The sequence below is a fragment of the Pundamilia nyererei genome, unplaced genomic scaffold (assembly GCF_000239375.1).
Source record: "Pundamilia nyererei isolate P.nyererei 1_Seehausen unplaced genomic scaffold, PunNye1.0 scaffold00206, whole genome shotgun sequence".
Classification (NCBI taxonomy): Eukaryota; Metazoa; Chordata; class Actinopteri; order Cichliformes; family Cichlidae; genus Pundamilia; species Pundamilia nyererei.
The window spans coordinates 143,620-206,621 of NW_005187607.1; the positions used below are offsets into that span (position 1 = coordinate 143,620).

Here is a 63,002-nt window from a genome sequence, read left to right on the forward strand (position 1 = left end):
CTAAGTGTCTACATGATAAGTGAATGTAATAAAAGCTGAGCTGGCTGCTGGGCAGTTTAAGGATTGCTGAAATAGGGAGTAAATCACTGCATCGCATAGGACAGTGTTTGTTCTTGTTGAATTTTTAATATACAGGGTGGGCCATTTATATGGATACACCATAATAAAATGGGAATGTTTGGTGATATTAAAGTCCTGTTTCTACCACATTAGTATATGTGAGGGGGCAAACTCCTCAAGATGGGTGGTGACCATGGTGGCTATTTAGAAGTCTGCCGTCTTAGATACAACTTGTGTTTTTCCAATAGGAAGAGGGCCATGTGACACATCAAACTTATTGGTAATGTCACAAGAAAAACAATGGTGTGCTTGGTTTTAACTTAACTTTAAACAGGACTTTAATATCACCAACCATTCCCATTTTATTATGATGTATCCATGTAAATGGCCCACCCTGTATACTATTACAAGTCTGGATCTTTAAAGTCCTGTTTAATAGCTTCACATATTAACTGTTTATGTTTGATAATGTTCTGAAAGTAAGAACCATGCACTAAAGGCCTCTTTCAGGAATTTTATGATTTATTTTAAAAAAAAATGGCAAAAGGAACCAACACAGCATAATTCTAATAATTTCTTTCTATTTTTTTTTCTTGTTTGTTTGTTTGTTTTGTTGTTTTTGTTTTTAATTCTGTGGTAGCTGGGATACAAACACCAAAAGCACCATTTGCCATTTCACCACACAAGGGAAGTTTTGTGTTTCTGCAGCAATATAAAGAGTAAAAATAGTTCCAAAAAATAATTTTTAATGGCTGAATTTTATGTTTAATTCATTTCTGACTCCCGTGTGAAGTCCAGTGTGCCGGCTCAAATCTGAGTATCAAGCATGAATTTTGTTTGCTATTTGTCTAACAATATAAGTTTTAGCTATAAACAAGTTTTTAATAGATTTCTAAAAATATTTGTCTCTTTTTGCTTTTATAACGGGTGGTCTGATAAATATGTTGAGAACTGTACCTTACTTTATTGCGTCTTCAGTCACTTTCAAACAGACCAGCAAACAGTTCTGCTGCATCAAGTTTAGATGCATTTTTTCATATGAAGGGCATTTTTCTCTCGATGTTGATACTTGCATTCCCAGTGTTTATTTAGTCTGCAGATCATTATGTTAGCATCAGCCATGTTATGTTAGCTTTTCCCATTATATGACACTCCTGGGCTGAGACTAGTGATGCAGTGAATGAATGACCTGATGCAGTATATAATATATGCTTTCCACAAACCCTAAGACCCAACGCTTAGCCTTCTCATTTGAGAACCACTGACTAATATAATGCTTTCTGTCCCTGAAAGGGTTTCGAGATGACTGGGAGACATGATTCCCATTACAACCTTACTGATATCAGCAGATATCTCTCCCCGTCTTGCCTGAGAATGAACCATTGTGTCCTTCTGTTTGTTTGCATGAAGAGTAAACACAAATTAATACAGATTGTTTAGAAATTAAGGATGTAAGAATATTTATATTTGGTCAGAAAGTTCTGTTGTTCTGTTTGAGAGTCTGGACTGTTGCCATGCACATACAAACAATTCATGCACCAAGTTCAACAAAAATTGAGTGTAAGCACACTCAATTAGAAAAACTTTCTCTTGTATGATTAAAGCAGCTAACTCTACCTCAGTGCTGTATTTAGGATATTTTTTAATTATCATTAATCTTTGTAACTTTTGTTGCCCACTAGTTCACCAGATTCCTCATGTATATGTTTCCTAATCTACATAAACTAATGCCCATACAGCTAACTTTATTGTGGCGCTTTAGTATTTAAGTTAGTGAAGGCATGCCTTGGCTGGGGTGATCAAAAATGACTTAAAAATATCCACATAAAGTGTGAAAACCTTCTACTTGTGCTGCTGACATTTGTTTAACAATACACGTGACTCACAGTTTGACAAAACAACCCAAACTCAAGCCCAACTTTGACTGCTTTCCAGGGTCAAAGACTGTAAGAGCTACTACATGCCCTTATTTGGTAAAATATGTTGTCATAACATGTTATGAACATTGACTGATTTAAGTATATTATTGTGTCATGCATACACAATACGTCCAGCCTGAAAAGGCTTACAGCAACATAAAACCAGAGCCAGACTAGCACCATAACTTACAAATACTGAACAAATAATCCAACCTGAGATCTTTCCCAAGCTTCAGAAACAAAGGCCGCTGACTTATAAACACCAAAATTATTAAACAAACATTTCATTCAGTACATCAAAATATTTCTGGGGACTTTAACAGACACCTCGCAGATTATATATGTTCTTTTCTCATTATAATAACAACAAGACAGAATAAAATGTAATTTGTTTGTTCACTTAAAGACCTTTGACTTATGGATCGCTTTGAAGTCACAGATTGCAGTGCTGTACTTTTATTTTACACTAAATAAACTTTCTGTTTGTAGATGTGAGATATTGAATATATTTTACATCACCATTTTGGGGAAGTGTTTGCCTCGAGGCCTGTGCAGCAGTAAATCCTGCTTCTCCAGTGTGGGGTAGCCATAGTTCAGAGTTAAACACTACAATACAGTGACTGCAAATGCTATAAAAAAGGGGGTTTCATTATTCCAACAACAGTGGCCAAGTCCTGTAAGAAAAAAAACTATGAAAAATTCATGATAGGAATTCTTCTGATGCAAACAAACTTCACTAGGTTTGAGTCACTGAAAGTGAAAATGACAAAATTGTTAGTTGGCTCTATTTTTCATGATATGCTATTAGGTCAGTTCTAATACCACAAGTTTTTAATTTAAACCAGAAACGAATAAAATACATTTTGACTCATTAGGAGCAGCAAGAAATGTGCAATGCAAAGATCCTGGTACCCTACAGTGTTAAATATTTTAACAGGTTTGGTTGTGTAAATTCTTTAATAATAGTTCTCCAGGCTACTTGAAGAACTCAAAGTTCTTAGTAAAAAGATTTAAAGAAACCATATTGAGTGGTATATTAAACAAAAGGGCACTGAGATAGCTGTACCACACAATTTTTATTTTTTTCAATGCGATGCCCTATGACATCACATAAGCCATAACAAGCTTATGTCATCATATTGTAATAAAAACAGGCTGAAGTCAGCATGTTATAATAAAAACATCACGAAACATCAGTTTTACTATAGTCCTTGCCTTCTGGAGAGTTGCGCTCTTTAAATGTTCTTGTTCCATCAGTTTTGGCATGAAGCTGAAATGCAGCCCCAAACTGTGACAGAGCCTCCACCGTCTTTAATAAGATGGCCGCAGACACTCACTGTCATCCCTCTTTACTGAACTCCTCTGCACATACAGAGTGATAAACCCAAATTTGAAATTTTGGGTTCAAATCATCACTCCATAACTACCATCGCTGCTTATTTTCAGTCCAGCTCTTGTGTAATGTACCACATTTCAGTCCTTTCTCCCTGCTTCTGTTTCTAAAGAGTGGCTTCTTGACAATCATCTTTTCACAGAGACCATTTAATGAGCCTTTAGAAAACAGTAGCTGAACCAGCTTTGGCATTATATTTGTATATTCAACTAAAGAGGTGGAAACAAATGATGTGCTTTTATGACAGGATCCTAGTAACAAAGTGTCTGACGATACAATTAAATGTCGATTCTCTGGCAAGTTTTCTTGTTATGGGTAAACACATCACTGCTCCAACGCTTGAGTTAGGCGTCTTTTTTGAGTGATTCATTGTTTTAAATGGCTAAACAAACTGAAAGCACATTGCTCGGAAAAATGAGTGAAAACACAGGCAATGTCCAAAGAAAAACTTCACAAAACCTGGAGAACTAAAACCACCCAAATGCACTTTAAAAAATGGCAAAAGAAAAAAACAGTCTGGCTTCTTGGAAGAAAAATGAAGAAATGAGCGATGGCTTAAGACTTTTGCAAATGTGGTAAAATTCTGATAAATAACTGATAAAACTCCACATCCCACCTATACTGATATCTGTCTCTAAATGAAAGACCTCTTTATAGACTATTTTTCTGATTCTAAAATTGTTACATGATGACAAAAGGTGAACTATCACTAAAAACCATGAAATAAATTACAAAATTTAAGCTCACAATGTGTGATTAAAATCTATCTAATATGTTTACATAGCTGTAACATGTAAAAAGAAAAAAAGAAAATATATTGGAAGAAGTTGCTAATCAGCTTCTTTAAGGGTCCAATTTGGATTCATCACATCAGAATAAGAAATAACAAATTTTATCTCCAAAGCAGAGACACATAAAGCAGATGTCATGAAAACACGACACAGTCACTTGAAGGTTAACACTATAGACACAATTTGTAGTTTAGGACAAGTATGCAGGATTTTGATGGTTGAATACACACAGAAGCATGACTTCCACAAATAATTAAAGATTGAGTCTTTTTTTACCACACTTTACAGACATCTGTGCATTTTCCTTTTATTTTTGGGCCTTCTTTAACAAACTGATTCGGCTCTCCTGCCACAAGGGCAGCTATAGGAAATCTTTGATACCAGACAATGTCTCCATTTATAACTTTTATTACCTATTTATTTCAGGTTGAAAGCCATCATTAATTTCATAAAGGTTCTAGTGGAAAACAGATTTTTGTTAGTTATGTTTGTTTTTATGCAGGTCGCATGGTAATACAGATTTGGCCTGTGATTTTTGTGACATGCTGGCATTAGAATGATAAGTCAGCAATGACTCGAGCTGAGGTGTAAGTTTGGATCACCTGCCGTATCTCTGGATTTAATGCTTGAAGCATTGCCAATAAGACAGATTCATTAAAAATATGAGTGGCAAGAACAAATCACAGAGGTCAACAGATTACAAACTTTATCGCTTTTTATTCAAACTGTACACATACATAAGGCTTATCTCATTTTAAAAAACAAGTTAAAAAAAAAAAGAAGACACAAATATGAGTACCCCCCATAAATACATTATGCTTTTAAAAAAATCAGTCTGTTTACTTGGTACCTTGCATATGTTGTGATAAAAACACTCGTATTCCTTCTGAAAACACAAACAGTGCAGTCAGCCTGGTAACACAGACCTGCTCTGCATTGTTAGGTGATGAGTGAAGTGAAACGTTTCCTAACTCAGTCCTACAAACAAATTGTACCCAGGCTTTGAGGTATGTGGTAAATTCACATGGGAACATTGGCATTTCCTATATACACACTGCTTTAACATATAATATGAAGACTGGTACAAAGTACGCAGTTTTAGTATTATTATTATAACACAAGGATTCAGGACACAGTACCAATAACAGCTCTGTAATACGAGTCATCCCTCATTGCTGGAGCGTTCCCGTTCATTACTTATGTGTATGCATGTGTGTGACCTATGCAGAGAAAATGTACTGCATGGAAAGAAACAAAAGCTTCAGGCACTCGTCTGCTGCCTAACGGCTGACTCAGGGTGAAAACATGTTTTTCTGCTTCCCCACAATGACTCCAACTGATTTCATTACTCAAGTCTGAGAGGTCATTTTCTCATTTGACCAATGCTCTGCGAGGAATAGCGGCCTGGGAAGCAGAACAAATCACTGATAACTTTATTGCTATTGTCACCAATTACAGAGGCGCCAGCAGCTGTAATCCTTTCACTATCTTGCAAATACAATTCAGAGAACTGCAGGGTCTGTCTCTCATCTTAGCTGCATCAGCATTTATGTGATGTGAAACCTGGTAATTGGTGTTAATGTCACACAGAAATAACGTTTTCTTTTTTATTAAACCTGTGCGGTGTGATCTGAGTTCTACTGGCACCACTTACTAAAAGGCTTTACACATTTCAACACTATAAAATGCTCTGTCCTGAAAATGTTTTATTTCAACAGTAATTAAGTTTCCCTACTATTGTATGAAAAGACTGCAAGTTATTTTAAAATATATATATATATTAACTTGTTTTACTGCCCTTAGATTCAACACTACTGAACTCCCACCTGGCTTTGACCTTTTGACTCTCTGCTACCTTCCAGATAAAAACCTCAAGTTTCTCTGTGTTTTGAGGAGTTTCGTGAGGCAGCATAGACACTAAAATCATAACAATTTAACAAAAGTTCCAACATGTTCAGTCTACTTGGGAAAAAGAGAAACCTTTAAACACTTCAAGTGAAATTACAAGAAAACCGGCATGAGTGTGTACAGTCATCTTAATCCAGGATGAAACAAAAACCCATAGCAGCCATTCGAATTAAATCTGGATGGGTTGAAATGGTGCTTTGGATGTCTTAAAGGATCAAACAAACAAACAAAAAAAGAAGAAAAAAGTCTTTTAGATAGGAGACCACACACAGAGACAAACAATGAGTTGGTGTGTCTTAATTACAGAGAGTGGAGGTGTATGTGTGTGTGTGTGGTCTCTCTAAGTGTTAGATCCAGGTCAATCTGTGGTGTAAATCTTTTTTTTTTTAACACTTAGCATAAATGTGCAAACAAATACATAAAAACTTCATTCACCTTCGGAGTGAACATTCAATACAGGAAAAAATATTTAAGAAAAAAAAAGGAAGCAAAAGTTTTGATTTGTGGGCAGCCACTTGGCACATAATGGCAGAGCTGGTGTATAAAACAAAAACAAACAGATTGTACTCTGCAAAATCTAACATGTGTATTAAAGCTTTTCAGTCTTTAGCTAAAAGCAGAGTAACTTACAACGCCCCAAGTATTGAATTCACAGTCAGAGGGGGTGTGGCTGTTGGAGGGATCTGAACTTTGACCTTTTCTTGCAGTTTGCAGTCTTTTTGTGACAAATTCTTAAAAGAGCTGAGAGGAAGTACATTCAAATAGTAATACAAGGATATAATGGATAATATGTGGGAAGTTTCATAACAAGTCTGTCATTACAGTCCAGTAATCATTATGATCATTTAGGCTAAAATCCAACTTTTTTAAAAATGCAAAAGCAAAGATTGTGGGCAGAAAAAAGAGAGAAGTATAATGAAATTTAAGCCAGCTTTTGTGGCACTTGTTAAAAGTTTTGGTTGTGTTCAAAGGCCTGTATTTGCGCCACAACCTTGTAACAGAAAAAAACTGATCAAAAAATACATCCATAAGTGTGGTAAAATGAAAGCTATTCGACCTCATTCTCAGGTAACGGGAGCTCCAAACTTCACACCGTCGTCTCTCCGTGGCTGCCGTTACTGAGCCGCTTGTAGAACCGCCGCCACGACTGAAGCGTTTTCCCGGACCAGACCCAGAAACCGGAGGTGATCCCGACTATCATGGTCATCAGGTATTTGATCATGAACACGGTGAAGTCCGGGGTCATGGGGGCGAAGTTGTGCACCGGGCACGGCACGGCGAAGCGCTTGCAGGTCTGCATGTGCCAGGTGCGCTCCCAGTGCTCCCTGAAGGCTTGCTCATAGAAGTAACAGGCGATCACGATGGTGGCCGGTACCGTGTAGAGGACGCTGAAGACGCCAATCCGCACCATCAGCTTCTCCAACTTCTCTGTCTTGGTGCCGTCGTGCTTCATGATGGTGCGGATCCGGAATAGAGATACGAAGCCGGCCAGGAGGAAGGACGTGCCGATGAACAGGTAGACGAAAAGGGGGGCCAGGACAAAACCGCGGAGGGCGTCCACGTTGAAGATCCCCACGAAACACACCCCCGTAAGGACGTCCCCGTCCACCTGGCCCATGGCGAGGATAGTGATGGTTTTGATGGCCGGGACAGCCCACGCGGCTAGGTGGAAGTACTGGGAGTTGGCTTCAATCGCTTCGTGGCCCCATTTCATCCCGGCAGAAAGGAACCAAGTCAGAGACAAAATCACCCACCAGATGGAGCTGGCCATGCCGAAAAAGTATAACACCATGAAAAGGATTGTGCAGCCCTCCTTTTTGGTCCCCTGAGCCACTGTCCTGTAGCCGTCCGGCTTGAATTTATCCACGCAGACTACTTGGTCTTCTAGGAAAAACCCGGCAGCATAGGCTACCGCCACCATAAAATAACAGCCAGACAGAAAGATGATGGGCCGCTCGGGGTATCGGAACCGTCTCATGTCCACTAGATAGGTGAGCACCGTGAACAAGGTACTCACACAGCATAGGATGGACCAGATCCCGACCCAAAGCCGGCCGAACTTTACCTCATCCTCTCGGAAGTACATGATCCCGGTTGGTTTGGTAGGTTCGCAGGGGGCTCCGCAGTCTTTGACCCCCATGAATCTGTAGCCCAGGTAGGAGGGCACTTCCAGCTGCAGCGGGCAGGAGAACTGGTGGTACTGGTTTGGTTGTGAAGGGTGCTGGTTCGGTCTTGCCATTTTGGGAGGGGGAGTAATTGGGTCCGGTGCAAAGGGAGAAGAAGAGGAGGGCGGGGTGCCCGGTTCCGACGTATTCTGGCCGACGCAGATCTCCCCGGCTCCGTGGACGGGGAAAGCCTCGCAGCGCAGCCGTTCTGGCCACTGGAAGCCGAATTTATTCATCAGGGCTTCACATCCCTGCCGTGCCCGCTCACACAGGGACCGACACGGGGGGATGGCCTGCTCCAGCACGGTGCACACGGGAGCATACATTGAGCAGAGGAAAAACTTCAGATCCGCAGAGCATTGGACCTTAACGAGTGGGTAGAACTGGTGCACCTCAAGTCCGGCGTCCTCCTGGTTCGTGTGGCCCAGGAGGTTCGGCATGATGGTCTGGTTGTAGGCGATGTCGGTGCAGAGCGGGATGGAGATGGGCTGACAGAAGCCGTGTTCCGGGATGGATATTCCACTCTCACTGTTGTAATGCTGGGCAGAAGCGGGTGAGAAAAAGGAGAGCCCGCACAGCAGCCACATGATCCGCAGAAACACGGAGCCAGTGGTGAACCTGGCCGCCGCCATAGTTGAGGAGGAGGGGGGAGGGAAGGAAAAACTTTGATCCAAGTAGTGCGACTCAAAAATGGTGGAAAATGGAAAGAATTTTTCAATAAATGTCCCAATACTTAACTAGAAGTCCAAGTAATTTCAGTTAAAATAATTGTAATCGACTTTTCTCCCGTGTGTAATGAAGATAAATCCAAGAGAAACACTCGTCATGTCATGACTTCTTAATGGTCTTTGTAAGTGACTCCAAGCAGTCCACTCTGACTCCCGGTCCGTTTAAAAGTCCCGTTTTCTCCAAACAATGCAATTTCACCTTAGTCCAGCTTACTTAACTTTTACAACTACTTACTTTAGCGCTAAACGATATAGGATAAAGGCGTAAATGCCTAGTATTTCCACTGTTTGTCGACTTTAGTTCGCGCAGCGAGTCGCTTCACATGCTGGGCGGTTGGAAGTCCGGAGGCTCGCGCTCCTCACTCTGTGCAGATTCCACCGGTTTCCAGGCGCCCATTCCATTCACTGGACCCCCTCCCCTCCGGCCGAGCGCGAGGCGCCTTGAAACCGCCGCAGTGTCTCGGCCAATCACCGTGTTTGTTTTCCTACAGCAATCGTTCCTGATTGGCCGTTGGACCCCCACCACAGGAAAATATGTTACAGTAATTACATTACACCAGAGAGTTTAACAAATATTACCCAATTAATCATTTTTTTCTGTATCATACCATTTCGCCAATAATTGTGTGTTTGTAACACTTGGAATTAATGGTCCAATTTTGGGTTTAGTTCTGAAAAACAAAACAAGTATGTAGGTTAATCCTAAACATAAGAAATACCTCATATTCTCTTTTTGTAGATACACACACATACGTATTGTTTCTTTACTGGGCTGTAAAGCAGAATAAGAAAAATGAGATATGCATTTTTATTTGTCCCAAAAAAGTTGTAAAATTACTTTGTTTCAGCAGCCATAACTTTAAGCACATCAATAAAAAAGGTTAAAGAATTTAGATCAGCACAGTAAAATAAATGCATTAGCTCAATGCCGTAAAAAGGCAGGAGCACAAAAGTGAAGCAAAATACAAATGATTTGTATTAATAAAAATCTAGATATAATACAATAAGCAAAAATCTAAACAAAATAAACAGAAATGAAGTCCAGTTGCCCACTTTTGTGTATGACAACTCTTCAGCTCTAATTGTGTACTAAAGGACTTGATTTTTCTTTTTCGTGTTTTATCGAACACACCTTTTAATGCAGTTTTCTCTGTTCAGTGTGCAGCTTTAAAACTGAGTTCTCCCCATCGCCCCACACAGTCGCTACACACAGCCACTCAATGTGTGCAGGACATGTAAACACTCTGCAGCACAGTGAGCAAACCATGAAAAAAAAGAGAAAAAATTCACGAAAAAAACTAGTCTTAACCACTCAACCACAGAAAGTACCTGTTGCTGTTTAAGGGTTTTATGGCAAGCACTCAGATGCAGCTCTTGAGCTGATATTCAGTATTGTATGGAGGAACAACAGCCAAAGGAAGAGTAATTTGGACTGGCAGCATGATCGATCTGCTCAAAGGCAGTGTGGGAGGTGCAGGCGGTTCCTGGGGGCCTTGCTGCATTTGGTGTCTTTCTACCCTGAGTGGGATAAAAGAGGGTGGGGGTAGGCTTGCAGTGGGGGAAGGGACAGGAAGAAGAGAGAAGGTCGAAGAGGGCAGGGGGAGAAGGAAAAGGAGACAGAGAAGGAAGAGAAGCTGAACCAAAAGGAAAAGGTTTAGAGCTCTGTGCTGTAATCTGCAAAGAAAACTCAGTATAGATTTCTGACTGACCACACAGAGATTCAGCACCAAGTTCTCAAGCGTGCTTGTACTTCATGTGATACAGTTGACCATAATACTACAAAAAAGACTGAAAAAGTGTTTTAGTCCTCAAGGGAAGGAGATACTTTTTCACATTTACCAACCAAGTTCTTTCCCAAAGGCTCAGCTCATTGCTTGCTAGACAGTTGTAATCTCCCCAAACAGTCATCCTCAGTTCGTCCAGAGCGCTACAGCTATTGTCATAACAAAGACGAAGAAAAATGAACCAGGTGGATGAGACCAGGTTCAGTCTTATGTGTTTTTGTTTTTAGTTTGTGCTGAATTCTCAGTTTTATCTACTTCTTTAAAGTTCTTTTATAACCCTTTCTATTTTTCACATGTTGTGCATTTTCAGTTGTCTTCTGTGCATGCATGTGCTGCAACCGTTACTCTGCATTTAACAATCAAAGCTGCCCACTGGCATGCCAAGGCAAGTTTATTTTTGCCTGAATCGTTATCTGTCTACCTAAAAGGCCCGTGATCAGGGTGTAGCCCACCTCTCTGGGACAGAATATACTTGGCTGGATTACACATTCCTTACAACGGCAAGTGAGAAAATGATTTACTCTTGAGTGTCCATATTTTTATTTTCACCACTGTCTACAGATTACATCTGGCTGGTGATACGTCCCCACATGTCACCACCTTATGTTTCTGCATGTCGTTCCCATCTGCGTATTTGATTAAGTTACAAATGAAGGACAGCTCAAACAAAAACAACAAAAAAGCAATAAAATTCAGCAGCAGAACCTATTCAATCCTTCCCCAAAGTGGATTCAGTAACATCTTTAAAAAGTTGTAAAAGGCAGAGGAATGTTATGGTTTTGTTGATAAAAATCAGTTTAAAACCTTGTTGATAATGTGCTGCCTTTGTTTCTGATCTAATCAATACACACTGACCCTAATGTTATCTTACCAGGCAATACACTGATTACTGAAAAAGCAGGTTTTATTGATGGTACAAGAGGAGGAGGGGGAAAAACTAAACTGCAAAATTTACCAGGATACTCAAAAAAAGACATTAATATGATTTGGCAAGGGTCACTCATTGTTTGCATAATGTTAGAAATAAGCAATTAGATTAAAGTGTGAGATATTTAGGCTAATAGGGTTATTAAAGGACAGCCCAATCAGTGTTTCCAGCAGGAAAGCTAGTTTCACTAATGCAGAGGTGTAATAATCAAAAACTCCAGCTATTAAAGCTATTGATTTTGAAAGTAAACTTTGATTTCTCAGGAGTGTAGTTTGTCAGACAGCATCTGATTAGTGTTACAGACACAGTGATGTTATACACTAGAGTGAATGAATAAATGGACTGAAGCAATAAATCAATCCATCACGATCACACAATGGTCATCGGGGCATCTGGACTCTAATGAAATATAACAAAAACCATTTAACTACCGGTAGTTTAATCTGGCATATGTATATAATTCAAATTAAAACACACGTGAAAAAGTTACATAAAAGGCTTTTCCATTGCAAAAATTGTAATTTCAAATTCAATTACAATTATGAAAGAAAAAAGATCATGGAGATAAAACAGTTAATTTGCTGCATTCCTTTTCGCTGCGGTGCTCTTGTTTTGTCTTTCCTTTACATCAATGCACTTTCACCTCTCTCTGAAACTCCAGCCTCACTCCCTGACATGTGAGAGGTTTAGTCCAGCTTGAGGCAAAATGATAGAAAGACAGACTTTAGTCAACAAAAACAGCAAAACCAATTCAGCTGAATCACTTTGGTTCCAAAGAGTCAAATGGGAAACACCAGCTAAAAAGATAATTGATAAACAAAGACACATTAGACAATGACCTTTTTTGACAAAGAAAGTCAAGTTCTTACATTAAATAACGGTGACTAAATTTGACATTGATGGGCAGCAGCATCTTAAAATGCAATTTATTTATGAAAGTGTCTCTTTCACATTTTTCCTTTGCATTTGAGTAAAGTAAACAAACGTAACTGGAACACCCCCACATAAAAATCCCTGACAACAGTATCTTCTTCCCAGCTGGCAATGTGCCACACCACAAAAACTATCCAGGTGTACTCAAGGAAAACAAAAAAATACAAGGTTTTGACCCAGGCTCTAAACTGATCCCACTCTGATCTAGGCCTTGTGGGATCCATCAGTAGACACTTAATCCATGTAGGCCCTCCTACACAGCAAACCATAGGACACAAAGCATCTTCTCCCAATGTCCAAGTGCTAGACTCTACAGGATGCTCCCAGAGTTGCACATATGCGATATTAGTGGAAAAAAACAAAAAAACAGAAAACAAAATGTTACTAGTGGCAGGTCTGTGAGTATTAATGTCAGTGTGGTACTCCAAGAACATTACCTAACGCCAACATTGCAATTGGTCATAATTTTTACAAAGTTGTACCATGAACATCAACCATCAACTCTGTGGTCAAAAAAAATTAAAATAAAATTTATAGAACTACATGATAAATAAATAAGTCAAACCACCGAAGGCCATCATATTCATCATATTCACTGGAAAAAACAAAAAAGATAATGTTGACCATTTCCATAACCATGCTTTTAAACTGATTTATATTTGTACATTTTTTACAAATCCCCATCCATAATATTTTGCAGATTCACTCCACATACTAAGATGTACATTCTCCTCATTCTTCTCATTCTTTTATTTATTTATTTATTTAGTTAGTTAGTTAGTTAGTTAGTTATTTTGATTTAGCTCAAAATTTATTTTTTGTAATGTAGCTATGGTGTTGCATTCTTATCAAATGTATCAACATTTTTATAGTTTAAATGTAATAATTACAATGTTGTTTTGTAATGTTGCTGGTCTTTACATTTATTTATACTACCAAGTATTGCACAAGGGAATAATATAGGATATTACTACACTGCCCTATCCAAGCTCTTTTTTTAAACACAAGGGGAGAAAAATCCAAAAGGATAGCTGACTTTATTCAGGAATCTGATCATTTTTGATTGACTTAAGACAGGCTTAAAGGACACAGATAACTTGTTTTAATTTAATGATAACAGCTCTTAGACTATACAGGCCATAGAACGTCTAAAATGCCATTCAAGTCTGCAGACAGATATAAACATGTAAAAACATAAGCTTTATATAAATTTGTACCCAGTAAGATGATAGTTGTATTTTAAATGAGTTCTTCCTGCCCCTCCCTCACACAGTGGCTCTGTCTGAGGTGTAAAACACAGCAGTTAGTAGCCACACCACACACTTCATCATGTCTAACTGTAGCTGTTTGTGTGTGTGCGTATGTTTGTGGATAGTGTCTGCAGTGGTCAAACAGATGTGGGCAGTCCAGCGGGTTTCCAGACAGCCAGTCACTGTTTAGACAGCGGTCTGCTGCAGCTGGACATTTCCTGGAGAAGAAAAAAAGAAGAAGAAAAAGAGAGAAGGGAGAAAAGCAAAACAGTGGTAGAAAAGTGGGCTAGACAAACAAAAAGTACATTTACAGTAGAGTAAGGTGAGAGTTAATGATCCAAAAATGATTTGGATGGTTTGCGCTGTGTTTGCTCCGTTCTAGTGGCTGTAATGCAAAGTATTTGTGCCACCACGTGAAACCCAACACTGAGCAACTATTTAGATGTTCAGCTGAGGTGCACAAACACAGTTAGGTTTGGTTTGAGGAGGTTTTCTAATCTGAGGACAACTTAAATGAAATGTTGGCTGACCAAATTGGTCTAACCAGCATGTTAAGTGTTTCTGAGGAGTCCATTTATTAGACAATGGGCTATTACCGTGTGAGTCATTGTGAAATAGTTGTAAAAGTTGTATATTTAAGTCTTTTTTAAATTGTAGGTACACTCATACACTCATTATAGTTGCCAAAAATCTTGAAATTATTCATTCCCATTCATGTTTTCTTTCAAACATTTACTGAAAGAATAAAAGAGCTCACGCGTGGATGAACACGGTCAAAAAGTTTGATTTGCTCAGTTTTATTTCTATGTTTTCGTATGCAGTAACATATACAGAGAGAGAGAACAGAAAAGTTTTTGTTTGCTGATCCTACCATGTTTATGTCACCATGAAACTGCTAAGACTTAGCCTGCTTACTTTGACCATTTTTCTTAACCTCTTGATAATGTGATTAAAATTAAAGTAATTATCATTAAAACTGCAATTAAAATTTAATTATAAGTGATTGCAACTACTTTTATGTGAAACGTGTTGCTCGCAATTATAAATGGAAAATTCTCATCTGACGGCAGTTCAGCTTTTGCTTCTTGTTTTAATTTCACCAGTTTAACTTCATCTTTTTGATTCACGTTGTCTTTACTTGTAGTAGTTAGCTCTATTCGGTGAAACCCATGCGCTGAACAACAGTCGGTCAAAGTTCAGAGTATCCAGCTTGTGAACATAGTGAAGCATTTAGCAACCACAACCCAATACTTCCCTTAGGAATTAGTAGAGAGCAAGACAGAGCTAACAGGACAGCGTATGTTGGATTCACAGTCATCTGGTGGACAGAAACACAACTCCAAATGAATAATGACACTACTACATGACTGCTGGATGTGTAAATAGGCATCCATCTGTTGACAAATTTTCCCTCTTAACTTAAAGGGTGATAATGTATTAATGTGTTTACAGCTCTTGCAGTTTCCACAACACTAAAGAGGGGAAAAAATCTGTTAGTGAGGTTTTAACCTCAAAATAAACACACACACACAACCCCCAAGCAGAGTCTATACCAATGTTAACAACAACAGAGCAAAGCAGAATTAAACCAAACAAGTGAAGGCAAGTTTCTAAAGACATAGTGGAAAAAGATCTGATTAGCTGAGAAGGTGGAGCTATTGTACCTCAAACTCGAGAGATGAGGACGAGTTTAGAAAGCAGCTCTTAAGGTGTAAAAAGGAACAAATTATGTTCTGCTCTAGACGATTTATTTTACTTTTATCGTCCGAGGTGTCTCTTGCCTCGTTTCTATGTTATGGCTGAGTATATATAGCATGACAGAAGTATGTGTGGAGACTCATCTGAGCGGGGGGAGGGGAGATCAACCATAAGAAGTCAGCAGAGAGAGAGAGAGCGAGGGTGGGGGGGAGAGAGGAATGCGGGCAGCTGGTTTGTGTCTGTCAATGCAACACAGAGGGCCTACAGTACTGGACTACACACACGCACATACACACACATACACACACACTGTGATGAAAGAACGATTTATTTGGACCAACAGAGTGTGTGCTCGGACCGTGGTAGGCAGCAGGAAGCTCACTGGCTGACATCTCAACTACTACTCGGACAAAAACTACAGATTATGTGGCCATAAAAATCGGAGCCATTCACATGTATAGAAATAAGAGTGAAATTCGGTCAAATGAAATACAGCCAGTGCGAGAATGGTTCGGTGTAAAAAATGTACTATAAGTTATAAACCCTGGGCAGGTCTTGTTTATATAGCGTCACTCTTGCCATTACTCTAAACGGCTGGGAACACAAACATACTGTACAGCGCAGTTAAAAAGCATTAAGACAGTGACAGCTTTCTTCTTCAGTGTTTGGGTTTGGAAATCTGAACTCTGATTTGAATGAAAACAATGGGGTTCGGCTTCAAATGTTTATTGTTCAGCTTTAAACCATTATTAGTCACCTTTTTTTGTCCTATAAATCACAATGACACTCTCATTTACCAACTTGTAAATATGTGTCTTTATTTAAATATGCTGGGGACATCATTGGTTTTGTAGGTATTTGGTGATACATTTAAATACTGGACAAACTACAGGGCGGGGTCACCAAAGTTATTCTTATTCGTGTTGCAGGGGCTTAAATGTGTGTACAAAAATTCACGGTAATCCATCCAACAGTTGTTGAGACTTGGCTCTTAAAGCCACAAATGTCAGCTTCATGATGGTGCCAGAGGAAAATGTGGAGCTCCCCACAGTCAGCAGGATTCTTCATCTGTCAGTTAAGACTGTTTGTAAATTATTCACTCATAATCCTTCTACTGCATGTTGGGATATTTTAGACTGGACCATAGTAATGGACCACCACACTAAACACACGTTGAAAACAAATCTGATGATTAAACATATAAGAGCACATTTAATCATCAATATTATGAATGATTTGGCTGATGAAGTCACAGGGGCACTTCAGTAATCAATGCCAGATGAGTCTAAGTGACCCAGTGCAAGTCTTCATGGAGCCTGGAGATAGGAAAATGTCACTGAGCCTGCAGGTTTGAGATATGACACTGACACCGTCTGCCAGATGGCAGAGGGGTAAACAGTTTGTTCATTGGGTGGCATAGATCATCATATGGGCCTTCCACTCTGACAACGAATGTGGTGTCAAAAATGACAGGGTGCTCTCTGCCAGTGGTTTGCTCTACTGTTCTGGAGAGTCTTGTGGTTGTGAGCACAGTGTTGCCAAATCAGGAGTTAAAAGATTTTGGAGCATAGCTGGGTACATGCAACACTTTGTCTTCAAAAGAAGCATTTTAACCATGTCTGCGTGAACAGTCCCGTCAGGACACCAAAGATAGTCAAACTTCTAACCCTCCCAGCAGGGATGTGGTGTCTCCTGCAGCTTCCTGTAGTCCACTATCATCTCTTTGGTCTTGTTGATGTTGAGTTGGGGGGTTTTGTTGTCATTACACCTACTCACTGGCCCTTGGAAAACAGTCTTAAGTCCACATCACTCACTGTCAGTGGTGAGGAGGTGGGGTTGGGTTTTTTTCTCAGCACTCAAGCCCTTTTTCCTTCAGGAAGTCAAAGATCCAGGTGCAAGGCGAGGTGCAAAGCCTGAAGCCTGTGACTTCAGAGCTGTTTTCACAAATGCACTAACGCCCTGAGCTTCCAATACAAAGACATGCATGTTAGGTTAACTGGTGATTTTAAGCTGGATGTAGGTGTGGACAGACAGATAAAGAGCTTAAATGAATACACTAAAGTACTGTATGAATGTCTGTGAGGAAAAGCAAAACAAAAATAGACTCCTTACTTCATTGTTCAGTTTCAGTTTAGTTAGGTTTCATTAACAAAGCTATGTGATTAGAAAGACCCACCGTTTAGCTTGTAAAAGAAAGTCAAAATAGTTAACAGTGTAAAGGGTCGCGTTTAAACCCAAAGTCATATATTTTTCCTGAAGACAACAAAATAATTTTAATGATTAAACCTGGCAAGATGGTGACAGAAGAATAAATTAAAAATATATATATAATTTGCAAATCATCACCCCATATTTTATTAACGGCAAAAATATATCAAATGTTTAAACTAAGAGACTTTACCAAAAACATTTAAGCTAGCTTATTTTGAATTTGATGACACAGAGACAACAAAAGCCTGGAAAAGAAAGTAGTACTAAAGAAAAACAGCTGGAGGAACATTTTGCAACTAATTAGATTAACTGGCTGCTGGTCAGTAACATGACTGACCAGCGAAAAAAGACCATCCTAGAGAGACAGATTTCCTGAGAAGCAAAAATGGGGAGAGGTTCACCAGTCTGCAAAATACAAATTTTGAAACTATTTCAGAATAATGTTCCTCAACATTAAATTGTGAAGACTTTAAATATCTCGTCATCTGCAGTACAAAAGCAGCGAGAATCCTCTATCAGACAAGAATGGGACAACATTCCTCTGCCAAAAGTCCAGCAGCTGATCTCATCAGCTCACAGACATTTATGGAGCGTTGTTAAAAGGGACGCTACACAGGTGTGTTTTTTTCTTAAATTGGTGCATTTTCTCATTTTAACCAGATGTTAAGTTTTTGAATGTTGTAATCATTAAAATATGGATTTATGAGATTTGCAAATCATTGCATTCTGTTTGTATTTAGATTGTTGTTGGTGTTGAACATCCACCTACCAAAATAAGCATTCAGCTAGCCAACCTTACAGCTAAGCTGAGAGAGTATGCCATTAAGTTTTACAACCTGTCACGCTGTCACTAAAATAATCCTCTCACCAGCGGTCATCATTTTTGGAAAGGATAATTCTGCAGAGTATTTCAAATGTACCACTCAAAACCACTACATTTGGGGTGAGCTTCCTCTTCCCCTGCTGTCTCTTTACAACGTCTGTGTGATGTCACATTGCACTCCTGCAGATAGGAGCATGTGCGATGAATTCACCCTGAGCCAGAATGCGTGCAGTGTGAGGCCTCCCGCTTACTCCGCTTAGACAGCACTCGTGTCTAAATCAAATATAGTATTTTCAGTGGTGTCTGAAGTGGGCTATTTCCTACTGTATGCTAGATGTGAGAAAGAGCAGCTGTGGAAAATTATCCTTACTTTACTATCCTCACATTGTCTAGGGATCAGATGTGAACACAGCCCAAAACTGCATAAATCAGTTCATTGCAGTTAGCTGGGGATTCTACCCTAGAATAGAATCACTTTTACATTTTGCCATCACAAGATCTGACAAATCTGTCAATCTGTATGTCAAAACAGTGGCATCTGATAGTATGATCACTCCACCGACAGACATTTGAACTGGTTTAACTAGTTTGAACTGCAAAAATGGAGACACAATCAGCCCTTCAAAAGGCACAGTGGGAGAAACTTGCATAGCAGTGGTCCAGTGTGTGTTCACCTTGAATAGGTATGTTAAATACTGGCCCCGTTGAATTTGAAAGCTGCCTCAGCATGTGCATTCCCAAAGCACTGATACCATCACAGTCCATTATGTTAGCTCTTTCTGCTCGTGGTTGAATGTAAACTACAACAGAGCTGCACTTTAAGCAAGTGAAGTAAAGTAAAGCCTTGAGAACTTAGGATAAGAACCACGTCATGAGTTAAGCATGTAGCAGAGTTCTGTCGAAGCAGTCTAGGTGCAAAAACACCAGTTGAGCAAATCCAGGTTATGCAATGCTGCACTCACTTTTTCTAACTTGTTGTCAATGCACTTAATACTGATCGCATTGTCGACAAAATACCACAAAGGTCAATAAATCCACACAAAAGCCATGCAACAACACTGAGAAAATATACCCAGACTACAGACAGCTTTAAGTGAAGCATACATGGAAACAGACAGCAACATTAAATTAAGCGTCACAGCAACAGTACATGTCTCCCTGACAGCTGTTGTCATACTGGGTTGAGATTAAATTAAGTAGCCTGTTAGATCTCTGTTATTTAAGTGAGTATACACAATTGTCCTGGCTCTTTACTTACCCTCCCCCACAGAACACACACACACACACACACACACACGCGCACACAAAAGTCTTGGAGGTGACGTGCTAATTGATGCAAAGTAATGGAGGAGGTGAATCACAATGGTTGCCCCACTAAGCTTCACACAGAGCTCTTTTCCAGCTTGTGTGGCTTGTATTACTGAAGTTCTCTGCTCTAAAAGTGTGTTTTTGGCTGATGAAGAGAAATAAACCAAAATGAGAGGAAAAGGGGGAAATTATAGGAGCTGAAAGAGGGAGACGGGTACTTGGTAGAGTAACAGGATTAAGACGGGGGAGGCCTCCTGTGGGTTTGAGGTCCTGACACCCAGCTGTGTTCATCACCTTGCTCTGCGAGGAACACACACACATGCACACACTGCTGCGGTCATCACTCAGTGGGAGTTTGACCTGAGCCAGATGGTCACCGCTCTCTCTTTTTATTGCTCTCTTTTTCTGTCATGTCCACACTAAACCAACGTTTTTCACACCAAAAAAAACGGGAGTGTTGTCAATACACGTTCCAGAGTGGAGGCTTTTTATACCACTAGTCTTGCATTATAGTGTGAAACAATTAAACAAGGCCAAATTAAGGATCTATAAATAACATGCTCATTGTGAAACCCAGGGATTTAACAGCCAGAGAATACAAACTCTAACTGCAAGTAACAATATTATGTCTGGGTTCTGAAACAAAGTAAAATATTTTATTTTAGCATTTTGCTCAAAATTTCATAATTATACCATTTAATTTAATTATAATTATAAGTAATTGTATCGCAGTTTGGGGGCTTTTTTCACTCATGCACTCAAATATTTTCCACCATTGTGCTGCCAGTTGGAGCCAGTTTGGTGTCTTTTGAGAAGCAGCAGGTTTGAGAACTGATAATACGTAATGTTACGCGCAAAACTTCTTCTTCTATAGAAAGAAAAGTTATCTGCCAGGTGTCTATGACTTTCATGCATTAACCCTTTGGCAATTTTAACGTGACATGCTGATGACAGGTTTTTGGCCTTGGCATCAGTTTTTGTTTGGCTGGGCTCACACTGTGTCGGTCCATGCAGATGTATCCAGCGGCGAAAGAGTGCATGACAGATTAAAGGCATTCAAATTAATTCATATTATTATTTTTGTTGGCAACAAACACACTGAGGGATAATTAAATCTATTTACTTAAATTTGCTCAGCTTTAAAATTACATAATATATTTTTTACTGTGAAACTTTAAAAACTGATTCTTCAAATGCTTTTTCAAAACATTCTTTGTACAAAGCCTGTGATCACTGCAGTGGTTCATTTACTTTATTTTATGTTGTTTCTAAAAATGATTGTGTAAAATTTTAGCTCATGAGCTGTGATTATCACTTAATCTGACATCTCTTCAGGGTGAGATTGTATAGATCTGTATGGTGTTTGACGCTGTCTCCCTCTGCTGTCTCCTCGTTCCTCCCACTGACCTTACAGCTCTGGCTGCAAGAAAAAATGTTTCCATTCATATTTTCAAATCAAGTCAAACAATCATCATTTTTTGCATTTTTTATAAATAATTTTGTGTCCTTTATCCAAGGATTTTCAGTCAGACAGTAGGCAAAATGCATATTAATGGTGGATGCATAGGCTCCAGACTATTTTGGACAATTGCTTTACATTTTTAAGTCTAAGAGACTGCATAATCAACTCTCAATTGTAATGGAAATTGTAAAATCTGACATTTCGGCAGTTTCCTTCAATTAAATTTACAGTTTTATTTATCCAGCATCAAATCACAACAACAGTCAACTCAAGGTGCTTTATATTGTAAGGTAGACCCTATAATAATCCATACAGACAAAAAACCCAACAATCATATGACCTCCTATGAGCAAGCATTGTGGCAAAAGCGGGAAGGAAAAACTCCCTTTTAACAGGAAGTTCTAAAATCACATGTTAAGCCATCTGACAGATAAAGCTTGGTCATGCAACAGAACAATGATTCAAAAGCAGTATATCTACAACACGTGGCTGAAAAAGAAAGGAATCAAAGTGCTGACCCACTCAAAGTTCAGATCAACCACACTGCAATGGTGTGACCCTAAGAGAGCTGTGTGTATAAGAAGACCTGCAAACTCAATGAACCTAAATGACACTGCAAAGAAGAGTGGGCCAAAATTCTTCCACAATGATGTAAGAGACTTTTAAAGTCGTAGAGAAAATGATTACTCCAAGTTAATGCTGATAGAGGCGGCTCTATGAGCTACAGCTACTGAATCATGGTGTGTGCTTAGTTTTTCAAAGGACATTCACAAGGTGTAGCATTCAGATTACTCTAGGAATCAACTGATATTGATCTAAGGTAAACAAAGTACTCATCAAAACAGTTAATGTTACTATATTCTCACATTTTGATGCTTTTAGTACTCCAAATTAAGACAGAGAGGGAAACGGCTATATTATCTTCTTTTTAGATGTGTGAAGGTCTTTGTTTAGTTTTTATTTTATTAATCATAAAGTTCACCAGGTCCCCACAGTTACAGTTAACATGAAGTCACAGTAACAGGTCTGTATTTTTCTATATGAGAACATGTTTAAATTGATCTAGTGCATGTTATACTGAAGATCTTCACAGCGTATCTGATGAAGATATTTTATATGTTATTTTTCATGAGGTCAAACTTCTTCCATCCAAGCCAGCCCGTCGGTAAACTTGTGTGTGTGTGTGTGTGTGTGTGTGTGTGTGTGTGTGTGTGTGTGTGTGTGTGTGTGTGTGTGTGTGTGTGTGTGTGCGTGTGCACAGATCATGCCAAATTACCCACTGCCTAAAATATTCTTTATCAAGCTCCAGACATGTGTTTTCAATGTTCTTTAAATATACTGCCTACAAACACACACACGCACAGCACTTCCAGTGCCAGATAGTTAAAACGAAACCCCTCCCATGTTGTCTCTGAAACAAAGTTCAATTTATCCTTGAAAAAAACATTTACACAACTTAACTTTAGGAGATTCACCTGTTGAGGAAACACCAGAGCAGCAGTCAAATCATTTCAACCTAAATTCAGCATTTTAATACTAGATGTCAACTAGATTTACATTTTACTTTCTGAAAAAGATCCTCTAAAAAACAAACTACAGTGTTAAGATCATTTCAACCCGGGAGTTCCAAATGAAAAAATATTAGAAGAGCTATTTGATAATGATATTAATTTATCAAAGTATCAAAGAGAGAATAAACAGAGAATAAATGTGAAAGAACGCTTTTTATAATATGTTTAAAATTTACATTAAACATGACCGGTGTTACCTGATTTTCCCTAAGACTGCTGTGGGTGTGTGTGTGTGTGTGTGTTTGTGTGTGTGTGTGTTACTTACTCCTCACGACATTGCGGTCAGTAAAACCCGCCTTTCTTGCTGTGTTTCTGTGGCCTGGCTGCAACCCTGCATGGTTCTACCCACATACACACACACACGTGCACAAACACATACAAACGCACACACATACAGCTTCTGCAGTCTTGTAAACCCAGGTTGTGTTGTTTCCAGCAGCAGTAATATTTTATGAGGGTTTGGTGAGGGAATTACAGGCTGCTCGGGTCACGAAATCAGGTTACCGACTGTTTGTCAGTGATGTGAACAGATTTTGTGTTTGAAATTACAGGTTACATAGATTTACATGAACTACAACCAGACATTTTATTAGGTACACCTTGCTAGGATGTGGGTGTAACCACTCTTCCCTTCACAACTGCCTTTATTCTTGATGGCACAGGTTCAAAAAGGTGCTGGAACCATTCCTCACAGATTTTGATCCATATTGACATGGCAGCATAAATAAGTTGTTAAGGTGGTTGTGTGCAAAGAAACCAGTGATACAAGCCAGGATGAATCCATGCTTTCATGTTTTTTACAACAAATTCTGAACCTACCATCTGAATGTTGCAGCAGAAGTTGAGGCTCATCAGATCAAGTAACATTTTCACAAACTTTTGCCCAATTCTGGTGAGCCTGTGCAAATTGAAGCCACAGTTTCCTGTTCTTAGCTGACAGGAGTGGCACCCAGTGTGGTCTTCTGCTGCTGTAGCCCATTAGCTTCAAGGTTCAGCATATTATGTGGTTTCTCTCAGGGAACTGCCGCTCAGTGGATACTTTCTCTTTTTCAGACCATTCTATGGAAACCCTAGAGATGGTTGTGTGGGTGAAACCCAGCAGATCAGCAGTTTCTGTAATAATAAGATCCAGCCTGCCTGGCATCAACGACCATGCCACATTCAAAGTGACTTAAATCTTCATTCTTACCAATTCGTCACCATGTCTGTGTTCCTAAATCTACTAAGCTGCTACCATTTGGTTGGCTGATTGCATATTTATGTCTGGTGACTGTACTTGCAAGCACCTTTGCCGTCCTCAGTATTTTCTTGTGTGATAAGTGCAGCCTCCATTTATACTAAAAGTACTGCATCCTTGCTTTCACGAGTTAGCTTGCCACGTTTCCCTTTTCTTCTGATCAACCAGAGATTCTTCTACTTTGTTCAGAGTTTGAGAATTACAACAATGTAAACTTGTTCAGGAAAAGATTGCAGTAATTTTGTCACACCGTTTTAGATTAACATTGGAAAAGACATTGATTTTAAAAGTTTGATGTCATGAAAAACAGCGATTTCCAAACAGAAGCCATTTTAATTTAACAAGATTCAAGATTTACCTTAATGGTAAGAGGCTCATTCATTAACTTTAAAGATGAATGTTAGCAAATTGTGTCCTTAAAGCACTTTTTTTGCCATTTATTAAGCACTTAGCTTAGCTATGTGAAATCCAGACTTTTAAAAAATTATTTTTAGGCAAATATTGATGAGAAAAGAGCTATACTATTATTCGGCTACGCATGAACTTGAAGTAATCCGGTCCCATGGTGATGACTTGACAAGCATATGAAATCATGAGAACAGCAGCGACTTGAGCAATGTGTCTCCTTAGATGAGCTAGATTTCACAGCAGTGAGACGTTTGTGTGATGGAAACTGAAAATTAGACTGCCAACAAAAAGCGCACATCAGAAGCTACTGCCAGCAGCTGTGATCCTTTAATGTCTCATGTTCAGCTCCAAGAAGGCAAAATATTAGATTTTCTCCCTCTGAATTCACTGCCCTTTCTTCCTTTCTTCCCCCTGTTTTATGAGAGGCTGTAAAAGTCTGAGCCAAAACCTGCTGGATGCTTTTATATAGAAAACACTAAAAAGGCAAACGAGAGCTGATCACGAACATGGCTGAAAGGAAAGGAAAGGAAGGAAGGAAAGGAAAGGGTGTTATGCTACTTAAATTGTTTATAAAAAAAAGTGTCTACAGCTAAAAATGATTGAGCACTGTTTTGAGTATTCGTAACAGACTTCTTATGACTCATCATGCTAGGATTTTAAAAAAAACGTAGCTGTGAAGATCCCCGTGGAAAGGAAAGGAAAGGAAAGGAAAGCAAAGGAAATGAAAGGAAGGGAAGGGAAGGGAAAAGCCACAATTAAGCGATTAGGTCACTCGTATGCGTCACAGTGTTTTAAAGTAACACGCTGGCAACACTGTTGCCTGTGAGTGTAAGTGAGAAAGGGAGGCATGCTGTTACATAGCCTACAAGTTGAAAGTTTTAAAAGACAAACACAAAACACCACAGTTAAGTTAAGGATTTGTTACAGAATGACTCGTGAGGAACCACAGTTGTGAAGCAACATATTTGTCATAAATACTGTATGAGGGGTTTTAGATGAACTGAAGGAAAGGCTCAAAAAAGCCTCCTCTGGAGGGCACTGCATCAAACAGGATTGAGGTACAATACAAACAGATACTGTGTAACAAATGACCACTTACCAAAACAAATGTGTAATTTTAATTTAGCTAAAGCATGGGGTTATTCCAGGTGATTGTAAATATGTAGCTTGCAGTAAAGTTGTACCTCCAGTTGAGAGGTTGATGTATTTGCAGCTCAAAGACCTCTGTTTTTTGAAAGCCCACATGAGGAGCAACACAGAGCATTGAGGCCTGCACTTACATCCATATGCATTAGTCTTGCTATTTAATTATATTAAATTCACCCGAGGAACAACTTATAGTTATCTTTTTGATCAGTTTTTGGAATCGCGTCATCAGACCTGAACATTAATTGTTTTCCAACAGCCTCTTCATGCAGTTAGATGGCTAAAACTTATTCTGTTGTGTGTTTAGGTGATGTGTCGCACCTAAATGTGCCTGATGTGTTTTATAATCAAATGTTGTATTTTTCTTTGATAAATTTGCCACTTTAATCTAGACATCCTGTGTTTGCATTCTTTCAATAGTACCGCTTCCCCTTGCAAAACTGCTTTCATGGTTGGTGTTCATGTTTTTAACCTATAATGGCACTAATTGCCATCATATCCGTGTTCTATATTTTTCCAGTGTTTATTCCAGGAAACTATTTAAAAGGGACAAGAGCATTTCCAGGATTCTTTAATTTGGGATGGCATGGCAAAAACAAGGCAGGGGAAATCCACAGGAAACCAGAAAAATGTAACCAGACATTAAAAAGCAGAGTAGAAATACTACACAACACAAGAGTTTAAAAATTATATGGAATAGCTGTTTTACAAAGTGGTGAAAGAAATATTTACACTCTTGAGTAGCCTAATAATAGAAAAAAAAAACTAGCATCAAACTATTCCTAAAGTAAAATCATACGTTATCCAGAGTCATCTATATTATATATCATGAGACTATAAGTATTGATTCATTATTATGAATTATTTTGCACCTGGATATGATTATAATTGCTTATACACTCCTGGTATCTATAATACATCAAATCCTTTTCTTATTCACTCACCCAGTTCAGAAGCCTCGCACCTATCCAGTTGTTGTCTCAAGAGGAGAAGTACATCCTGGACAGATTTTCAGTCTACCAACAGGGACAACAATGAGAAACAGACATCTATTTAACCATTTACATCTAAAGGCAATTTTGAAATCACCAACTAAGCTAACATGCATGTCTTTGGACTGTGGGCAGAGAGAACCCATGCAAACACAGGGAGACTCCACACAGACTTCCCTGTGTAACCTAGCATTATATCATATACACATAATAGAGTTAGAGGTAGATTTACTAATGCACTGCACCAGAACAAACTGGATTTTAGTGCAAAAAAGTACTATTTTTAAAGAGAGCGAAGTGACGAGATTGCGTGTAAGATGTGATCCGGTTGCAAGTTGAGTTTCACTGTCTCAAAGTGCAAAATATAAGAAGGAAAATATTTAAATCAAGAGTACAAACTGCTTTACTAATATCAGCAACAAGCAACTTACTGCTAATTGTCCTAATATTAATGCTGAAAAAAGCATGTCCTACCTGAACTTGATATTATACCTGCGATGTCATGGTCCTGGGCCATGTTGGCCCAGTATTCTTAGTTTTCATGTATTTTTGTATTTTGTTCCTTATTTAGGCCATGTTTCCTGAGTTGCCCTGGTGTGTTGTTCCCCAAGTGTGTTCCCTTCGTGACTCTTACCCCCTGTGTGCCCCTCTGTGTATTCATGAGCCCTCGTCTCTCTTTGTGTTTATTCTGTTTTCCCCAGCCCGTTATGTCTGTGTTTCCCCCGTGCTCTCTCTCCTCCTGTCTGAACCTCTGTACTTCCTGTTTTACTTTGCCCGTCTCCCGTCAGTGTGGTGTTCACTCCTGCCGTGTCTTGTTATGATTATCAGTGTCACCTGTGTTCCCCGTGTGCTCCCACTTCCCTCGTTAACCCTCCGTGTATTTATGTCTGCGTCTCCCTCAGTTCTGTGTCGCGTTCTCCCTCATGTTGTGTGTGTTCTTCCCTGTGTTTCTTGGCGAGCTTTGTATTTAGTTTTCCCAGTTTAGTTTTGTATTTCCTACGTTCTGCCTCTCCAGCATTAAAGCTGTAATTTTTGAGTTCATCCCCGTGTCTGTGAGTTTTGCATTTTGGGTCCTCCTCCTGCCTGCCACACAGCGATCCATGACATGCGATAAGAAAATAGTACAGCTTTTTGAAACACCCGTAAAACTAACCACACCTATTGGAACTATTTGGGGATCATGCTCACATGCTATTTTATTCTGTTTAGCAACTCTGGCCCTTATTCTATTATCTTAAAGCTTTAGTTACTTAGCATGTTATTTGATTATCAATCAAGTACACAGGAAGAAAAAAAATGCTGTTTGATGGGAGCTTTTTCATTTCTATCCATCCAGCATGCAGATAACTGAAGACCTTTTTGTTAACACAAGTTATAACATAACTCTAATGTAATTACTGGATTTAGTGCATTAACGAATTACCGTCCATCCCTAGTCTGTTTGAAAATGTAAGCAGTAAAAGTAAAAGCTTGTCAGAAAAAACAAATACTCAAATAAAGTGCAAATACCTGAATATTCAATATAAATGCTTCCAGTTAAGAGAACTGGTTATACATCAGGTGGGACCAGTAGCAGCCCAAGCCCAGATTCTAGACATGGCTAGGCAACTCAACAGTGGAGGGCCCAGAGTGCCAAAATGAATTAAAGAATTAAAGAATTAATTATATATTTAATAATTAATTAAATAGCTATTCATTTAATTTAAAAGATTTAATAAAATACTTGTTTACTTATTTAACATTTCAATGAATTGATGTCACGTTTAATTAATTAATTAATCTGTATTTCTATAATTCATTTTGGCACTCATGAGTCTCCACATAAAACAGATAACTGGATTTGAAAAAGATGATACGCCATTCAGACTGCATTCTGGAAACAGAGCTACAGTAGACCCTATTTTTCTTTCTGTATAGAGCTTCTTTCGCGTGCTGCAGCAACAGGTGAGTCGCCGCTGTAAAGTTTGTCCCTGCACGGATGCCATCGCAGAGTTTCCTCCCAACAACAACAACCACACCACTTCTGCTTTCACTGCGCTGCACTGATTTGAATAAATAAAAAACAAAAAAGAAATGCCGTAGCTCGGTGCCCCTCCTGTGACACCTGGACACAGTTCCGGATTTATTCACAGTGACCGCAGCACAAATCTCCGCAGCCTTCCGCCGACTTCAAACGGGCGCTCGGTGAGTTTAGTTAGCTTCTTTAGCAGCTGTAGCATCGAGCTAGCCAACTTCTTTATTCGCTTTTCTCTCGTATTCTTAGATAGTGTAGGAAATTCTGTCAGGGGAATTAAAAAAAATGAAGATGATCACAGTTGTTTCTGTCTTCACTCGGTGACAGAAGAAGCATGGCTGTCAGTCTGTGAAAGTAAACAGCTTCCGAGATTAGATAGCTATTAGACAGATTAGATATGGATTTTGTTGCCGCCACTGTTTTGTAAATAGAGCTAAAAAACAAACAAACAAACACATAGTCATATTAAACTGACCTTTAATGTAAAAGCATCGATTTTAGTTAATGATGATCACATTACAACGTTGTAATGTGTTTGTATTTCGTATATAAGTGATTTAATCGCCGTGAAGAACCAAAGGTGAAATGTTTGGCAAATTTTGAGAAAGAAATTACTAAGAAGTCGAGCTAAAGTTAATGTTAAAAGCAGAGTTACTTATGTTCATAAGTCACCGTCACATTTTTTTTAAATATAATATTAAGAGGCTCTCTCTTTTAATATAAAAGTGGGGGATTTCGCGCAGAATTTGGATGAAAATGTGTTTGTCCATAATAGGCATTAATAACTGTAATACCATTCACCTGATGTGGACTGTTTTAAAGAATATTATGTCCTCTGGATATCAGAAGCTGTAAATATAATATCATTGCTCTACCTGCCAAACTGTGCTTTTTACAGACCTCCACAAGTTCTGTCAGAGATCAGACATCCAACTATTTTAGGGACTCAAAGCATGGGTCATTGTATGTTAGCTTGAGCTTCACTCCCGAGAGTCCATAGTGATAGAGCCATATTACCAGATACTAGATATACCCATAAAAGTGCAAAGCAGCCAGCTCAGGTAGTTTTCTTTAGGACTTTATTATCTAGAAAATGGCAATGATGATAGAACATAATAACTAGGATGGATATAGGGCATGTTCTGTTTGCCCATCAATCTTTTTATGCTTATCCAGTTTGTGGCTGTGGGGGGGGCTGGAGTCCCCATTGTCATAGGGGAACAACCTTCTCATGGCTACCACATAGACTCAGTCAGCAAATCTTGGCTGGCCTAATGAGGCCTAATGAAACAGGTGCCTTTCTCTTTACTCTGGATTCACTCAGTGGATTCAAACCAAGGACCTTCTTTCTGTGAGGCTACAATGATTAATATTTAAAAGTTAACTTTTAAAGACAAAGTGTCAAGGACAGGATACTTTAAGCATGTCAGTACTCTGAGACCACAGTAAAGGAACCTGGATAAACTGTGATTACATCAAAAACATCAAGTCTGTTAACAACCTGATCAATGGAAACTATGTTTACATCAAAGACTATATCTCCTGTAAAGCAAAGAATAGGATTTATGTGATACATGATCTATGTAAATATCGCTTCCTTCACCATGTCACTTTTCATGTAATAAAGTGATGTATTAGGGTACAGGGTGTTGCACAAGAGGCTGAAAATCAGTGTTAATGTTTTCTAATATATTTTACCCTGTTCTGTGTTACAGATTTGGTTATTGTCCCTTTATGTGCAGCCACATAAAGGGCCATAAACAAAAAATAAATTAAAAACTTACACCTGAATAGTGGACAATTGTAAATAAATGCCTTGGAAAACAGCTCTTGACCACATTTCAGTCATATGCAAACATTGGGACAAATGTTATTGCATGTTATTACATCTGAACCAGAGAAAACCAACTGACATAATGACTTAAGTGTTTTTGGTACATGCCAGACTTACATCAAGTGATAAACTGAATGTGTCTTTGTGGTTGTTGTACCAAATAAGCCCCTGGAGCCTGATAAACCAACGAGGCACTGCAGCAGGACAGAGGATTCACTTTGTTCCTATCAGCTGAGTCATTCAGAGGGAAAACAAAGAAGAGCTTTGAAGAAATGAACATACAAGTGTCATAAGTGTGCTGAGGAATGGGGAGCCTGAAGTGATGGAGATTCCAGAGGCAAGGTAAGCACATAGGAGCGCTTTCAGCAGACCTTGGCTTTATAATCTCTGAGAAACTTGTTTTAAGTGGAAACATGTTGAACATAAAAGCAAGATCCTTTATACCTTTAGCCTTCATTTAATCTTGGACAGTCTCTCAAGCAGTGTGTTAAGCTTTTATTTATGTACATTAAAACACAAAGTTCATACCATTAATCTAAGAGAAACTGCTTTGCAACTTACAAGTTTTTTTGTGTGTTTTATTAAGCTCTCATTAGCTCCATATATTCACAAATGGGCATATATCGACATTCACAAATACAGAAATATAAACAAGCATGCTCTTTTCATAGGGATATTGAAAGTCATAGAAGAGAACATAAGAAAAAAATCATTGTTGGTGGACATTTACTCAAAAACAATAACAATTAAAGTTTAATTAAACCTTACTTATTGAACCTTTTCTGTTCAGTAAATAAGTATTCCAGTAAACATTAGTTCTTCTATAATTTCATTTCCACTACAGCTCAAGCGAAACTTTTATGCTAATGGTTATAACTACAGTACTGTGCAAAAGTCTTGAGTCATTCCTCATTTCTTTATATTAATTAAATTAAATTTTATTGAGTGACTGTGTCTTCTTTTGAACTGAGAGAATTGCTCTTCAATTTTCTCATCTGATTCTGATATTTCTGATAATAGAGGAAAACAAGCTCTGAACAAGGTTTTACTGATGATTACAGGCATCAACATTCATAACTGTAAGTAAATGATGGGCATCCTTGTTTTCTGATGCTGTCTATTATTACAGACTACCTAAATTAAAATGTAGAAATGAAAAAATAAATTAACTTAACCTTGTAACTTTTTCAGAAGCTGCACACTATTGTTACAGACTAAACAATATTTTTTACCTGGGATGTTTTTAACCAGCTCCTCAAAGCCCTGCTCTTCCACCCTGTAAACCACACCAGTAATTTCCATCCATCATTTCCTCTTCCTGTCTCATGGAGTGTAGCTAGTGATTCCTCCAATGTTTTTGTAGAGTCAAATAAAGAAACTGGAACAAATGATGTGTTTTGTGCCAGGCTGCTTGTAATAGAGTATATAAAGATAGAAATTTAAGAATTGCTTCTTTGTCAAGTTGTCTGTTATGTGTTTACCCTAACCATGGTTCATCTCTCGAGTTAGGTGCCTTTTTAATACTTTAGTGATTCATAGGGTAAGTTTAACAACCAAACCAAATAAGCATTAATCTTAAAATGGCCGGATACGGCGACTGGAATGACCAAAGAAAAAGAATTCAGAGATCTCCAGAAAGCTTGAAGAACTATTGCTTAAGACTACTTTAAAAAATGTAGAAGTCTGACTTATTGAAAGCAAAATATGAAGAAATGAGGGGTTATTCAAAAGTTTCCCACAGTGGTGTGTGCATTTCATAATCACACAGAAAATACACAATACCAGAAGTACATTTTTTAATAATGTGAGAGTTTTGGTTTGGTTTTGGTTTTTTGGTACTGTATAAAAAGAATAGACAGAGCTTCTAGGTCTGAAAAGTAATGCCAGTGCTGAAGTGCCTTAAAGCTGATGGTGAGCAGGGGGAGATACCTTTGTCTGTGCTCCCTTGACCGTGCCCTCTGTAAATACAATCTTGATTAATTTAGAGTTTCAGTCAGTAAATTCCACTGTTATTGAATACTACATGATGTCTATTTTGTGAATTATGTTCCCCATTAAAGTGCAGAGAAACAATAAATTCTATTGTAACATACTCAGAAATCCTGTATCTGTAACATTTTCAGCTTTGATTACATACAAACAGGAATATCAGAACCTTACTAGGTGTGCCTATACTCAGTTGTTTATTTATTGTTTATTGGTACAGGAACATGTGTATATATCATAAACACGTGCCACATGCCACAAGTTCTATACCCTAAGCTAATTTTTAGTCCCAATCCTGTCATATATTTGTGTCTAGTTCAGTATGAGGGCTGTGTAAACTGCACAGACTTGTTCGTCTACTTCAAAACTAAATTGCGTGTCAGGGCCGGCAGACATTGAGCAAATAATTATTGTTTGACAGATGGATGTGATGGAATATAATCCATCTGTCACTCAAAGTTGTGTCACTAAACCACATCTAATCTCTGCAGTAGTGGTTTCCAGGTGCAGAATTTGGAGAATCTGTTCAGGTTGATCACATCTGAATGCACAGACTTATTAAGACTTGCTTATTTAATCTTTCACGCTTCATTGCAGCCTCGCAGATGAGCAGGCTCCCACATCTCCAGACCGAGGACTCCTCCATGTTTGGCATTCAGCGGGCCACAGCAGGCAGCTCTGTCCAGATAGGGTGCTGCTGTCCAGGCCCGTTCTGCAGGTCTCCCTGGGGGAACACCACGGCCTCCTGCTCGCACAGGGTAAGTTTGTTTGTAGTAAAGAAGGCCCCACTTTCATTTATGCTTCATCACTGCATTTCTTCTCAGATGTTACTGTCTTTCAGGTGGTCAGGTGTATTCATTTGGAGAGCTTTTATGGAGGGATCTGAGCGTCCCCGTGTCTGCTCCGGTGCCAGAGGTCTCTCTGCTGGGAAAGACGGTGGTCCGTGTGGCTGCTGGCGGCTTCCACTGCGGTGCACTGAGCGAGCAGGGTAGCGTCTACATGTGGGGGGAGAATACTGCAGGACAGTGTGGGCAAACAGAGAAGGGTACAGTCACAAACATCACCGGTCAGTTAACACCTTTCTTCTAAATGTTCCTAACTTTTACCCTTGTGTTCAGCCTCTGCTCTCCATTGTAACTTCCCTCCTTCCTCACTACCTCCGTCAGCTTCTTTCTCGCTTATCTTTTACTTCTGTTCTTTGTCAGAGATTCAACACTTTCTTTTCTCATTACTTTTATCCATTGTTGTGAAACTTCCATTTTCTGTCAGTGCTTCCTCCCATTTTTTGCAACATGGTTTCTTTTTTTATTTACGTTCTTTATAAATGCTGATATTAATTTACCAGCTACGTGTTTATGAGGCCTTAAAACTGATTTTTAAAGCACCAATGATGATAGTAGATATGAGGTTGACAAATAAAAACTTGTTAAATTAGATGAAACAGTTAAAAAGAGGCATTTATTTACTTCTATGTCAGGCTTAATATGATTTAAATGAAACAGAAAATTACCCTACAGTTCCAGAGCCTTGTCCTGTCAGCGTGGTGGACGGTGAGGTCGTTCCTCCAGTGGTGGTTCGAATTGTGGACCTTGCCTGTGGACGGGAACACAGCCTGGCTCTGTCAGCTCAGAACGAGCTGTGGGCGTGGGGTAGTGGCTGCCAACTCGGCCTGGTCACCAACACCTTCCCTGTGGGGAAACCACAGAAGGTAATACTACAACTCTTTTCCTGTTATAGATATGAATGAAGATTTAAAAAACCTTCCCTGTTAAATGTAGTTGTAAGTTGTTAATGAATTAAATGACATGAAGTACTGCTGTAGCAATAGTTAAACAAGTGTCACTACTAATTTATTTATACAGCTCATACAAATATCACAAAACAGGAAAATAGGTGCTCGAGTGTAAATGGTTAAACAGTTTTCTCAGTACATGTTAATAATATTAGACATTTTAAAGTATTAGTTAATTTATGAAATGGTTCATTTACTCTTGTGTTCTTTATCCTCTGTGTCCAAAGGTGGAACACTTGGCAGGCAGACATGTGATTCAGGTAAAATCTAATTTCATTGCCATGTTAAACCTCCAAAGCTGTGATGTTCTGTTTTAGCTTTACTGGCTGTATTTCTTCCTGCAGGTGGCCTGCGGTGCATACCACAGCCTGGCTCTTGTCCGCAGGTTACCTCCTCAGGACTATAATACCCAGCATGCCCCTAAGAAGAAGGAGCGAGGCCAGTCACCCCACTACTCGGTGACAGAGAGGGAGGAGCTCTCAGCAGTTGAGGATTCTCATTACTGCCCACTCGGAGTGGAGTTAACTGAAGTGATGAAAGGAGAGGTAAATAAAAATACAAACAGGAATAAGTAAAAGAACAATAATGAAAAGGGGGCTACACAAATTGTAAAATAACTGCCAGTACTTACAACAGTAGAGCAAATTATTGTGAATACTCTAGAATAAGATGAATGCAGCTATTAATTCCATATAGGAGTTTTAAGTACAGGAGAAACGCATTTTGAAGTCTTTAAAAACAAATGTGAGCACTTTACAATTATCACAATCTCAAGCCAAAATATAATTTTTGTTCAGCTTTTTTCTATAACTGTCTTGGAGCATCAATATTAAAGGATACATCACAGTTTCTGTAGAAAAATGTAGAGAAAAAGAAACAAGCATCAGTGCCCTGTATGTTTAAATTCTGATAATACACGGGGTGAACTTTAAAGAGTCACACCATCATGTGGCATGGGTGGTCAAAACAAGTTCTAGCATATGAAAGCTCTTCTTTATAACTACATTTTAATTTGAGGCTCATCTTCTATCTGTGATTCTTTCTGTGTCCAAATCCGCTAATTTTGACCAGGTCAAGTGGGACGCATGGAATAAAACTCTAAACAGTGAGAGTTATTCTGGCATACATTCCACAAGTATACTGATGTTCAGTTTTACTTGTGTAATGAGGCCAAAAAGGATATGGTTGTAGGTAATTTCTTGAATTTTATTTTATTTTTTTGTAAAAAAAAAATGTAAAAAAAAATAAAATAAAAATGTAGCTTTAAAAAAAAGGTACGGCACAGCTAATCAGAGCTGCCAGTCAGGAAGTGTCAAGGAAACTGACCGGTCATAAAAAGGCCACTTCCTCCCTCCCTCCCTTGCAGCAGAGTTATTTGAATGGGTCACTACTGAATGTGTCACCACCTAACACACTGTTGGTCGCTATTGGTGACATGTAAATGACCAACAGTGTGGTAGGCGGTGCAATCATGATGTTTTATCGCATTAGTGAGTGTATATAAAGCCTCAACATCCTGTTAATCTGAATAATGTCCAGTTCCAACATTTTACAGGTGTGTAATTGTTGAAAATTGACTAAAAACAAGTAATTTACATAATCAGGAACCATAGCTTTCTCAACAATGTGTGATACCCCTTGTCATTTTGTGTTCACAGACGTCTTTCCAAGTTCGAGGACCCAGACGAAGGCTCCGGGCTGGAGCAACATCAGCAAGCAGCAGTCCTGGTTCTGATGACAGCAAATCTAACACTAAACAGTACGTTACTACATAACTCACTTAATTTTAAAAATAATTCCTAACTCTCATAGTTGTCTTTCCTTGCCTTTCCTCCACTGGAAAACTTTAGCCCAACCCTTGAATCTCAGGGTCAAACTGACAGTGTAACAGAGACTGACGGCAGCCCAAAAGTGCACTTGCTGTCAGGCTGGAGAACCAACAAGAACTTCTCTGAAGACCTGGAGTTGCAAAATCTCCTTGAGGAACTCTCTGATCAGTCATTAGATAAACAAGACACTGACTCACTGAGCAGCCACACCTCAGGTTTGTGATATTCGTCTCTTCGATGTTTTGAAATTTATCATTTAATGTAACAATTAATATAATTGACTGCTTTTCTCTTCTTGATTCATCCTTCACTCATTCCTTTCTTTTCAATTGCTGTTTTTTGCTGCTTTCTGTAATGTTTTCTCTTCTCTCATCTGTTCTATCCAGACGACAGCTGCATTTCCTCAACTCCTTCCTCTGACCTGCTGACTTCCAGTTACAAAGATGACTTAAATACAAAGAGACAAATGCACAAGTAAGACTGTGTTTCAAAACCGTGTCCCAGAACTGCAAAGCATGAATAATAATCGTCGACTAATGCAGATCCACGCCCTACCAGGATGTCTGTTATCTTCAGGGTATTAGCAGCTTAACATTTGACCTTCTGTTCCACAGTAACAGTGGACTGTCTGGGTCACACTCCTCTTCCCCAGTGTGTCTGAATGAAGTTCGACTCTGTCTGGAGAAGGAAAAGCCGTCCCTGCAGGGACTGAAGAGCTCTAGTCTCACAAACATACACCAGAAGGGGAAAACGGCAACGAGCAGGAGAAGCTCGCTTCCTGGAACACCCACCCACGGTAGGAATGATAGGGTGTGAACAGCTTAACTGTACATTTGGGAAATGAGCTTATTTACTTTACTTTCAAGAGTGAGATGAGAAGATTCCCCAAACTCAAAATATGGAGCCAGGAGACTGTTAGCATAGCTTTTCATCAAGACACTGAGAAGCTATTAACAAAAAAACAGACACACCATTTGATTCTGTGTAAAACCACAGCTGTTAGTTTTTTGCATCTGTACTTGTATTTGAAATGAACAAACAAGAGGTAATTCCTGTAGTTCTAGCTTTGGAACTACAGGAACTGCTGTTAGGATTGTGTTTGATTATGAATTTTAACTTTTTACATTAGTAATTAGTGAAATATAGCAGTATGGACTGAACACGTTTATACGCTATCTGGCACTTTTGTCGATTACCTGCAACAGAACACACAGCGCAGTTCCTGCCTGTGTTTGCATTTCACTTTGACGCATTTAAGACCAACATATCTTTTAAAACTTGAGCTTATGTGTTCAATAAACTGATAAGTCAATCAAGGTTATTCTTGCTTTCTGAATATATCTTTTTTCATTATTAAAGCATTTCTCAATCTCTATAAAAAATGACATTCAAGTAGCCTGAAAATGTCATTTGGTCTCACCAATAAGTTGAGAAATCTTTCTGTACATCTACCTGTTTTGTGCTTATCTTGACAACTGCTTGTCCAGTCCAGTCAGTGTTGGCCCTTGCATTACTGGGGACATGTGTAAGTGCTTTGCAGAGTATGAGATTATTTGGGTTATCCGTTCTCATACTTTGGGTCACTTTCATTTACAAGTGGCCCTCTGCCTGATCCACTCTGTGTACGGGGAGGAGGGGCAAAGAAAGTTTTCACAGGACTGTTTGCAGCCATCTTAAAAATTAAGGGCACTTCATGATTCAGTAGCTTGTAAAACCTCCTTTAGGAGCAATAACTTGAAGTAACTATTTTCTGTATGACTGGATCAGTCTCTCACATCATTGTGGAGGAATTTTGGACCGCTCTTCATGAACGCAATATTTTAACATGCTAACTGAGGCCTAACTTATCTGAGCATTGCATGGTCTGACCTTTGGGTGAATTCCTTGGGACGTCCACTCATGGGAAGATTGTGGGATTGTGTTAACACACAACTGAATGCTCCAGACCAGAAAATTGCCAAAACTTCTGCATTTGTAGAGGTGGTGACAGCTGCTGATGATCAGTTTATCACATACATTCGATGAGCAGCACCCACACAATTTCTAATTTTGTTTGGCTGTCTTTGTGAAGATATAATAATGCATTACTAATCATCTTACTTTTAATATTACCTTTAAGTTTAATCATCACTAGTAAGTGCCACACTCTCGCGTAACCTAATTCAACCAAGTCTTTAGCCCTCAGCTCTTGAAAGAACTTTGTGAGAATTTTATCGTAATAAGTCATGAAATGTTGTAAAGCTTGCTGGACATCTAATTTTACATTTGGTGTCCTGTAATAAATTACCTCCTTTGTTTTGTTTGGATCGGAGGATCTTAGGAAAGCTGTTTTGGAATATGATAAGAATATTTTAACAGACATTTTATCAGATTTTAATTAAAACGTTACCTTCTAGCCTCTATTAAAACAACACAATCGAGATGAATGGATTATTGTGCCACATACTTTTGCTTCTCCAATTTCACTACCTGATAGAATAAGAAGTAAACCCGCAATGGGTTTATTTCAGTTCACTTTTTCATGTTGCATTTTCAGTGGAATTAGACCTAGAGTTCTTCATTTTTTTTAGGATTCAAGTGTACACAGTTTTCCCATTTTAGCAAACACCTTATACTCTCTCTATATAACTCTATCCCAATACTAGTACTGGTAATTTCTGATGACTGTGCTAATGATTTCAAGTAACTTTACTTAATAAGGGTTGTATGAAATACATTGATTGTGCCATACAAGGGCCGGCAGACTCTCAGTTTCTGGTTTTCCAGGAGTTTCAGGAGCGTAAAAATGAAAGTGTCTCGTCAGCCGACGCAGAAATGAAAACCACGTTGACATTTTAGGTTTTTGCTGAAAAGCGTTGTTTAAAAAAAATAAAAAAAATTTGATATATTGAATAGCAGAATGTTTTTATTGATGTTGTGACTTTCTGCTCTGTGCCTGCTTATCCTGGTTCAACAGCTTGACTCAGCTCCCGGTTAGTTTAAGTATTTTGTAGGTACAAGGTGGCACATGTTGATTCCAGTGAAGCAGTGAAGCTCTGTGAGTCGTTAGGGTGTGTTCATGCAAACCCTTGTGGGTGCGGTTTGTTTGCGTTTGCTCATGTAGCATGGTCAATAACACTGCACTGAACTCTGATGCAGTTTGTTTGCAGAGAAGACATAAACACTGAATTTTCTGAATTAATGACATCTCTTAAAATCTCAGAAGAGCCACGAAAGTTTGTTTTCACAAGCAATAACAATCCCCTTCCTTAGTTTATGCTCAAAATATTGGGAGATACTGGCGTCTTTATCTGTTGAGTCGCCCCTTGGCCAGTCTGAATTCATTTTCAATGGATCGTCCTGAAGCTATGTCGATTCAGCTGATTGTGGGAAACACTGCAGATTGTATTCTGTAGCAATAACATTCATATTACTCAAAGATTGCTCAAGTCCATCTAGGCTTTTTTAGGATTTCAAGATCATTCTGAAACATTGACAAAAAACATTTTGTACTAGAGTTATGTAATTTTAATGAAAAACTCAATTTACAATATAGATAAATGCTCAAATATGACAATTATGTGAGGATTCAGTTATTTGAATGTCCTCACCTAGTGTATTTTTTCTTTTATTCAGTCAATGCTTTCTTATTCTGTGATTTGCTGGTGTGGTAGTCTTAATGTAACGACAAACCATCATATTGAATCCCAAGCATCTTTTATACATGGACTACTCTCTGCAAAGCAGGTTCCCCCACAGGGACATTAAAGTTTTACTCTACTCTGCTCGTGTATTTTTCCGTTAGGGTCTCCTCGGAGGCGACACCCTTGTGCTTGCAGGCCGTCCTCAGCTGGTGGGGCTCCGGCTGGAGCACCAGAGGAGGCAGAAGATGGCCTGCCATTTCTGGAGACAGAGATTTGGAGCTGGGGCCGTGGCTCTGAGGGACAACTTGGTCATGGAGATCAGCTCGCCAGGTGGGGACCAAAAATAAAGTGTAACAGTGATATTTAAAAATAAAATGTCTATATTGTGTTTACGATATGTCTATGATGATGTAATAAGCATAATTATTATTTAAAGGTGAATTGAACAGAATTACATTAAAAGACAATTAGATACAACCTTTTGGGATGAAATGCTCAATTGAATTAGTTGGAAATGTGTAAAGAAAGAAATTATAACCACAAGATTCGAGTGAACTGTGTTTGTGTGTCCAGACTCCAGCCTCTATGCATCAAGTCTTTAACAGGTGAAGAAGTGATCAAAGTTGCTGCAGGCTCGCACCATTCACTGGCTCTCACTGCTCAGTGCCAGGTAACAAAAACGGCACACACTTAGCGTGATTAGACAAACAGGTGCCATTTCTAAGGACTCCCTTTGACATTAAATGCTCCCAAGCTCTGGAGACCTTACCCTACTAAATATTGCTACTTGTACTTGCATGCTGAGATGAGCTTAACATTTCTGTATGTTTTAATGAGAAGTCCAGAAAGCTGAGTTATGCTTTAACAAAATGCTAATAGACATCCTAATTAAACATCAACATTTGTGACTCAATCTTAAAAATAAGATGTAATTAACTGTCTTATGATACTTTAATCATGTTATTTTTCAAGGTTTCAAGCATTACTTGTATGTAAGTGCATGCTCACCCCCTATTTCATCTCTTCTGTGCTGTAGGTGTACTCATGGGGCAGCAACATGTGTGGACAACTCGGCCACGTGAACAGCCCCGTCACTGTCCCTCAGCAGGCGAAGGTACAGAAATCTCATCCCATTTTTTAAAATTTAATTCACACATTTCACACTTCTAGCCAAAGATTTAGTCATTCACATAGATTATTATTTTCGCTAATGTAGGAAAACATAGCAACACCATCCATTTCCTAATATTACTCTGTTTCGTTGTGGGTGGACCACCATAGCTGTCTGATGGGCTTCGTGTTTGGGACTTGTCAGCCGGTCAGAGCCACACCCTGCTCCTGGCTGATGGAGACTGTGTGCAGCCAGTCCTGTTGTACTGCGGCCAACAGAAGGAGCCAGTGCAAACTGAGAGGCTAAACCAGAGTGAAAGCTCAAGCAAGAGGTCACCCAACAGAGTGGAGCGTTATACAGTCATGCCCACCCTGCTGCCCTTCTGCATTGAGGTTTGTAGGTCCAAAGCGCAACTTAACACAGACAGTAAGGAAAATGATGGGTGGAGCATTTTTTCCGCTAAAGCACGAGCATATTTATGAGATGGAAGTTCTTACTCACACCAGCCTAACTCTAACTGTAATTGTAACCTAAACGTTACCCTCTTGTTTTTGCTGTGTGTGTAGATGGGTTACGTTAGCAGTGTGTGCAGTGGAGGTCAGAGCTGTGCGGTGCTGGCAGACCACAATGTCATGGGTTTTATTTCTGCTATCCACGAGCTGGCCTCCAGAGAGAGGCATTTGTACTGTTGGTGCAGCAGCGTCAGGAAGATCCTCCTCACCCCTCTGCGTAAAAGAGGTCAGAGAGCATCTACTGCCTCGTTCTGCCTAATTAAAACATTTATTAAAATTTGTGTTTGTGTGTGTGTGTGTGTGTGTTTTCTCATCTGCAGAAAGTTTGTGTCCAGTGTTGGGTGAGCAGTGCTCTCATCTCTTCTTCTCTCTCTGTGAGAGTTTTGTTCAGCTGAGCACCCTGATTGGCCAACATGCCACAGCACTCACCTACTTCCTGCATAACGTGCAGGGCTGTGATGTCACTACCCTTCCCCTGCTGACACACACAGAGTATTTCATTGACACATACAAAAGGTGAGTTGGGTTTTTTTGTCTCACCAAACAAAAGTCCCATCATGTGATTCCCTCAAAGAAAACATGAACAGACATACTCATGTTTATGTCAGTAATCCCTGTGATGCCTTTTTATCCCCTTTTCTCCATTTTTTTCCCCCCAGTTTTTACACTCACTGGTGACTGTATTAGTTACCTTACTTGTAGCAGGTTGCCTTCAGAACTGCCTTAATTATTTGCGGCATAGATTCAACAAGATGCTGGAAAAATATCTCAGAGATTTTGATCCATGTTGTCATGATCGCATCACACAGTTGTTGCTGATTTGTCAGCTGCACATTCATGATGCTTTGTTTATTCATGCATTACAAAGCAGTTATAGTGCTGTGGCTAGAATTACTTTACATACAAGCAAACCCTCCTGAAATTCGGGATCACACATACTTACGCTGTGATCAGGTTAGGTTTCATCACATCTTGTTTAGGCTTATATATAGTTAAAAGAAACAAGCCAGGAAGACAAACCTATTTCAAATGATCTTTAATAGTACAAATGCCTCTAATTTGAGATGGAGGGTTTAAGCTCTTGCAAGTTCACTTGACTTTGTAAAGCTGTATCTTGTGTGTCACTGAGGGGTAAAATCTAAGTTAAAATCACTCTGTCTGACTCTAGGTTTTTTTCTTCACTTGGTGATTTCCAAGTAATGGGCGGATTCCAACCACTTCACAAACTCTCGCTGTAAGCACTTTTATTTTTCTTAAGTGCTCACTGTAGGAGTGCAGCTCTCTTCATTTGCAAATACATGTTCTTGTATGTTTTCTTCTTTTGTGACTAAACTAAAAGCATAAAACTTATCCCAGTCACTTGACAGACGTGTTATTCTAAGAGTGTATCTGTCTCTGCCTGTCTCTGTTCCTGCCCAGTGAGAGTTTAGGCTTTCGGCAGACTTTGCTCACTCAGCTGTCCGTATCAGATCAGTCAGCCAGTGGTGATGTTGATCTGGTTTCAATGTTGTACTGGCCTCTGCAGCAGCTCCACCAGTACAGCCGAGCCCTGCTCAAACTGGCGGCCTGCTATGATGTGGTGAGAAAATCTCTCTTCTCTCTTTTTGTCTCAAGCACTTTTTTGACCTTCCCTCTTCTTTTTCTTCTCTCTTTCCCTTGCTCCGTTCCCTCACTTTCTGTTTCGTTCCCATGACTGAGCAACATTAGAACAAGTGGTTGTTAATGTCACTATATTGACTTCAAGTCTTCTATATGTTCAGGTGTACAAAATTCTCTGTCGTGCTGTCTTTCCTTTTCTCCCCAGTTAACTGTGGAGTATAAGTCCCTTGATCAGGGTCATAAAGATTGCGAGTCCCTGTCTTCATCACTGCTAAGAAGGAAGAAGGAGGCTGAAACCACCTTCCTGTTCTGGAAGACCCACTCTGGCAAAACTACTGTGAGCACAACTCTGTTTTATGTGCCTGCATCCTGTAATTTTTTTCTAGTCTATACACATTAGTCACTATGCTTTCCTTTGAGGTTTTAACCCATGACAACAAGTGTGCTTCTAAATTTTATTTCACTCCCTAGAGCCACTAGCCTTCCTGGCAGCACTCTCTAAGTGCTCCTTTTCAAACTGAGCTGATTCCCAGAGTATTAACTTGCCCTGAACAGCCCTGCCCTGCATTTCATTGGCTAAAGTAATAGGGTAGTTCTCACTGATGGGTGTAGCATGCTGTTCAAAGACAAAACAAATAGGTACAGTTTTGAATACTGTCAGTTGGATGTCAGTCTCTTTTCTGCACCTCCTTTCTTCAGTTGTTAAAGAACTATAATAGATCTGTAGAGCAACTGGTGTGTCAAAACACACACCTGAGGTGTCTGCTTGCACAGAAACCTGTTTCCAAGGGTTTCCTCTTGTAAATTCATCAAATTCCCAGACAAATATAAATCACCGTATATTTAAATTTGTTGCACTTTGATCAAGGTGTCTGCAAGAGCATCTGAACTGCACGCTGCTCTGCAAAGCAGCAACCCATCATTGTACAGTACAGTCTGTTGAAAGTAATGGTTTTCAGAGTGCAGCCTCTTCCACATCCTGTGTGAAAACACATTAAGTTATGAGACATGTGTTGCAGCTTATGAGCTACCAGAGTACCCCGGGTTTTATTAAGGAAATTTATGTGTGTGATTTTGTTCTTCAGGAGTGCCTGCGTCTTCCTAGGCGTCGTGTGGTCTGTGAAAGCAGCAACCGATCTCTGACTCTGCAGAACGCCGGGCGGTTCTCAAATCACTGGTTCATATTGTTCAATGACGCCCTGGTGCACACACAGGTACTCAGAATAAGTCAGTATGAAATCAGATATATTAAAGTGCTTTTCTTTTTTATGTTAGTAGCATAAATTCATGTTGGGGGAAGCAGTGCATAAAGGAGCCTTTAAGTCTTTTAAAATTGTCGTTATTTCATTTTTTTTTGTTAACAACAACAACACTCACTGTACACCAGAGAAAACCCAAAGGATTTCTGCTGACAGTGATTTCTGGTCATCTGCATTGATTTACAGCTGAAGCTTACATATGAACATTGTGTCTTTTATTCAGGGTACAATTCCCTCTCAGAGCTTCGTGAGTATCCCTTCCACCAGTTTACCTCCAATAACAGACATAACTGTAACTGAGCTTGAGCTTGAGCTGCAGCAGCATACTGTAGGTGGGCCGGCATCTGTTCAGTGCTTCCACTCCGACAGGATCAACTAGGATTTGAATGCAGCTATATAAATGTTAATACAGGACAGGTATTACAGGTGCTTAAAGATCTGGGGCTTTATATACTTTCAGAAGCAAGTTCTTCTGTTAGTTCAAAGATCTGAGGTGATTTTTTTCCCCCTGCAGAAATAAGAGCTCTGCAAATATCATATAGGCCGAATAATTAACTGGCTCACCAGTGAGTGTCTCATCCTGTGGACATGCTCCAGCTCCATCTTCTTGAGTAGCACTTGGCGACACTAGTCTATGCTCTGCTTTGCAGCCTTGTTGAGCTTGGGTTGGCAGCACACAAACCTATTCACCTCTAGTTGGAGTAGCCCTCCAGCTTGCACCAAATCTTCACAGCAGAATAAGATGGTGGAGTTGAAGTTGGTCTACCTGAGAGACAAGAGTCTCACTGGTGGGATCACATCTATGGCAACTGGTCAGCCCTTTGATAGTAAATGAAAAGACAGAACAAACTATCGACTGATCTACAACTAAACTAAGAATTCGTTGTCTGTTTGTATAATGATGAACGATGGCTTGCGTTGTTCATAAATTAATTTTTCCTTTGATGTCAGAATTGCTGGCCATTATGTTCCCTAATACTCTGTTTTTAATATTTTGTCCACTCAGTTAACATGAATGAGGCTAAAACAAACAGTGATCATTGGCCTTTGTAATATTCCAGCATTACAGATGTCCTGTGTTAACATTTATTCTGTGCATGTGGTCCTGATGGCTGATTCTGTCCAGCTGCTGCTCAGCAGGCTGCTGTGTGTGGATTCATTTGTGTTTAGAAGATTTTCCAACATTAGTTAGTGGTGAAAGTAGATGAGGTCATAGCTGCAGTAGTTCAGAGCTTGGAAGGGTGATGGTGAAAGGATGCATCTCTCACTGCTGTGGTCTAGCTTTAAACAAGGAGACTGTCACTGATTTCTTCCAGATGATGGCTTCTTTATTCTTACACTTACTGTCAGCTTGTCCTCTCTGGCTACTTTTTTTGGTTTTAGAGCAGTTTCTTCCTGAGACTCTGTTTCCTGTTTGATGTGGTGTGGTGTGTTGGGCTCATGTCACGTGTTGTGAGTTAAAACTTTGAGCAACCGTTGATGTATTAAAAGTCATTTTGTGCATCATAAATAAGTCTTATAATTGTAAAATGTGGTTTGTATGCAATGTGCACTAAGAAATGTTAATTCTTCCCATGACAATCAAAAATTAAAGCTGGTCACTTCCCTTTCAAGGTCTTCACCTTATCCATCCATCCGTCTGTCTGTCCGTCTACCCATCCGGCCATCCACCAACTCAATTCTGCTTATCTGCCATCAGGTTATGCAGGATATTGTAGACATCTTTCTCCCCAGCATCTCTTTCCTGTTCCTCCTGAGTGATCGTGAGGAATTCCCAGGCCCAATGAGATATAAAATCACTCAGTGAGTTCTGGATCTTTCGCTCTTAGATGTTAGATGTGCCCAAAAACCCTCCATTCATGAGTCATCCATGAGCAGAGGCTTGAACCATCTCTGCTAGCTTCTTTTTTCACACAAAGGCGCAAAGGCTTCAAATTCCTTCTGGATGTCTGAGTTTCCCTAAGAATTAGCTCAGAAGATCTTCAGGTGATTTTACTTGTTTGGTTTTTAGATCTCCTTACCATAGGTGAGAGTTGGAACTCTCGCTTTACTATCCAGTCATTCAAGAGAAAACTAATTTGTCATGACAATCCAGTCACACGCTGCACCACTCTGCTGGTCTACCTCTATCTTCTCAGTACTGGCAAAGAAGATGATGAGAGTTCTTCACTTGGGGCAGCGTCTCTTCCCAGATCCAGAGGGAGCATTACAATGTTTTACAGCGCTCAGACTTTGAGCTGCTGATTGTCATCGCAGCCATTTCACACTTGGCTACAAAATCGAAGGTCACGCTCCACTAAAGCCAACAGAACTACATCTGCAAAAAGCAGAAATGCTATTCCGAGGGTCAAAAAATGGACCCCTGCTTATCCCTTAAAATCCTGTTCATGGATCAAAGACGAGGGTGAAACCCTGACAGGCCCAACACTCACTTCTGTGTGTCCACGTCCAGCATGGTTGTCATTTCTATGCTTCTGTTTTCAGCTCACATGTTCAAATGGTCAGAACAAGACTTCTACAGATAGACCTAAAAGCAGCAGAAGTGCTGGAAGCAGCACAGAAGTGCATAAGGAGAGGACCTTGAAGGAGAAGTCATCCAAATTTAAATCAGGGTTATATTGTAGGAGTCACACAACTTAATGGTTACATCTCATGTAGTTAAAAAAAAAAAACAAGCTTTTATGGACCTTTAACTGTAATTGATATAAAAAGGAATTTAAAACAGTCAATTACTTTGAATATTAAAACACAAGTCATGTTGAAAACAACTGAAATATCATAAAAGGTCATAGGTTTATAGAGGAAACTGCCTTATTAATGTAGGGTAGTGTAGCTGAACTCAAAAGACGTTGGACTTCCCCAACTTACCAGCACACAGTCAGGAAACCACAGACAGTTATAAAGGCTTATCTTTTGGTCATCTATCCTCTTCTCTCCCTCTCTAACATGCACACACACACAGTAAGATTTGATCGTTTCTAAAGTTTTGTAATCTCAGACAGCGCGTTGTTACCTAATATGTGAGAATTACAGAAAAAGTGCTGCTCTCCCTCTTTGTGTGCAGTTCTCCACTCATCACGTCTACCCTCTGACCTGTTTGTGGGTGAAACCGGTCACTGAAAACGGCAGCGGACTGTGAGTTTGTTGTTGTAGAAATCAATCTACATGCTGACTAATGCGAAGTAAAGGAATGTTAGTCGCTCTGATAAAAACATTTATGCAACACTATAGCCTCAACAGCAACATGGGAGCAGTGAGATCCATGCGGGGATCTTTTTTAATCTTTTAATTTACTTTGTATTTATTGGATAGGCAACAAGCAGCAAAACATTAAGCCATGGTTATGGTTAACTTCCCATGAAACCTACTGCTCTTTAAATCATCTACTTTTAAAAGTACTGGTACATTTGTCACCTTTGTTTGCTAGCTGAGACCCCAGAATAACCAGTAGAGTCCCGTTCAACCCCCAGACTAATAAGATGGTAATAAGCACTTCATGTACTTATAAGGATGTCATTTATGCTTTTTATTTATGAGTCAGATTTTAAAATCTGAGCAGCTGGGATCAGTGGAGTGAGCTCTGACTTATTCCAGCTTGCAGAGCATTGCATGACCTTATGAAAATCAGCAGGAGACAAAAGTGATCTAATTCTAGAAATATTTTTAAGTTGGACCTCCAGCCTACAAAGCGTTTAGGGAGTGGAAGTTGGATGTCATTTGTAATACAATATTTAAAAGATCCACCTCGTTGTTTTTTTGTACCAATTAAGTTAATTATTGCTCTTGTGCTGCATATTTTCAGTCATGCCCTCAAAATAACATGTCCAGAGGAGAGTTTCACCCTGGTGGCCTCAACACCGCAGGAAAAGGTACATTTATGGTTTAAACCATTACTGTTGCTCAGTTTTTCAAAATCAGTTTGTAAAAAAAGTTTTTTTTTGAGATCGAATTCCGTCTTAAAGCGTCACCTTCGGTTCTGTGCTTCTTTCTCTGCAGAACAAGTGGTTACGATCTCTTAACCAGACAGTGGATCAGATACTGGGCGGCGGAGGTCAGGGGTCGTCACCAGCAATGACTCGCACGGCCTCCTACACGTTCACGGCAGACGAACGGTTCAAAGATGGTCAGTACACCGGGAGCTGGTTGGCAGGACGGGTTCATGGCAGGTTAGAAAACATGTTTGTATGTTTTTGGCATTCTCTTTAAGGGCCCCTGAAGGCATCATTTAGGAGAACATTAAAAATGTTCCTCATTTAATACACCTGTAAAATCAAACAATAATAACAGGATTTAATGGAACTGTATTATTTTGTCACGCATAAATGCATAAAACAATGTGCCCAACTCAATAGGTTTCCAATACAACTTGAATACCAAAAAAACAGCCAGTTAGCAATACAGGGGGAGTTATGTTCTAAAAATAACCCATGATAGGTGTAATCCGCGAAGAATCCAACTTTATTTTTTACAATTATTATAGATGTTTTAAGGCTGTAAAACCCCTTACTACACACTTTATACACTTTTCTCAGACAGGCATGAACGTTTTCACACTCTTGTTTAAACACTCTCAAAGTTAAAAATTTCAAAGAAAAAAAAACAGTCCAGTATTATAGAATGAAACCAAAAGCACCCGCTGTTGCCTTTGACAGTGCAAAACGCCTCGTCGACGTTGTTGTGTTTGTCGGGGAGAAAACTTACAAACATACAGTACAGCACTTCAGTGTCACACTGTTAGCGATTGAAGATTTGTGTAAATTTGACAAGCTGAACGCATTCTGTTGTGTACACGAGACACAGCACGAGATTGATTGACAGTGGTCTACAGCCAATCAGGGTGCAGAACACAATGCGTTGTAAGAAAAAAAAAACCATGCAAAATTGGACATAAAAAATCAGCGAAACAGCGAGGCCGCGAACTGCGTTATAGCAAGGGACCACTGTACAAAACAAATAATCTCTTAGAAACAATGATTAATGTAAAATATGTTTATATATATTTAAAAAGCAGAGCCACTTCTTCAATACGCAGGTTTGAAGTCATTATGTTTTTAGGTCAAAGAGGAGCAATGTGCATGAATGAGGAATCAAATCACTAGAAACCAATAAGTGAAGTCAGCATGAATGAAGAAAAGACTGTTTCCAGCCTTCTTGTGTAAATTCCTTCTTTGTGTGGGGAACTTAATTGATGACGCTGGCTAAATGGTTTAAGCAGAAGCTATATTTTCCTTCACAGAGGAACCATGAAGTGGCCGGATGGGCGACTGTACAAGGGGAACTTCAAGAATGGACTGGAGGATGGGTCAGTACAGTAACCTGGTCTTATACAGAGGTGGTTACTGGATATGTTGTTCATTTCCAGTAAGAAACCTCTGCTCTTCCTGCCTTTGGTCATGTGATAAAAAAGAAACAGAAATAGTGATGTAATTGCCCTACACTTCACCTCCGGCATGTTTTAAATATCCACGTCGCAGATTCTGATCTTTGCTAACTGTTACTTTTTTTCCCAGCTATGGAAATTGTGTGATTCCTAATAAACTACTGAATAAAACCGACACCTACCAAGGACAGTGGAGAGAGGGCAAGATCCATGGTTTTGGCAAGTACAAGTCAGTACACATTTTCTACCAACTTTCTGGTGTGAGATAGCACAAATTGTACGTGTTGCCTTAGTCAGGTGTTAAGTAGCAGCGCTGGACGTCCATATACAGATATAAAAGCTTTTTAAGTTTTAAAGACATCGGCTCTTATTAACAAATGTCTTGGGTCAGCAAATGTGGAACTAAAATAAAACATCATGTCTCCACAGTGTTTTTTTTTTTTTGAAGTGGCCACAGCTGTGGGCTCTGCACACTAATACAGAAGGCTGCTGTATATGTGTCATACTCAGGTATGCAAGTGGCGAGGTGTATGAGGGCTGTTTCTGCGATGGGCAGCGGCACGGTTACGGCATGCTGAGCTCTGGGAAACTGGCGAGGAATTCCTCCAGTGTTTTTATCGGGCAGTGGGTCCACGACAAGAAGACAGGATATGGCGTCTACGATGACATCACAAGGTCTGAATAACCCCAAGAAAATTGCTATTTTAGAAATATGGAAACTCAGAAGTGTTAATGTGGAACGCATCTCCTTAGGTAGGACGGAGCAAGGTTTCGTCTAATGGTCGGTTCACAGTAGTCTATATCGGTCCTGGTTTCTAGAGATGGCCTATCATTGAATGAATTTTGTATCAAAGACATGCTCCTGTCAGCAGTCCCTGATCTCATTTTCCCCCCAGAGGTGAGAAGTACATGGGCATGTGGCTGGATGACCAGCGGCATGGTAGTGCGGTCGTCATCACGCAGCACAGTGTGTACTTTGAAGGAACTTTCAGAGAGAACAAAATGAGCGTAAGTACACCCTGAAATATGTATCTGCTTACATATGTGCTTACAAATTTGTTAGCTGATGAGTGAGTTTGAGTACATTTTAATAAGTGGTTTTTTGCTGGTTTATTTAAATACATGTGCAGAAAGAAAAAAACTAGTTTGAACATTTACAAATGCATTTTTGTCTTTATTCATCCTATGTGTTAGTTCTAAAAAAGCTTTTAGTTTATAATAAGCATATACAAACCCCTGCACCTGAAATAACAGATAAGTTGAGAGACATGCGGTGTAACAAGGCTTGAATTGTTGGTGCTGACAGGTAGTAGCTGCAGGCCTGTGGTGTGTTGATAAAATACCAAATGCATTTTACACAATGCATCCTACATGCGGCAGGTAATAATTAAATAACTTATCCTGCTTATCATCAAAAAGGATTCTCTTTGATGTCACTGAAGCACATACCAGAAGGGGTCCTGGGATGGCGGAGAGGGGTGCAGAGCGCTCAGAGCTCATGCTTTTCCTTCTTCAAACAGCAGAATTTAAAATATGCTAACCCCACTGCTGCTCCCATTAGTAGACTCTAAACATGCCAGCAAAGGACATCAGGCTCATCTCAGCCAAAAAACATATACAAACCCCAGTATTACCCAAGCATGCTTTTTTAAAATACATGGTCATTTTAATCCTTTTATGGTTATGTAGATGTAAATTCTGTCTCAGTTGTTGCGAGATGATCACACCTATCACTTCTCTGCCCTCCAGTATCAGCGTTACAGTGGTTAGCCCTGTTGCCTCACAGCACGAGAGTCCTGGGTTTGAATCCACCAGCCAGTCAGAGGCCCTCTTTGTGCATGTTCTCCTTCTGTGGGTTTCCTCCGGGCACTCCAGACTTCTCCACAGTCTAAAGCAGGGGTGGGCAACTCCAGGCCTCGAGGGCCGGTGTCCCTGCAGGTTTTAGATGTGTCCTTGAACCAACACAGCTGATTTAAATGGCTAAATTAGCTCCTGCAGTTCTCCAGAGGCCTGGTAATGAACTAATCATGTGATTCAGGTGTGTTGACCCAAGGTGAGATCTAAAACCTGCAGGATACAGGCCCTCGGGGCCTGGAATTGCCCACCCCTGGTCTAAAGGAGTGCATGTTGGGTTAATTGGTGATTCTAAATTTCCCGTAGGTGTGAATTTCTCTGTGTTAGCCCTGCAGTCTGCCAACCTGCTGAGACCATGTCCTGCCTTTTGCCTTTTAAGAGAAACAGATGGATGACACAGACACCTCAGTATGTGAATCAGATCGATAAAATGAGTTTATCATGCTCTAGTTGATAAGATAATATTGTAAATTAATTACTAAACACAAACATCCCCTTTCCAGAGAGTACAGGAAGAGTGTCCAGCAGACTGTTGTTAATTAGGTTGGGTTTGTCAAAAAACATCAAAATGATGTTTTTCAACTGCAAAATGTTTTCTGGGATGTTCTTAGCTTGAGTCAGACATTTTAACAAAAAAAACAACAATTTTGTATTTACTTAAATTTTAACTATAGATGTCTCTTGTTTTGCAACTGTTTATATTTCTATTGCACAAAGCACATAAAAGACACAAGGGTTTCACTCAGGATCGATACATTTCTAATCTTATCCATGACACGTGACTGGACTGCAGTTTGTAGTGCATGTTGTAGAACTAGTGCACCTGTGCACCTCACGCCTTTGAATTCTGAACTAGTAAAATGTCCTGCCTGCCTTTAAATCTGACCTGATGATGAAATGAAAATAAATATAATGTGGTGATGAAATCTTAATCGTATTGGTGACACATTTGATGCTGTGTGCTTTCTGACAGGGTCCGGGTTTGCTGATGTCAGACGATGACACAGTTTTTCATGGGGAGTTCACTGACGACTGGACCATCAGCGGGAAGGTAGAAGTGATTTCTGCTCTTTGTTTAAGACTTGTCTGCAAAGGTCTTATTTTGATAGTCTTCAAAACTTTAATCTACCTTTTTTTCCTTTTTATCACGGTTGTTACTAATAATACTCTAAAACAAGTTTCATTCTTCACTCCTCTTCTCCTTCAGGGGATTTTAACCATGCCTAATGGTGACAGTCTGGACGGCCAGTTCAGTGGAGAGTGGAGCTCAGGGCTGAAGGTGGTTGGAACGTACACAAAGCCAGGCATTGTTGAACCTCCAAACAAGGAGAAGAACGGCCTGAGGTGAGTATTTATTGCACTTTAGTGAGCTGGTTTTATAATAATGCATGTAAATGTGCTCCTGATTTGTGCAGGCTTTTATTTGTCAACTTCTTGTCTGTTACGAGGGTATAATCGTATAATGCCGTGTCATTTAAAACTTTGAAAATGTTGCACATGTGCAGCAGACTGGGTCAGTACGCCGTGCCGGCAGATCAGAGGTGGATCTGTGTGTTTGATGAATGTTGGAGTCGGCTTGGCTGCGACGCTGCTGGGAAAGGAGAGAGGACAACGGCCTGGGAGAACATCGCTGTTACAATAACAACTGCACGACGGCAGAGGTAGACACATAAAGGACGCAACATCAAAGGCTCAGATTTAATTTGTGTTAGTTTAGACTGCAGATTTCAAATAAAAGATTGATGTAGCCAAGTTGAGGTCACACATTGGTTGATGAAATCCAGTTTTAAAGGCTCACTTTCAACATTTTAATAGTCAGTAGCCTGATTTTTTTTTAAATCAGGTTTCAATAATAAACTTCTTTATTGTACATTTTACCTCAAATAGCACCATAATTACGAAAATGAATATCATATTAAGACTTAAATCTAAAACTGAGAACATAAATTCATCAGAAAGGTGTTTACTGCCGTCATAAATTCTGTGAGAAGTCGGGTCATTTTCCCCTAGACTTCTATAAAACTGACAGGAAACAGCTGATGACTTAAAGCACCACCTCATCCATCCAACACGGCGGTGGTTCTGTCATGCTTCGGCACGTTTGGCTGACAGTGTAACTGCCACAGTGGCATTAATAAAACACTGTATCTGTTAAAGTGAAAGCTCTGCCGCACAGTTTTTACAATGATGTAAACCTACACATTTTAAAGATGAGACATTAATGCAGTATTTATCATTTTACTTTAAACTAAATGTGCTGAAACTCCTGCAGAAGAAATATGTAACTTTCCAAACTACTTAATGGGCCTCACAGTGTGATAATAATTCATCGTGTCTTATGTATACAGTTGTCAACTTAAATAAGTGGATGTGTCTGTGTGCTGTATGTTTGTAGCCCAGACCTCAGCAGGTCTCAGACCAAAGTCCTGGAGTGTCTGGAGTTTATTCCTCAGTATGAAGAACCTGTCACTGCAGCAAACTACGACAACATACGAAGATACCTCACCAAGGTATAGTGATCATACATTTAAATAAACAGATTTATCCTTCATTAAGGCGCAGACGCAAATGGTTTGGAAAGACAGAGTTAATGATAGGACTGTGTGTACGGGGTGTGATCAAAAACTTGGATGTCCACCCAACTTGATCAGTGGAGATCCAGCGTGCATGGCAGAGGTAAAGGTGCAAAGTGGATGAATTAGCAGGGAGGCGGGCCTTGAGAGGAGGTTGTGTGTCTGCACACAGTTGCATGCTAGACAGATTAGCCTGTGATAGAATGGCCAACAACAGTTCAAGTCCATTTTAAAATCTCCAGTTAACCGAACAGGCATCTGTTTGGGCTGTGGGGGAGAAGCCAGAGTAAGTGCAGAGATCCCATAAATAAACAATAGAAAACATAAATTAAAATGTACATTTTAGGAGCTTTTCAGATTACATAGAATAAATAAATTAGAACTCACATTTTTGAAGAAGAAAAAAAGGAAAGCTACCTGAAACGCTAAAACGCAAATAATAAAAATATAGGTGGTTTCCTTATATTTTATCTGTCACGTTGGTCACACTTCGATACTTAATTGCCAAGATTACGTATCAGCTGCCTTTAAAAAGCGTTGCATTTGTATTTAATGCTCATTATGAACTTCTAAATCTCACTACTGACACATATTTTAGGAATTTAAGACTAAAGCTAATAACTAAACAGAAATGTGGAAATTCACTCTTTGAACAGCTGGAACTAATCTGAATTCAAAACAAAATAAAATAAACCAAAATAGAAACTGTAATAGCTGTGGCAACTGGAGACCCAGCCCCGATCAGCCGCGATGATCCATCACGTGATGTTTGAACGCATTGGAAGCCGTCCAGGCTCAAAGAAGATCTTGAGGGGATATTACCAAGTTTAAGTTAGGTGCGGTTTGATTATCATGAGCTGTTTTCCTGCGTCAAAAAAGTCTTCTGGTTTTGGTTATTTGTAGTTTTGTTTTTGTTAATAGATGTTTGTGTATGTGTGTGCATCAGGCATGTGAGACCCCCCACCACCCTCTAGGCTGGCTGGTGGAGACGTTGGTGACAGCGTACAGAATGACGTACGTCGGTGTGGGATCAAACCGCAGGCTGCTCAGGCAGGCGGTCCAAGAAGTCCTGGCCTACCTCACGCATTTCTACGGCGTCATCAGGTAGATGCATCTGTTTGCTGGGCCCTCAGGAAAGAGTTTCTATACACGGGTCTGAGACTGGAGAAACTTCCAGGACTGTGCTCTGAAAATTAGGACATTTTGCTGTTTCCCTGTTTAAGGTCATCTTAGTGCAGCTTTCTGTGCCATTGCTACATTTCAGTCACTACCTTGAAATCCTGTTCTGACCACCTGCACTTGTGCATATGATTTCACCATGGACCTGTGCAGAGATTTTCCAGGTCAGATTTAACCGACTTTATGTCGAGGATCTGAAAATTTCATGTGGGTTTTTCGTGCACTTAAGTTGTAAGAGTTCCACAATTTTGGAAAAAAATAAGACAACCTCTCCCCTGTGACTCTGAGGGCTTTTAACTCTGAGAGTAAACATGACATGTCTTCATATTAAAGTTATTGTACCAAAAATAAATCAATCAGCTGATTGTGAGGGAGTCAGGACTGTCGTTTAAGATTTGGTTTACAGGGACTGAGCCCTTTTTAGATTTAGAAACTGAATGCGAAACCAACTTAAATAAAACTCTTGTATACAATAAATTTTACTATATATGTATATGTGGTATAATGTCTGTCACCTGACTAAATATGGGTGTAATATTCTGTCTGCAGGTTTTTATTCCCAGGATTACCGGACGATGGCAGCGTCCTCCCAGATGCCCCCACCTCTCCATCTAAGAGCAGACGCAACTCTTACACAACAGGGCATGGGTGAGTGACACACACACACACACACACACACACACACACACACACACATACAGGACACATGAAGTTTTCCTGACTCTTCATCTGTGTTTTTCTCCTCTTCTTCCTCCACCACGTTATTCTCCAGCTGTGTTATGGTGGTGAGCTCCTCCTCTCTCCTCCTCCCTCTGCTGCTCCCTCGACTCTATCCTCCTCTCTTTACTCTGTACTCCCTGCAGGAGGAGCAGGAGGAAACTGAGTACTGGGAGCGCATCCTCCGACTCAACAAACAGCCTGACCAATCGCTGCTCAGCTTCCTGGAAGTGCAGGAGTGAGTACAAAACACACAAAATAAGTAAAAATATAAAAGGTTTTCTTCTTTAGAAAAAAACATTTTGTTTGTTTGTTTTGTGTCATTTGAATTTTTCCACTTTAGGAAGTTCTGGCCGCTGTGGATGTCAATTCTTGGGGAGAAAAAGCAGGTGAGGCAGTTTTTTTTCTTTCTGTAATTTTCAGTCTAAATGTGCAGCTTTTATTTACAGCTGCAGCTCTCGTTTCATTGTCTGTAACTGGATCTCTTTGCATGCATTACAGATTGTGTCCAGCAGCAAAGACGCCTGTTTTGTTTCTGCTGTAGAAACACTCCAGCAGATCAGGTAGCTGCCCTGTGATCACGCACAATGTCATTAGTGATGACTAGACACTAAAAATGAAAAATGGAGCTCTTATTCATGGTTTAGAGTTTTGTGTATCTATAAGAGTGATTCATTTGCAACTGAATTTACAGATGTCCTGGTTACAAACACACAAGCTTTTCAAAATGTAAATGTTTCTTCACACAAGTAAAAAAAACTCCTTAGAAGCAGATTTTATTAAAGCGGGATAAAGTTCATGGTTCACCTGTCGGCCATGAAGAAGAGCGTCACTACACTGAATGATGAGCTGTGCTCAGTTCAGAGTGACGGATGATGTTGTCGATCCTGACGTCCACCTTCACATCCTGAACCTGAGCGCACAGATGTTCAGCTCTTTGGTGGGTGGAGCTTCCTGACTGCGATGGAGGGTCTCCTCGAGGGTGCTCAGTATTTTGCACTCTCCTGCTGACCTCAGAGCCGCCAGCAGCTCTCTATGTGAACTGAGTAAGCGGTTAAAAAGAAGGATAGTCGGATGGGTGATCACTTGAATGGGATGTCGCTATTGTCTCCTTTTCCTTCATCAAGGATGCTCAGCTATATCCTCTCCTAAAGGAAGCATTAAACACCTTTCCTAAGCATTTAGAGAATTTGCCCAGTTCTTGTGAAGACTGCCACACAGATACTTTCAGGTCATTTCACTCAGTTAGCAGCTGATTATTCAAGCACACACTGGGACTCCTTCACTCAGCTGGTTTTTTAATAGATGTTGTGATGCTTGATCACAAACTATTGAGACTTTGGTAAAGGGATACACACCCACGCACTAAAAAAAATGTCACAATGTCATGAGTTTATAATGTAAATTCACGAGTTGAGTATTAAAATTCAACCCTTCATATTTACACAGCACCAGATTCACTCCGTCAGACAAGCTGATGGTGATCCAGAAGTCGTTTGAGGAGCTGACCCTGGAGGTGAAACCTCTGCTGCATGGTGACTTCCTCTGGTGCATGGATGATCTGTTCCCACTCTTCCTTTATGTGGTGCTCAGAGCCAGGTATCCTATCACACATTCATGCATTTGCATGTAGTAAGAGGTGTCTGTATTGCCTTATTGGTGGTATTTGAGGTCTGTGTTGGTTACCCTAACCTTATGCTTTTATTGAAGTCTTGACAATCAGGGAACAAAAACAGTCATCAGTCTACCTGATATTTTTCAAAAATACTTCGATTTTTCCCAAAAAAGTACTTTTAGCTTGTCTCCAAATACAAAGGAGTAGGATTCAGGGTTGATGTCAGCCTAGCCGGTGAGTTAGACCTCACAGTGTTAAATTTGTGTCCCCTCTTTAGAGATTCAGGTGTAGAAACTATTGCCTCAAAGTTTTTTAAACACGTGATATTTATAATGATTAAAGTGCTCGCTGGCAGAATTTATATCTGTAAGAGAATGAAGGGCATTTTCCATCCTGAGCTATTTTCTTGAGTATTTAGTTTAAGTACTGTGTTTTGTTGGAGGTTGTCTAAGTAGCTGTACAAGAAGTGAAAACCAAACTAAGCAAGTCAAAGAGGACCAAACCAGTCCTGATGGTTTTCAAGTTCGCAGTCTTGTTATTTGTACGATCCCACCTCTTTGAAAGTAGTTTTATAAACATCCAATTAATCCATTACACATTATTCTGCTGCTCAGGATCCGAAACCTGGGAGCTGAAATCAGCCTCATAGAAGATTTGATGGATCCCAACATTCAGCACGGAGAGCTGGGACTGATGTTCACAACACTAAAGGTGAGAGCAGCCGACTCCCAGAGACATTTACATAAAAGGTGTAAAAGTACCTGTTTCAACATAATTTTATGGACCCTTTGTGTTTTCTTCTGGATCTGAAGCAGCGTAATTAAAAAACCTTTTCAACAAATTCCTAGTTTTGTGTCAGTTTACAATAAGAAAGGTCTATAAGCACTTTCCTGACTCCATAGTTCCTCAAAGGAAGCAAAAAATCTTTGTAAAACTTCAGGAAATCTCCAAATTGCTGTTTTTGTTTCAGCTGTGACTCCAATCACAGTTATTCTTCGTCCATCATGCGTGCAGGATTTTAAACCATGTCTCTGCCACAGGCCTGTTACATCCAGATCCAGCGGGAGACGAACACGTAGGAGACAGGAGGATGCCACGCGCTGACAGGAAGTGCCATAACCAAACCGAAGCCGCAGCGAGGCTGCAGACGTGCACAGCAAAGGGAATGTGGGAGCTAAACCTCTGAGCAGGAGGAGGTCTGACCCCTCTCATTAACTCCACTTTTTTCTATCCAACAACCTCAGCAGGTCTGTAAACAGTGGGAGCGTAGCGCCCTCTTCTGGACAGGCTGCGACACTGCTCCTTCATTTTCAAATGCACTTTGACATACGTGTCAGTTTAACTTCCATTTGAGTTTCCGAACTATTTAATGAAAATTTTATTTTACAGTGTTTCCCTGACTGCTGAATATACAGTGTATATTATACCGATTTCATCTGCTAACTACATCATAGATGATAAACATAACTGTGTTTTAAAGGGAAAAGTCGGTGCTAATAACTGCAATAACGATGTAAATATTTTTCTAAGGGTGAAAGAGTTTTCAAAAGGGATCTTTAAGGCTGTTAATGCTACGATCGTTGTTTTTATTTAGCTGAATTTGAATGCAGTGGAAAACCAGGGAGAGAGATGACGAGTGTGTTCTTGGTAGCAGATTTTGGATGAATACACTGTTGAAGGCTAATGTGGGCTACAGTGCAGGTACTTACTGAACGTGCAGCATGTGTCAGCTGCAGTTAAAGTTAAAGTGTGGCTCTAAACCAGAATTATGTGCTGCTGCTGCTTTGTGAGGCTGAACGATTTTTCTCCGTTTTAGCTCAATTTTATTTTGAGTGTGAGTGACGCGCTCACTTTTCACTGAGCAGCCGAATGAGACAGAGCTCGATCAAACTGGGCATCCCGCCGATGCCGATGCACATTAACAAACTAAAACTGTAACTCTGACACACAAACATAACTCTGATCTCCTACAGCTCTGATATTTTTAACCAGGATAAAGTGACCAGCAGGATTACTGATTTTGGTCCTTCGCTGAACAGGATGAACAAGCTCAGCATAAAGGAAACTTTCATTCTTTTAATCTGAGTGCTTCTTCTCTTATTCTGTGTTCATGTTTAAGAATATCATCTTCAGATCCAGGAACGCCGAGTTTTCTGGGCTTTAGTTTACTTCCACGTTCAGCCGGCGAAAGTGTGCAAAAGGAATCTGCGTCTGTCATGTTTTTGTATCAAGCTGCATGAAAGGAACATTTCAGGGTTTTTCTTTTGTTTTGGGGTTTCTGTTTGTGTGTTTTATTTTGTTTTATGTTATTAAGAAAAGCAACTTTGCAACATTTCCAAAAAGTTTGACAGCAAAGTTCATGAACATCTCAATTCAGAGAAAATGGTGCGCACATGCACGTCATAATTGTTACTGTGTGTGTTTTAATGCAGAGCCAGATTTTTTTTAAAACACATTTGTCCAGCTAGTTAATGAAACTTTTAGGTTGTTTTGATCCCTTGAAGCTGACTCAGAATAATATTTTTTTTTAATGTTGTGTCCTTGTGTGTTCAAGGAAAAAAATAAGACATGAGGGAGTTTTGTCACTTTAAAATGATTTTCTTATTTATTTATGATTCCAATACAGTTTAAATGAATGATATTGATTATAAATTATGAAGACTTACCACAAACCTGCACAGGATCCATCTAAATTTGAGTGAGCTGAGGACTGTGATGCTTTTGTATCATCGAGACTGACGACTTGTAATTTCAGTGTTACTGAAAGCTGCACTGTATTCACTGCCACCTCCACCATGTTTTTATTTTTGGCAGAGTCACTTAAACCTGTGTTCTGATTTACTTTTTTAAAAATACTACAAGCAATGGAGTGAGAGTTGCTGAGAGTTCATGGTGTAAAGCCTGAGCCGTGAAATAATTGACCCTTTTTGAAACTGGTGTGTTTATTGAATCTATTGCTTTAAAAAAATTAAATAGCAGTTTATAAATGATTTGTGTGATTGTCAGTCACACTGATTATGTACAGATCTCATGTATCTCATGTATGTATCAAATATGATACAGTCTGTGTTACAGGGTTAAATCTTTGGACCTATCAGGTTCAAGGAGAGAGAGCCTCAGCCAAATATCAACACTGTCTTCAGCTCTCAGACTGATTTTTGTTGATTTGAGATAAATGAAAAGTTTCTCTGAGAATCGTAATGCACTGTACAGCAGCTCTCCGGCTTCATGCATTTCATAAAGAGAAGCCAGTGTCTGCCTAGATGGAAGAAACCATTAGAGGAAAATAAAGTAATTAAAACTGATGAGCTAACATGTAAAACATGTTTCAGACTAGGAAGCATCTTTGAGGTGATTATTTTTTTCTAACTGGGTGTATATTTTTGTAACCTTGTAGAAAGAGTTGATTTGGGGGGAAATGAGTGATGAATGTCGAGTAAAGACTGATTTCAGATGTTTATTTTAAAAAGAGGCAATAAATTTATTTTAACTCTGGAAAGGTCTCCTCGTTTTGTTAAAATCACGACTGTTTGAAAAATGATCAGCACTCCTTCGAAGCACAGAGTGTTTGCAAACGGACTGATTCTTATACAGCACCTTTCTACTCTCCCAGAGCTCTTTATACCCACACTTATTCATACAAGTGCTTTCTATCTAACATTCAAACTCCATCGGAGCGCAACTTGGGGTTAGTATCTTGCCCACAGATATTTGGCATGCAACCCAGGAGCAAACCAGGTTAGTAGATGACCTGCTCTAACTTCTGAGCTACAGACACCTGGAAACAGCTCCAAATATTTGAAGGAATAGGTGTGGTCTGAGGGTTATTTAGTTCTTTTGCACATGTAGGTGAAAGATTTAGACTCTGGATTTTGAGGTTTGTGAGGCTGACATAAGGGGGAAGCGATGTGTAGAGCTGAGCAGGATGATGGAGGGTTTTTCGGAGAGTTTGTTTATAAGTACCAGTCTCTGATGGAAGTGAGAAGACTTCATACGCACGCGCACACACACACACACACACACACACACACATTGAAGACAATAAAAGGCGTTTAAAATTAATATACACCATGAGTTTAGTCTATAATTCAGCAGGCTCTAAGGGAGGAACTCACACATTACAGTCATTTTAACAATTATAAGGAATATATGAAGAATATCTGAGTGAAGTCCGTAACCTCCCACACTTTTCTTAACATAGGAGCAGACTGAGAGAATAGCCCTGTAAAAAGGTTTACCAGTGGTACAGAGCAGAAAGCTGACCAGGACTATTCAGGATTGTAATACATCTCAGGGCCCCATTATAAACAGTATATCCAGTACATGTAAGCACTGGAAAAAGACAGATTTCAGGACAAGCGTAGCTCATATTTCGTTTTTTTCCTTTCTTTTTTTAGCCTAGTTGTAGTTCAATTCTGGGGACAAACATTTATAAAATGTTGTGAGAGTGAAGTCTACACTGATTATAACTGTTTTACACATGCAGAGATATAAGAGGAAACCATACAAAGCAGGTATTTGCATTTAAAAAAAACCCAATAGGAAACAGTGATGTGGTTTCCACAACCAGTAAAAAAAAACAAAAACACAATAGATTCATTCAGCCTCTTTAGGATCATAAAGAGCAGATCAACATAATCCACTAAATGTAAGGGATCCAGAACTATAAACGGTATAAAAGATGGTCTTTTTAATGGCCACCAGGGGGCACCCTTGTTGTTAGAAAGTGAGTTCTGGTCAAATAGGAGTCAATGGGAAAAGCTCTTTTCAGCTCTTTTTCTCATGGACACTTTCCTGTTGAATTTATTGCCTCAAGCACTATTTTACAGGAGAATACAGGAGGTTTTCCCAGTTTGACAAGTCCGCTCTTCACTCTCCACAAATAATTGCAATCACAAAATTAATAAACTTGAGGTTTTCACTTACCAGTAGGTCACATCACATTGGCAGTGTCCATCTTTTAGGCCGTCTGTGGCGTGTACACAAGCTTTAACCATGCCTAAACACTAACACGTTGTGACCATTTCATATTCAGGCCCAGGAGCGGCCGTGAGGGATCAGATGTTGACTCTCTGACACTCGATTCAACCTGATGTCGCAGCTACCTGTGGAGTGTGATCTTAGGTTAACACCTGTGTGTTGGAGCAGGCTCAGGTGTCCGTTTCATTAATGATGGATGATTGTTTCTTCCTGACATCACCTGGATTTCTAACAAAAAAAGAAAGTATTTGTGCCTCATTCTCGTCTGCTCTGCTGAAGGTAATCCAGTCAGTGGCTTCAAGTTTTACATCAGGAGTTTGTTATTAGTTTCTTCTTTAAAAAGAAACAAAAAAGTAGGCACCCCCATACTCGCCGAGTATGGGGGTGCCTACTGGGGCCAGCGGGGGAGCTGGCCCCAGGGAGGGGTCAC

The 63,002-nt window shown here is 39.6% G+C and overlaps 2 protein-coding genes across 4 annotated transcripts; one reads left to right on the forward strand and one right to left on the reverse strand.

Moving 5' to 3' along the window:
• Window positions 1–4,860: 4,860 nt before the first annotated feature.
• LOC102200612 (frizzled-7-A-like) lies at window positions 4,861–9,346 on the reverse strand. Its single transcript, XM_005747821.1, has one exon. The coding sequence runs from the start codon at window positions 8,866–8,868 to the stop codon at window positions 7,159–7,161; it is 1,710 nt and encodes a 569-aa protein (XP_005747878.1). The 5' UTR covers window positions 8,869–9,346; the 3' UTR covers window positions 4,861–7,158.
• Window positions 9,347–28,696: 19,350 nt separating this feature from the next.
• Window positions 28,697–60,154, forward strand: LOC102200897 (alsin-like). Of its 3 annotated transcripts, none has more exons than XM_005747822.2 (41): window positions 28,697–28,899; window positions 30,729–30,905; window positions 33,147–33,307; window positions 33,391–33,615; window positions 34,067–34,257; window positions 34,569–34,601; window positions 34,686–34,886; window positions 36,000–36,100; window positions 36,192–36,385; window positions 36,557–36,644; window positions 36,785–36,966; window positions 39,955–40,123; window positions 40,367–40,463; window positions 40,830–40,907; window positions 41,075–41,296; window positions 41,471–41,642; window positions 41,737–41,932; window positions 42,585–42,650; window positions 42,836–42,995; window positions 43,221–43,352; window positions 44,101–44,229; window positions 44,498–44,521; window positions 47,339–47,409; window positions 48,077–48,143; window positions 48,271–48,440; window positions 49,511–49,576; window positions 49,785–49,883; window positions 50,165–50,329; window positions 50,551–50,662; window positions 52,482–52,559; window positions 52,716–52,852; window positions 53,014–53,169; window positions 53,904–54,018; window positions 55,028–55,185; window positions 55,810–55,908; window positions 56,033–56,215; window positions 56,321–56,366; window positions 56,479–56,540; window positions 57,427–57,576; window positions 58,207–58,303; window positions 58,633–60,154. In XM_005747822.2, exons 2-41 carry the CDS (start codon window positions 30,886–30,888, stop codon window positions 58,669–58,671), a joined length of 4,911 nt encoding a protein of 1,636 aa, XP_005747879.1. In that variant the 5' UTR covers window positions 28,697–28,899; window positions 30,729–30,885; the 3' UTR covers window positions 58,672–60,154. The 3 variants fall into 3 exon arrangements, with proteins under 3 accessions (XP_005747879.1, XP_013770031.1, XP_013770032.1); XM_013914577.1 differs by having other exon boundaries at window positions 53,017–53,169; XM_013914578.1 differs by lacking the exon at window positions 44,498–44,521.
• The last annotated feature ends 2,848 nt before the right edge of the window (window positions 60,155–63,002 follow it).

Coding starts and splice junctions, on each gene's coding strand:
- LOC102200612 (XM_005747821.1), bottom strand. CDS start 8,868: ATGGCGGCGGCCAGGTTCACCACTGGCTCCGTGTTTCTGCGGATCATG.
- LOC102200897 (XM_005747822.2), top strand. CDS start 30,886: ATGGAGATTCCAGAGGCAAG. Junction 36,967..39,954: donor TCCTGGAACACCCACCCACG/GTAGGAATGATA, acceptor TTTTTCCGTTAG/GGTCTCCTCGGAGGCGACAC. Junction 48,144..48,270: donor CCTCAACACCGCAGGAAAAG/GTACATTTATGG, acceptor CTTTCTCTGCAG/AACAAGTGGTTACGATCTCT.